This window comes from Haemaphysalis longicornis, unplaced genomic scaffold (genome assembly GCF_048455015.1).
Source record: "Haemaphysalis longicornis isolate Haplotype H1 unplaced genomic scaffold, Haemaphysalis longicornis Haplotype H1 scaffold_14, whole genome shotgun sequence".
Taxonomy (NCBI): domain Eukaryota; kingdom Metazoa; phylum Arthropoda; class Arachnida; order Ixodida; family Ixodidae; genus Haemaphysalis; species Haemaphysalis longicornis.
Window position 1 is genome coordinate 52,729,609 of NW_027526245.1, and position 72,089 is coordinate 52,801,697.

The 72,089-nt window shown below is 46.6% G+C and overlaps 1 protein-coding gene across 1 annotated transcript; it reads left to right on the forward strand.

The window, feature by feature from the left end:
• The first annotated feature begins 26,449 nt into the window (after positions 1-26,449).
• LOC144165098 (uncharacterized) lies at positions 26,450-54,918 on the forward strand. Its single transcript, XM_077695221.1, has 5 exons — positions 26,450-26,589; positions 39,290-39,444; positions 44,059-44,132; positions 48,528-48,611; positions 54,715-54,918. Exons 2-5 carry the CDS (start codon positions 39,320-39,322, stop codon positions 54,834-54,836), a joined length of 405 nt encoding a protein of 134 aa, XP_077551347.1. The 5' UTR covers positions 26,450-26,589; positions 39,290-39,319; the 3' UTR covers positions 54,837-54,918.
• Positions 54,919-72,089: the final 17,171 nt, after the last annotated feature.

The window sequence follows — 72,089 nt, forward strand, 5'->3', positions numbered from 1 at the left end:
GTAGAGACTTGGGTGTACGTGGGTAAGACGGGCTGGGTTGGGGAAAGTGTTCGTTTGTAGCAAACGCCAAACGTGAGCTTTGCGGTTATTTAATTGCTGGTCCGCCGGTGGGCAGATCCGGTGGGAGAGGCGGTAGTGTGTGGTGATATCATTAAATGTGACCAGGCGATCCCTCGCAGACCACGCCCCGTGATAGGGATAGAGATTAGGCCCTGCCCGGATCGTGAGCCCTCGGGCGTGTTCGTGGGCCGTCTCGTTTCCCTCGAGGCCGGAATGTGCGGGTGCCCAGGTCAAGTGAATTGTCTGGCCTGGGGATATGGGTGGACATTTTCCCAGAATTTTGAGTGCCACTCGCGATAATCTGCCAGTGGCGAAATTTTGAATTGCAGTCTTTGAATCAGAAATGATTGTCTTGGGAGTGGGATTCCGTATTAAGGCTCTTCCGCCGTTTCTGGACGGGTGGTTCGTATAGTTGCCTAGTTTAGATGTCTTTTAGAGAGGTCCGTTATAGCGACTGCGTATGCATCATGGTGCCTGTATTCTGCTGCGTCCACATAGATGGTATTTGGGTTATTGCTGTGTATTTGGTGGAGCGCTTCAGCCCGTTTTTTTCTCCTGGCTATGTGATGTACGGGGTGCATGTTGCGTGGTAGTGGTTTTATTATTAGCCTTGCGTGGATGTGTGGTGGTATAGGATAGAGGTGTGTGTAGTTTGTGCGGTATCCAATAGATAACTCTTGGAGTATGTGTCTCCCTGCGGATGATCGTGATAGTCTTTCGTACTGGCTCGTTAAGTGGGCCTCGATAAGTTTGCTGACTATTGTGGAGGCCTAATCCTTCGAGGCGGGCAGTGGATGTGCCGGGGATGAGGCCAAGTGCAAGTTTATACGTTCGCCTAATAAGTATATCGACCCGTTCAATATCTTGCCTAGTCAAGCGAAGGTAAGGGAGAGAGTACATGAGTCGACTTAAAACGAACGCCTCTAGAATGCGGACCTTTTCGTTTTCTTGCACGCCTTGATGACGATTTGTGATTCTGCGAATAATTTTGGCTGTTTGGGTAGCGTTTCTTGCCATTATATTTAGGAACTCTCCATTTTTTCGGTCATTTTGAATAAGTAAACCAAGTACCCGGATGCGCGAGACCACTGGGATAGGGTGTTCTAGAATGTGTAGCTTGAGGTTTGGCTGCTCCGGTTTACGGGTTTGTGGTGATATCAAAAGTAATTCTGACTCAGAAGGTGAGCATGAAAGTCCTGCTTTGGCGGCTTCTTCAACAACTACATTTATGCCTTGCTGGAGGACTTCCTCGATATGCGCATCACTGCCTCGGTTTGCCCAGAGCGTAATGTCATCAGCGTATAGGCTAAGGTAAAGTCCTGGGATTTGGCTAAGTTTTTGTGGTATTGTCAGAATGGCCAGATTAAACAGAAGTGGTGATATGACCGCTCCCTGGGGCGTGCCGCGACCCCCCATGTCGATGGCGGGGGTGTTAAGGCCACCTACATGGAGTCCGGCTGTTCTGTCCGTTAGAAAATCTTTAACATAGTTATAAATTCGTTCCCCTGGGTTCACTGACTGTAGGCCTTTAAAAACTGCGTCATGGGTGACATTATCGAAGGCTTTTTTCAGGTTCAGAGTTAGAATTGCAGCAGAGTCGTGAGTGTTTGTGCTATGTTTTATAATATGATGGTGAAGCCTGAGCATGACGTCTTGGGTAGACATGTTTGGCCGGAAGCCCACCATGGTGGGAGGAAATCGATCATTATCAGTCATATAATGCATGAGTCGTGCGTGGATGACATGCTCCATGAGCTTACCCAGCCATGATGTCAAGGAGATAGGGCGGAGGTGTTTATTTGGCTTCGGAATTAGGATTGTTTTGGCGTGCTTCCACGATTTTGGTATACTGCCCGTTCGCCAGCATTCGTTAATATACTGCGTGAGTGATGCGATTGATTTATGGTCCAGGTTGCGCAATGCCTGGTCCACGTTGAGTGGAAGGCTTTATCTTTTATTTACCTCGAGCTGCAGCCTGTTCTAGTACAGCACAACTGAAGTAACGCCGGATTTTCGCCCAATCGGGCACCTAGACCTGTCTCATTAATAACAGCTATCGGCACACAGCACATGTTTACAAGTTCAGCTGGGTCAAAACGTAAGCGCGCATTAGTGCAGTACACATAACTTCGTAATTGTTGCATCTTTAAACTGTTCCCGCTCACTTTCTGCCTTTGGAATAATGTTTCACCAATACAAACACAACATAATTATAATTATATTGTGTATGTATTGTGCGAAGGATATATCCTTCATATTATATTGTGCGAAGGATATATCCTTCGCACATGATCAGCATCACTGGCCGCTTCTTCTGCCAGCGATTGGCTGAGTGAAAGACGAGAATTTCGTTTTTTTTTCTTTTCTCGGATACGTGAGCTCCCCACACTGATATAATTCCTCACTAGGTAGAATGGCCCTTTATCACGTCCGTCTTTTCCCACAACCGAAATCTTGCCTCAGTGATATCGCAACTGAAACAATCTTCGTTATGAGCCACACTGACGGGAAATTCTGGCGCTCAGCTGCGCATTACAGCGGCAGAATTGCAGTACAAAACTCTCTTTTTTTTCCCTAGTGCTTTTCTTGTTTGTTTTTTTAACCGCACACTTCTCTAGCTTTGTACGGCACCAATCTATGTACTGCGACTTCCCCTACCCACTTGCTCTCTCGAACACCCACCGTGACCTCGCTGATCAGCTGCCGCAGCCGCACCGATCGCGGAGGCCACGTACCACGCTGGGGAAAAGCGAAAGCTGTCCTCTACTCTTGCTGCCTCACAGTTGGCACATGTGCACTCCAGGCCGGCGCCGTGAGAGGCTACGTACGCTGCCAACAGGTGCTACTCCTAGTGAAAACGCCCAGACATTCCCCCTCTTCTTGCTGCTGAAACCTCTTCTACTCGGTTTTTTTAGGGGCGAAGCTCCTAAAGCCATGGGTCTGTCCATCCCTTGTATCTCGTGGTACGTGACCGCCGCATGCTTTCGGAGATGTCGCAAAGTGGGCCGCGTTGCACGCGCAAGAACCGGCTGCAACCGGCAGCGCAAACTCGGCACCGGGAGCGCGAGCTTGTCTGTGTTCGCCAACGGAGGCGCGAGCGCACGTGCACTGTGAGGGGGAGATCACGCAAGAGATCACGCCACGAACGCAGGCAGTCGTTCTCGGAGATCGAACGAGACGCAAGGACCTTTGCTCGTTTCCTCTCGTCTTGTTCGGGCACAAGTTCGCCCTGAATAAAAGTTCTTTCTTTACCGTTGTGTCCCATCCTACGTGACAAATTGTGGTGGAGGTACGGGGTAGTCCTCGATGGCGCGGGGTCTTTCACCAGGTCTGGGCTTGCGAGCATTGACTCCTAAAATAAAAGTTGATTTGTACAGTGTACGCACACAGTCTTACGTCTTTCTTAATGATGTAATGGGCGAACTTTCACGGGAGAGTTACGGTTAGCGATGATCTCCCCCTCTCGAGCTTCGCCCCACTTATCATCATTCATTCCGTGGATATGGCGTGGTTTTTTTTTTCTTTCGCGCATGCTTCGTGGCTACAGCGAGGGATCCTCATGGCTATGGATACACACGTTTCGCTTAGGAATATGCGGCTTCGCTGTAAAAATACCTTTTGGTTTGCCTGGTACTTGAACTTGGGTCTCCTCAGTCGGAGCCGATTGCGTTACCGCCACGCCATCGCAAAACGTTTTAAGCGATGGAACATGATTTAGCCGACAACGTGCGGCGTGACAGGCGATATACACGTTATAGTCGCCTCCTGGTTATAGTCGCCTCTCCGTTATAGTCGCAGGCCATATAGTCGCCTCCTTTTTGTCCTGTCTTAGCGCTGTTATCCCAGTAAGTATGTACCAACAAGACCGCATTACAACGTTGTATGAGCACGACAGCTGCCCCGAAGTCATACAGAACTTTGGTTCTGTGGGAACTCTGGCGTGATCAGCAACCGGTATGCCTTTTGAAAAAAATTCCTGTCGAAAGACGAACAAGCAAAAACGAAAGGTGGAAGCCCCATGTACGCAATTGTGGGAGAAGATGATGTTCCTGATCTTGTTGCAGGCATGGAGGAAACAATACTCAGGAGAGGCCCCTAGCATCCCAATGCATTGCAAAAAGTGTGGAGGAAGTGACGTCATTTTTCTTGAGCCCATGGACAATGTGGCTTACTTGTTTACAACTGCGGTGGCCAAATTTGGGCGAATATGACGGACACACTTTTAAGGCGCTTGGTATGTGGCCGCCTTGCTACGCTTGCAAACCGCGCAGTCGCTACGACAAACGTTTTTAGATTAGGCCAGTTTGAAAACTCCGCCATCGGAGGTGGCCTTATCTTGTACCCCTGCCGCAGCGGCTCTTACGTCGCGTCGAGATCGGCGGAGCGAGCCACTGCCGCCGCCGGCGACCTGCCGGGAAAATGTCATTCGCTCAGCGTTGGCGGGAGCCACAGTTCGTTCTTCGCTCACTTTGCGTTTCTACGTTGTGAAGTGAAGTGAAATTTATCGTTGCTGAGACGTAGCGCGCAAAGACCGCAGTGCTGTACGACCCCAAACAATGCTCCCGTCGTCTGCGTTCGCCATCCCGCGAGCCTGTTGCTATGACGACGACAAACGCTACTTTGCCAGGCTTAAGAGCTCAAAAATTGTCCTTTATCTCAAAAACGAAAGCTGTTTTTCGATTGAAACTTTGGGTGAGGGTTAGAATGGGCAAATTGAAGGCGAAATCAACAGCTTAGAACATGACATTGCACCGAGGAATTAGCGACGAAGCTGCTTTCACATCGAAGCGGGACGGCAGGGCGACGCCATGTTAGTCAAATCAAACCGGAGACAGCAAAAGATGATGGGATAGAGTGCTTGGCTCCGTGGGCTCAAGTCATGGCGGCACTCGGCTTCACAAATGTGACGTCAGGCCCTCTTCTAACCTTTTTCTTTCCTCCATGTTGCCAGGTATGCGCCTCGAGCTAGGCCTGTAGGGGCGCCACTGAGATCCCCCTAGCGGCCCGTTTAGGAAGCAGCCGCGGGAGTCTCCGGCCCGCTCCCCACTGTCACCGCTGCTCTCGGGGCCTGTTCTCGACTGAGATTTACCGTTTGTAGGCGCTGGAAACACACATTTATGGGGAGCAGTCACTCTGTTCGCGAAGGTGGTACCATCACGAGAGTGTAAATGTGTCTGACGCGATCTTAGTCTGGCACATTCGTTCTGTACAAGCGCCAGGTGTGAGTAACAGGTCGGCATCGCGAAACCGCGACATGCATATGGAGAATATTGCGATTCCACTGCCCTGAAATTAACTAACAGTGTCTCCGTAAGCATAGTTTCCTGAAATGGTCAGGCTATGGCTATACACTACGACGTAAATAGGTTTTGTGCGCTTATAAACCGAACAGAGCACTCATACCTCACAGCACGCCAGTTATGCTTGTCAATATCATACCTTAGATACTGATCTTTACCCTGGACATAAATTGCACGAACATTCTATGAAATAAGTACAATGGATAATCCAAAATTGTAACTCTTCTAACGGCACCTTGTATCAGTTGTGAACTTCGATACCTCAAAAAATGCGTCCGCCGAGTGATCAGCTGTTCGTTGAAGTCTGGACGCGTAGCTTGTGTGTGATTAATAAAACGTTCATTCCTTGACTTCGCCCCCCTTTGGTACACAACGATAGCTAAGCGTCCCACTCCCTCCTCTCCCCATGTCTCGAGAAATAGCATTGCATTTAGCACACCAACTGGTCTCGCGAGTCCTACCCGGCTTAAGTTTAGACGAATGTCTTTAGCATTTCAGAAGCTGCACTGGGCTTTTTTTTTTCAATTTCCGTACGAGCTATTGTTTCTTCCGGACTTGCAGACCATTTATTTTTCGTGGTTTATTTACTTTTATTGGTTCGTGCTATAAGGCATGCAAGAGTGCACATCTCACGACGCAGAGCCTTGGAATATACTTAACATCCTGGCGTGGCCTATACTCTTATAAAAGCCACAAGTTATTATCAGGTATTGGGTAATCACATCCCCGAAATATATTTTTCTACGACGTATATATTCGAAACAAGGCCGCATTCGTTGTCCGCGCTGTAAAACGAAACCCACCTCTCACTGTGCCAGTATCAGGTCTAAACGACGCTACAATAAAATTGACTTATGCCGCAGTTATTCGGAGGTGACAACGGTGGTATGTTGCGGCCGTCGCCGACGTCCGTAACAGCGGCCAAGAAGGGCGCAGTACCGCGTTCTCGGATGGCAATTGTAGGCTTTTGAGCACCCTACCAAGACGCAGCGGCTTTTGAAGTGCCCTAAACGTACTAATGACTTACAGACGTCACCATAACAAGTTTTTAAGGGCGCATAAGGGCAAAAAGAAGCGAAAGAGAACCAAAACACTGCACGAGCCCCTATCAGCTGCGCAGCGCTAATCCCGTCAACGCCGCCGCGGAGAAGCCGCGGGAGGCGGCGCAGCGATCGCAAAGCTCGAGGCGTATAGATAGTGGCGACAGCTGCATAGACAAAACAAATATTTTTGTGGTAGTACGGCATTGGAACCCTGGTATACAGAGTGTGACCAGAGTGCTACACCACATGGCGATCTCCGCAAGCTCCTAGCGGTGAAACAAAAGTTATCGTACTGCATGCCGCGTGGCACGTGAACGTTACGGCACGTGTGCACTGATGTGTGACCAACCCGCACAGTAATCAGATGAGAGCAAGGCTAGGTATAAAGTATTGCCTTGTTGGCCTGCTAAATGTAATCACTCCAAAGAACCTGTGCAGCAGTAAAAGAGCCTGTCGAGGTATTTAGCATGAAAGAACGAAGAATTGAAAGTGAAACAGACGCAAATACGACGCAGCCGTGAAAACGTTTTTGGTAATTATTCCCAGGCTTCATCTTGTAGAGCACGTGAGAGGGCGCCATGAGCTACAACGCAAGGCGAGCCCTCTACGGGCTCGCCTTGCGTTGTAGCTCGCCCCACGGCGTGCCATCGTCTACGCGTCCCACACAAGCTTCGAAAAAGAAGCCGTTTATATTGTCGTAATCACTCGCAACTCGTGAAGCGCTGGCACTTGTCATACATCTCCGAGTTGTTTAGCGTGAAGGAAACCGCAGGTACAATTGACGCAAAACATATGTAATTAACCGGCAGCCCCCGCGTTCATTTATTTAGGAACGCTCGTTTGGTTGCTTTTAAGGATAGTGAGCGGAAGTGGAAGAAAAAAATGGCTCGTTCGAAACTCCGCAGTAAGGCGCCGGCACTTGAGGGATGAAAAGCAAGCACACAAAAAAACTTGGCCGCGTATCCGCTCCTTTCTTTGCAAGAGTCGACGCGCACGTGGCAAGTAAATGTATCCCTTCTCTTTCTCGCTCACCTCTCATGCGGTTCCTCTCGCGTACCGTTACTCCCAAGATAACAAGCGAAAGGTGCTCTCAAGTGAATTTAAATTTACCTCGTTACACTGCTCCAAGTCGGGTGCCTTGATGCCAGTGCTCCCATACGGCGGAGACAGAGACACCCCACTACAACGTTTATAGAACTACGTTCCCCTACTCCACGAGCGTTCCAAGCTGAACGCGGGACCTCTAGTGGAACCTTTTGTTGCTGTTTCCGTTTAATTGTTTCGAATTCCGCCAGGTAGCGCGGGCAACAGCAGGCCACGGTTTTCGGTAGTTGATGTAGCATTTTATTGGCTATCGCAAAAAGCAAGCACTCGTAATTTTTTAACAAAAGGAGCCCTGGAAATGCTATTCCGGTATCGATTTTATGCACGATATTTGCGTAATGTCTTGTTCTTGTTAAACAACGTTGACAAGTAGAAACATTAAAACCGGACTTACATGTTCAGATTTGGCTGTGAGTCTATAAGACTGTTGCGCAGCATGTGTTCAGTTTGTCCGGCTGGCTGAATCGAGTGACAGATAGACAGACAGACAGACAGACAGACAGACAGACAGACAGACAGACAGACAGACAGACAGACCAATATTTTCCCCTTTAAGTAGCCGAAAAAAACTATGGTCTTTCAAAACTCCCGCTAGCACTGTTTCAAGCAGAGGCACACAAGCACTGCGAAGGCGGGAAATGTGAAATGCATTGGGCAAACCTCGCTTCAATTCATCAGGAGAGGAGTGAGACTGGGCGGCTAAGAGCACGATGGGAGTAGTAGTGAGCGCCGCCCCCGGGCATTATGGAGAATCACTGCTCTGCACTTCCGACAGATTTCACGTTGAGTGGAACGGCTTTAATTTTTTTGTTTTACGAATACAGCCCTATCACACGTGCGGCCATGGAGCCGTGAGCACGAGAAATGCGTAAATTGAACTGCTATTGTTATTCCGCAATGATAAAACTATAATTTTCCCAGTCAGAACAATTAGGCCCATGATAAATGTTTTTACATCAGATGCGTCAACCTATATTAGAGCAAAACTCATAGAGTCGACTTCCGTTTGTACGACGTTGAGAGGGACCGCATAATACTTCTAAATAGCGGAAATTCCATTTACTCAATTAGCACCATTGTTATCATTTTGCAGTGCATTTACCTGCGTGATGTCGTTCGGAACCTCGACTTTGGTTGCCAAGTCCAGCGTATGACACGGGTAGGCATGATAGTTGAGTCATGTCGCTGAAATCGGAGCCTGAAGCATCCACCACACATATTACTGACACTGCGCTGTGCGCAACAAAGAAGGTTGAGGACCTCAAAAAGTGAGGGTTGCGTACACTGATGCGAATCTCATCTGGCCAACTGCTTTATGGACTGCGCGCTGGCTGAGTGGAGACGGCGCCGTCATCAATGAAGAATGCGCTGTTTTGGTGCTTCAAGCTTTTGAATTTACCCATAAATGACGGTCGCCTGCATGCTTTTTACTCTGAATACCTTCAAATTAACAGCTATAACGGTTTTCAGCTTCAATTACGGAGCAGTTTTTCGGGCGGGTGTCTATCTTCCCCCTGCGACTACCCTGTGCAATTCAACATGTCCGTGCGATAGAACATCCAACGCAGGTCACAAAATTTGGTTATTGCAACGTAAGTAAAGTTTAAAATAGTTGACAGCAGTCGGTGAGTTCAGCAAACTTGCTAACTTTGTGGCATGTGTTGGCGTGGATCATTGTTGTGACATATCGTCGAGCCCTCCTCGTAAGGGGCGTTTTCACAGTGTATCGTGACTTATAAAAACACTCAGAGGGAGTCTTCGGTGTGCGTTAGCTATTATTTAGCTTTGTGGTTTTGGAGGATGTTCATAAAAAAGCGAAGAAACACATGCAATAATTTATTCGAAGGTATCATTCGATTTGTTGAGAAACGGGTGGATTTCGTATGTTTAAAGCTTTCTAGAGATAGAGTGCTTTCTAAAGCATTCAATCTTTGAAATGCTTTCGAATTAAAACCGGACTTAGACGTTCATATTTGTTTGTAAGTATATACGACCCTGCGCAGCTTGTGCTCAGTTTGGCCGGATGGCTGAGAGTGACATACAGACAGACAGACGTACAGACAGACAGACCAAAAAGTTTCCCGTTCAAGTAGCCCAACAAAGACTATGGTCTTTCAAAACTCCCGCTAGCGAGGTTTCAAGTAGGGGCCCAAAAGCACTGCGAAGGGACGGAGCACGGTCGTTAAACAGAGAGAAAACAAAAAATAGCCTCCGTTTATTGCGAGTTTCGTTCACCGAGAGAATAGCTTCAGCACTGCGCACTGGCCTATTTAGGTATTAAAGAGAATGGTACGCTATAGGCGTGAACTTTCAGTCTGGAGTGCTGCGGGAATTAAGAGAAATGGTATAATCTTGTTGCTCGTAACGCCTGTAAAATACAGGGAGAACTGCGATTTATGGGATTGTGAACAATGCTTTTCCTTTTTCTCGTTTCAGCTCTCGAAGCCATTGTTGACAGGCGGCGCCCACACCTGACTGGCTCGGAAGGAGCAACTAAGAAGTTTTCGTCGGAAAACATTTTTTAGCATTTCGACTGCCGATTACACCTGCGAAAGTGTGCCGGACGATTGGAGTTCGTGGTGTTAGGCCTCCACAAAGGCTCTAAGACTAAAGACTATCTTAACACAATTCGGAACAAACCGGGACCACAAGCAGACGCTGCGGCTGCAATGTGAGCACTGTGAATTCAAGGTAAAAACCGCTGGAGGTGCAAGACGAGCAGTCATGAGTGCGCGATTGCGCTGACTTTGCCCCACAATTGCAGTTTATTGTCTTTTTTCCGTCCCATTTAATTTTCTGTTTGCGAGATTTTTCACATTGTCCTTTGACAAAACAAAACAACTGCGAGGCTTCTGTTCGGGTCATGTTCGGTTCTGTTTAACCAATTTCTGCTCCTAAAGATTGTGTTCCATCAATACAGCCTCGGCGACCGGTGTTGCTCTTACCTACTAGCGGTATGTATGCGCTAAGAGCAGTTCTTTAGAGAGGTCACGCCATGCCTAAAGTTTGTCGAAGTTAAAAAAATTTAACCTCGTATCTGCTCAGTTTGCTGCAAATGTCATGCACAGACGAAAGTCTTCTGCCACCAGTGAAGGAAAAATGCCTCTCTTCTCTTTCGCGCCAAGCTCTCACGGTTACCCCCTCCCGTCTTGCTCCTACAACAATAAACACGGTGAATGTTTGCTCACTTCAATTTAATTTTACTGCGTTCCAATCCTCACGCGCCATTTACACTGGAACTTGTTCTTACTGCTGGACTTAATATTTATTTATTTATTTATTTATTTATTTATTTATTTATTTATTTATTTATTTGTTTGTTTATTTATTTATTTATTTATTTATTTATACATACTTTTATGGCAGGAGTGAGCATTCACGAAAAAAAAATAGCAATTAAATAGATCAACAGAGCAATAAAAAACAGAACAGTTAACGCAAATCAGCAAGGGCAAGTAAAAAATTGAAAAGTAGCGGAAAAATTGAAGGTGAAAAGTAGCGATCATAGCGATTACAAATAAATCTGATAGCTTTTTTTTAATGGCCTCAATTCTATCGATTTCACCCTGCTTTTGTGGGTTCCATACGGGGCATGCGTAGTCAAGTACAGCACGAATCAGTGTTTTATATATTAGTAATATAGTGCTTTTTGGGGATTGAGACAGTGTTCGTCTTAAATAACCTAATCTTTTAAAGATTTTGTGCAGACAAAGTTAATATGCTGAGACCAAGATAGATTTCGGGAAAGAACAATACCAAGATATTTGTATTCTGTTACTTTTTTTAAGGGGGATCCGTTATACGAGTACGTTAAGCAGGAAGGGGACTTACTATTCGTGAAATATATAAGCACGGATTGGTTAAAATTGATACTCAATTGCCAGGTTGCACACCATTCACAAAATTTAGTAAATGAGTCAATTAGACGATGATGAGGTTCAGGAGAGTCAATTGGTTTATACAAAACACAATCATCCGCGTACAGACGAGTTTTAGAGGTGACGTTATTAGGCAAATTGTTTATGTACAGTAGAAACAGTAACGGGCCAAGTACAGAACCTTGTGGAACACCTGAACAAACACTAACAATTTCAGAGTCACTTGAGTTATAACAAACGTATTGCGAGCGTTCAGAAAGAAAATTTGCAATGTCCATGTTACTAGTAATGTCGTTCACAAATTCGGTTAACTGCGTAACAGTACTATAACTTTGTCTGAATCCATGTTGGAAGTTAGACAAGAGATTGTTAGATTCGAGAAATGCAATAATATGTTTGTATATAATATGCTCTAATAGCTTGCAGGAGTGAGGGGGAATATAATGCAGGAATATAATGCAACCCGAGGGGACGCCGCGATGGCTATTTGTATTTTTGGTTTAAAGCATTTTTTCCAAGGCTTCTTTGTGTTTGCTATCCCAGAAACCAAGCAGCCGCGTATTTGTTATTCAAAAGAACACCGAAATATAACTTATGTATTGATGTTTTGCCTCAGTGTTGGGAATTATGAAGATTGCAAGCATGTTTACTGATTTGTAAATGTTGCCCCTAGATAAAAGTCTTGGTAAAGAGTGCTTAAATTTCGAGCCTGCCGGCTGCATCAAGTGACAGACAGACGGTCAGACTGAAATATTCTCTTTTAAGAAGCGTTCAGCATTTAATCCCAAGAGAGACGATCGTCTTTAAAAGCACGAGAAAATGAAGTCATTGGTTGATTGTGGGGTTTAACGCGCCGACGCAACGCAGGCGATGAGGCGCGCCGTAGTGGAGGGCTCCGGATTAATTGTGACCACCTGGGCATCTTTAACGCGCGCCGATATCTCGTACACACCAGTGTTTTTGCTTTTCGCCTCCATCAGAAAAGCGGCCGCCGCGGCCGGGAATCGTACCCGCGACCTCGTGCTCAGCAGTGCAACGCCTTAGCCACTGAGCCACCGCGGCGGGTGCGAGAAAATGAAGGCACCAGACATAACACTTACACAAGAAGTGCGCTACCATTAACTGAGCCTTCATTGGCGAAAAAGAGCACCATGTATGCAATTCCGCCGAAGACTTAAAATGGGCGAATGGCGCAGCTTTCACATGCAATTTGATTGCCTTTGTAGATGAACCTTTTTGGCATGTGAGGTCTGCCAAAGAGTTCTAACGAATTTGTACTTTTTATTGCTGATACAGAATGCCGCGGAGATTTCTCTTTGTGTGTCCCAAAGCTTAACAGGGCACGTATGACCTGAACGTTAGGCGTGCAAGAAAGATTGCAGCCACCGTGTTCCTTGAGCTGGTTTTTCACCATGAATCTTAATCTGCACCAACTAGCCCAACTTTCCATCTTACACGCCAGTTCTCTGCCCATGTCCGCCCCTTCAATTACTTCACAGCAGTGCGATGCTCTCGTAATCGCTCAAGAATGGTGCGCCCAGTCTGCCCAACGTAGCATTTCTCACATGATACTGGAGCACTCTGGACCACACAGACCTCCCTCTCCACGAAATATGTACGATGAATTCTTGTGCAGCCAGCCTTTGCAGCTTTCTTATTCAAAATCGTGCACCTGGGTGCACGTTTGCCTCGACCGCAAAACCATACTTGGATCAGAGTTAAGGCATAAAGTTGGGCTAGTTGGTTATCTAACTGCATTTTACGAGCGAAAATTAGACGCGGACGAAGAAGAAGTACACAGGACACTCGCTAGACTACAACTGAAATTTTACATAGCGTCCGTGAAACAAAGAAAGATAACATATCACCACGACCTGCCTCTACACATCCCCACACACGCCAACCTATGTGTCACACATGCGCCCTCGTGGGTAGCATATCTCCTTATCTGTAAGAGTGATTGAAAGGGTGCTGACACAATAAGTCCTTCCCTGTAGATCTGAAATGCCTCGTTAATCTCGCGACTAGTTTGGTCACGTCCAGATCCTACAACACGTGTTTTATCGAACGCCGGCGTGCAATCAGGGCACCGCCTGCAATGATCGGCCAGAGGGCCTCCCGCCGCAAGCGACGAAACTGCTGCACGGTGCTCTCTCAGCCTGTCGTTTAAACACCGCCCCGTCTGTCCCACGTAGCATTTGCCACAGGACAGCGGAATGCGGTAGATGACACCTTCTTTGCAGGTTACAAACCTGGTGCCATGTTTTTTGGTGCAAGCTTGGCGTTGCTTCTCGTTTACGGCGGGGCACATCCTCATCAGCTTGCCAGGCGCGGTGGCCAGCACTTCCACGCCGCATTTTTTCCCCACTTTTTTGAGGCGGTGCGTGAGCTGATGTACGTTCTTTGTTTGTTCTATTGTTCCATTTGCGGGAAGGAAGACTAAAATTAAAAAAAACAGGCGTTAGTTTTGTGTGAACATCTCAATTTGCCCCACCTCGGAAAGAATATTGAGGCAGCTAAAAATGAGGGTTTAAAAATATTCTTTTCGGGTAAAACCCATAAGGAAGGCATGCCACTTAGGGCCATAGTGTCTGAAACAGGTTCCTGGCAGGGTGTTATATCTAGGGAGATTCAAAAGCATTTGAACCACATCTGCGTTGATGACCCGTTTCGAATTCGCAATTCCAACGAGCTAGTTGAGGTTTTACCGGAGTTGCACAAGAAGGGGGCCAATTTTGCATTCTCGACAGACGTCGAAGATTTGTTCTATAGTATCCCTAAAAAAGAACTGATTGACGCCGTGAGAACGTTGATCGAAGAAAATGAACCGGTTCGTTTTCAGAATGCTAGCGGTATCTCCACTCAAGGGTTTATTGATCTTTTAGCGTTTTATATGGAGTCAACCTTTGTCGCTTTTAATGACCAGTACTATATACAGAAAGAAGGTGTCTGTATTGGTTCCTGCATTGCCCCAATACTTTGCGAAGTCTTTTTAGCAGTTTGTGACAAACGCATTGCAGCGCGCCTCAACCACAGTATAGTTAAGTGTTTCAGATATCTTGATGATTTTATTGTGTTTGTGGATGTGGGCAGCCTTCAGGATAGACGGGGAGTGATTGACAGTGTTTTAGATGTGTTTAGGACGTGTTCAAAAGGCTTAAAGTTCACTTTTGAGGAACCTGAGAACGGAACCATTCAGTTTCTGGATGTGAAGCTTTGTTTTACGGAGTGGCACATATGCTGGATGTACCAACCGCGCTCAAAAAAGCAGATTTTGAATTACGCTTCGGCCCACTCCTAGGTGGTTAAGCGCGGCATAGCGGCGAACTGCCTGCGCGGTACCTTCCAGAAGTCGTGCGCTCACAAGGTATCTGGTAGTGTGCAAGCTCAAGTGGCTCGCCTGACGCAAGCGGGCTTCCCTTTGGAGTTGGTGGCTTCGGTCGCAGAAAGCCTCATCAAAGAGGTTAAAGCCGGTAAGAGCCCTTTAAAGGAAGAAGACGCCAACCGGGAGAGGTTGCGACGCGTAGCCGTGCCATACGTACATCAGCTCACGCACCGCCTCAAAAAAGTGGGGAAAAAATGCGGCGTGGAAGTGCTGGCCACCGCGCCTGGCAAGCTGATGAGGATGTGCCCCACCGTAAACGAGAAGCAACGCCAAGCTTGCACCAAAAAACATGGCACCAGGTTTGTAACGTGCAAAGAAGGTGTCATCTACCGCATTCCGCTGTCCTGTGGCAAATGCTACGTGGGACAGACGGGGCGGTGTTTAAACGACAGGCTGAGAGAGCACCGTGCAGCAGTTTCGTCGCTTGCGGCGGGAGGCCATCTGGCCGATCATTGCAGGCGGTGCCCTGATTGTACGCCGGCGTTCGATAAAACACGTGTTGTAGGATCTGGACGTGACCAAACTAGTCGCGCGATTAACGAGGCATTTCAGATCTACAGGGAAGGAGTTAATTGTGTCAGCACCCCTTCAATCACTCTTACAGATAAGGAGATATGCTACCCACGAGGGCGCATGTGTGACACATAGGTTGGCGTGTGTGGGGATGTGTAGAGGCAGGTCGTGGTGATATGTTATCTTTCTTTGTTTCACGGACGCTATGTAAAATTTCAGTTGTAGTCTAGCGAGTGTCCTGTGTACTTCTTCTTCGTCCGCGTCTAATTTTCGCTAGTAAAATGCATACTTGGATGCCATATTTTCCCGCCGCGTTCATGGGGCGGTGGGAAAAGTTGTCGTCATAATGCACAACCACAGGCCGCGCTTTTTTGCCTCGATGCTGATTCAAGCTTGCCCAGCTGCCTGAATTTGCTTCTTCGGTCAGAATTCCTAAAATGGAAGACACCAATTATGCTGGAAAGCTAGCATTGCCCAGGCACCGTGCTCAAAACTGGAGGCACCACGCTGGAGGTCACACAACATTTCGACACCAGTGCGCACGCTGTGTAGGCGATAGCTCTTCTGACATTCTCGCAATGAACCCAATCGTAGTTAAGGACTGGCTGTTTCGACCATAGATGATAACTTCTGCCCAGCTGTCCACCGTGCAAAAATTACACTTATGTACAGGAACTTGAGGCATCCCTCTTCAGGTAATTCAGATTCAAATTTGAGTTCTTGGCCACATCAATGATACACCAAGCATTTTATTCACGAGCTCTTTCGTGCCTTCAGTTTAACCGATGGATTACGCAGGAGTGGATTTGTTCCCCTTCGTGCACTTTCCATCATGTCGAACTTCTACCACCAACTAGCACAAGTTTCTTGCGTTGAACACCTTGCTAGGCCTGAGCTATAGCCTTCCCTCCTAATCTCCTCGTTCTCTTAGAATTGAGTGCACCCCGCACGGGGCACCTTGAGTAATCTTGGTGACGGTTTTGGCGACACCGCGGACCCCGAGCCCCCATACTCTTGCTGTAATCTACCGTGGCTACGAGTTGTAAGGTGAAGGGCAGAAACCATAAACGGTGACCGTCGGAGCCCAGGTCAAGCTCCGGCGGATGGGCTCCCTGTCTGTTTACCAGGCAGGGAGCTCCGGGACCTCTCAGGCTATCAGGGTAAGGTTTGAGAAGGAAGCACCCCCGTCCCCTGCTTTTTTCAATATCGCATGGCTTTTTCTTTATCCCCCCAATCCAATGATCGGCCTCCTAAAAGGGGCCGCACCGAAGTACCAGCTAAAGGTAAACCAGAACATTTCCACAAATTTCTTGTCATTCACTCTGCAGAAACCACTCCTGTTGCAAAGAAGTCTGTCATTCTGTTGGCAAAGTGCATTGAGTCTGTTGTTGGTTCAGACTATGATGCTAAGAAACTCGCCTCAGGTGATGTACTGGTCGAAGTAAAAAGGAAAAATCAGAGTGAGAACCTACTGAAACAGACGACGTTGGCCAACTTGACTGTCACTGTGACACCACACCGGACCCTCAACTCCTCGCAAGGAGTCATATCAGAGAAAGAACTAGAGTCTGAGACGGAAGCAGATCTTCTTGAGGCGCTCCAACCTCAACATGTAACTGCAGTAAAACGAATCGTGATTCGGAGAGCAAACCAAGAAATTCCGACAAAGCATCTAATCATAACGTTTGATCGCACAACGCCCCCAGAAAAGGTGAAAGTGGGTTTTCTTAGCTGCAACGTACGACCGTATGTCCCAAATCCGAGGCGCTGCTTTAAGTGCCAACGATACGGCCATGGAACCCAATCATGCAGAGGGAAGTTGACATGTGCCAACTGTGCTGAGACAGGTCACTCCTCAGAAGCTTGTGAAAGCACCACTCAGAAGTGCCCGAATCGCAGCGGACAGCACGCTGCTTATTCGCGTGCGTGTACACAATTCAAGGCCGAAAAGGAAATAATTCACATAAAAGTAAATGAAAACATCACCTATCCAGAAGCGCGCCAAAAGCACAAGCTGCTTTCGGCCACATCGTACGCAGACGCCGCCCGCCGGGGGTTGGGGCGGCGTTTGGTCAGCACGGCAACACAGTGCAGCCTTCTTGCTGACGTGTTGTTGTCCCAACCCCCAGCTGAGCAGCCACCTACTGCCTCTACAACACCTGTAGAGGCTGCGGGGGCCCCGTCTCTTGCCGGACTGCCTTCGGTAGTCCAGAGTAGTCAGGAATCGCCCAGTGTGGCGACTCCAACGAATGTGGCGAGTGCGATCGCCGCTGGGAGCTCTGCCGCTCTCACTGTGTCCTCTCCACAGGCCCTAGGGACACCTGAAGGCACGGAGGAGATGGACACGGTAGGGCCCACAGAAGCTCCCATCCTAGCCCCGCCGCCTGCCCCGCCCGCGGCGCTTGCGGCTGGAACCAAAGGCACCCGTAAGGGTGCCAAGTCCAGGGGGCCCGGTCCGCCGGACACCCCCCGAACATCTGATGAGGAAATGGACGTCGGACCGTTCCTGTCTGCATCACTCCGCAAGAAACGGGCTGCGGCGTCCAAACCAACAGAAAAGCCAAAGAAACCCGCTCCAAGAATACAAGCCCCGATAGACAAAACATGAACCCACACACACATTCCAGTAGCTCTTAAAGGTACATAATGGGAACAGAAAATATCATCCAGTGGAACTGTAGAGGCCTCCTTAACAATCTTGATGATGTCTACGAAATATTGCATTCCAATCAGCCAAGTGTGATGTGTCTACAAGAAACACATTTAAACTCCAAACACACAAATGTCTTGAATAGTTACATGGTATTTAGCAAGGACAGGGCTGGTAGTGGTACATCTTCAGGTGGTGTGGCCATCATTGCCCGAAAATCATTGGCATGCCACCCTATCCAATTACAGACTGTGCTTGAGGCTATTGCCATTAGAACCATAATTTTCAATAGGCTAATAACAGTGTGCTCCATCTACATCCCTCCGGATTTCCAGCTTTCAAGCTCCGATTTCGAGGGCCTTGTAGATCAGCTACCAGAACCTTTCATTCTTATAGGTGACCTCAATGCACACAACACTCTTTGGGGCTCTCACCGCACAGATGCCCGAGGTCGCCTAATCGAAAAATTTCTAATATCTTCAGGAGCATGCCTATTTAACAAAAACAAGCCTACATACCTATAATATAGCACACAACACTTATTCACACCTCGACTTGGCCATTGGCTCTGCAGTACTCTTTCCATCACTTGAATGGGATGTTGGCACTAACCCATACGGTAGTGACCACTTCCCTACCTCACTAACATACATAGATAAAGGCCCTAGCAGTTCCCCTTCCCAGTGCAAGTTTATAGAAGCAAGAGCAAACTGGAACACATTCACCGAGACATCTCAACTACACTACACAGACATAACACACTTACCTGTAGAGAAGGCAACCCAGCTCGTCACGGAGCACATTCTCGCCGCCGCCAAAAAGTCAATACCCCAGGCCTCTGGGGCCCCGCGCAACCCGAGAAGGCCCTGGTGGAATGACGACTGCAAGCGTGCGCGGGAGGCCCAGAACAAGGCGTGGGGCATCCTCCGTAGACACCCCACAAGTTTTAACCTTATTTCTTTCAAAAGAGCGAAGGCATTAGGTAAGCGTGTGCGCCGTGAGGCAAAACGGGAGAGCTGGCGCGCCTTTCTCACATCCATAAATTCATACACGGACACCCACAAGGTATGGACCCGAATACGTAAACTAAAAGGACAACACACACATAGCCTGCCCCTGGTTAGCACCACAGGGGACACTCTGGAAGATCAGGCTAACACACTTGCACAACACTTCCAACACGTCTCTAGTTCTGCGCACTATACAAACACTTTTATGCAACACAAAACATCTGCCGAAAAGAAGCCTATACGCGACAAGAACAAGTCAAAGTCTGGATACAACTGTGAATTTACACTCCATGAGCTGAAGATTGCTCTTGCCACTTGTAAACCTTTTGCTCCAGGTGCAGACAACATTACATACACTATGATTCAACACCTACACGCAGACACCCTTGAGACACTCCTGCACCTATACAACCAAATATGGCTATCGGGGCACCTTCCAAGGCTTTGGAGGGAGGCCATAGTTGTGGTTTTTCTGAAAGAAGGGAAGGACCCTTCTTCTCCCGCAAGTTATAGACCTATTGCCCTGACAAGCTGCCTGTGCAAGCTCTTTGAGAAGATGATTAACCGGAGGCTCATGTACTTTCTTGAGTACAATGGTGTTCTCGAGAGCTGCCAGGCAGGCTTCCGGGCAGGGCGATCCACAAACGATCAATTAGTTGCACTGGAATCTTACATTAAGGATGCCTTTATACACAAACAGTACTGCATGACCGTATTTTTTGATATCGAAAAAGCATATGATACGGCATGGCGTTACGGCATCCTTGCAGACTTAAAATCGTATGGTGTAACAGGTAATATGTTGAACACTCTTGATAGTTACCTGTCCAAACGAACATTTCGTGTGAGAGTCGGGTCAGCACTGTCCAGAGTTCACATTCAAGAAAATGGCGTGCCTCAAGGCGGAGTTTTGAGCTGCACACTTTTTATCGTCAAAATGAATTCGCTTCGGAAAGCATTGCCTCCATCGATCTCCTGTTTAGTATATGTGGATGATGTACAAATATCTTTTAAATCTTGTAACGTATCCATATGCGAACGTCAAGTCGAGCTTGGGGTAAAGAAACTCTCTCGCTGGGCAGACGAAAATGGTTTCAAACTTAATCCCACAAAAAGTACCTGTGTCGTATTCTCAAGGCGACGTGGAGTAAGGCCCGATCCTGAAATAAACCTCAATGGTGACCCAATCCCTGTTAAAAAGGAACATAAGTTTTTGGGTGTGGTGATGGATGAAAAACTTACATTCATATCTCACATCAAACAACTCAAACAAAAATGTCTAAAAACAATGAATATTTTGAAAGTCCTGTCTCACCAATCATACGGTGCAGATAAACAACTCCTGCTGCGCCTTTATACCGCTTTGGTAGGGTCTCGTTTGGATTACGGTAGTGTTGTCTACGGGTCGGCCACAAAAACAGCGCTAAAAATGCTCGACCCAGTGCTGCACCTCGGGCTTCGCCTCTCGTGTGGTGCTTTTCGTACAAGCCCTGTCGAAAGCCTGTACGTGGAGTGTGACAAGTGGTGCCTGGAGTACCAGCGAATTTATGTTGATCTTTTATATGCTTGTAAAATATCATCCATCGACAACCATCCTTTTAAACCTGTTTTTATGGATACATCCACGTCACAGCTGTTTTTAAATCGTCCATCTCTGTCTCTACCTTTCTCACTTAGGGTGAGAAGGGAAGCTTCTGAACTGTCAATCTCCTTTTTGGACACATTCAGAACATCTACCATTGACTTTATAGCCCCCTGGCAATTTCGCCCTGTATTGTGTGACCTGTCCTTTACACAATTACAGAAAAGCAGGGTACCACAAATCGCGATTTCACAACATTTTCAGTATCTGCAGCAAAAATACCAGGCTGCAGAATTTTTTAGTGATGCATCGAAAACTTCCATTGCGGTGTCTTGTGCTGCGCACGGACCCAACTTTACAGCCTCTACATCGATGCATGTAAATTCGAGCATCTTCACGGCGGAAGCGTATGGCATTTTTCTTGTTGCTGGTCATATTGTTCAACATCACATTCAAAACTCCATCATCTACACAGATTCACTCAGCGTTGTACGAGCATTATCATCCCAAAAGCGTTCTAAAAATCACGTCATAAATCTAGTTTTTAAGACTTTAATGTCAGCGTATGTCAAAAATCTCGAAGTGATTGTATGTTGGGTACCGGGTCACTGTGGGATTGCGGGAAATGAGACCGCAGACCAAATGGCCGCCGCTGCGGCACACACGAACACAGTGGACATTACAAAAGTACCGTACACCGACCTCAAGCCATACATAAGAGAACACCTTCGCAGAACCTGGCAAGCCGACTGGAGCACACAGACAGACAACAAGTTACACCTAATTAAACCACACCTAGGACCATACACTACTGACTCACACAACAGATTCATTGAAGTTGCACTAGCTAGATTGCGGATAGGCCACACACACGCAACACACTCCCATATGCTCACTGGTTCTCCAAGACCCTTGTGTAGCAGGTGTGGGGAGGGCCTATCTGTAATTCACATTCTCATTACATGCAGAGCACTCCATAGAACAAGACGCAAATATTTCCCACGACTATACAGACAACACATCCCACTACATCCACCACTGTTTTTAGCGGATGATCCCATAGTCCCCCTACAACGTACTTTTAGGTTTCTTAGCGAAATCAAATTTTTACAGCTTATTTCCTATCACGCGTAATTCTTGCACGTAGTTTTATGCCCTGCACTATCACACCCTGGCCTTTTACACCAGCCATCCTCATCGTCTCACTGATTTTACTATTTTAATCTCTGCTCTTATTGAGTAGTCTTAGGGATTACATCTTCAACCGTCATACATAACCATTGCTTTGGCGCTCTTTGCCCTAGTTGGCCTTGCGCCATAAACATCCAATCATCATCATAGAATTGAGTGCACGCACAAAGTATTCGTTCAGGTATGCGCTACTCCGTAAGCATGTAAAACTTTGCTAGACTATTAGTAGCAACATTTCCATATGCGATGAAGCTTAGGAGCATGAGCGTATCGCTACGTTTCTGGTCCTTACGACGCCAATGGGTATGCACATCTTGAGGAACAATGAGCATAACGAGTGCCTTTTCTAATGGCTCAAGTTATATTGTGCTAGGTCTTAGTGTGTAGCACAATTCCTAACGTACTATTTGTAGGACAAAGGTCAGGTCACCGTAGCTTGTAAGCTATCGACAATCCAAGCAACGCCTTACTCATTGTTCTTCGAGCTCCGAGTACTAGTTCACGATGTTGACCCAAAGTGTATAGACCTGGAGGCAAGAAGACGACGTCATTGAGGGCGCTATGCCCCAAAGCGACATGATGGGAAGATTGCGGCTTTTAAACTACCACACGTCTTATTCGCTCCACATGTCGTCCCATTATCACCATCGTTGTCATCATTATCTTTCATACTTTCGCTACCATGATTGAGACCTGGGTCAACCGCCCTTTATATGCTTATAAGAAGGCTTAGCGCTGCGTAACACTCTCGGTGAGCCGTATGACGTGCCACAAAACGCGGTTCTCGTACTTTAAGATGCGTGCACTGCTTTGCGTCATTGGATCGCAAAACGTAAGGTTAGGGCTGTCGTGAGGTTGGCACGTGCTCGCCTTTTCGGTGCTTGTGTCTGTTCTTTTGGTAGCGGCGGATTGCATTTATTTTGGGGCCAGACACCACCATGTCTTGCACTGCCACGTTTTGGTTCCAGGGGAAAACCGAAAGAAAGAACTGGGAGGGAAAGAAAACATAGACAAGGAAAAACACGAGAACATGGGGGTAAAAAATCTATCAAGACATGACGACTCCAGGAAGGTATTAAGTGTGGAGAATAACCACCGCTGTCGGATTATGCTGATTGCTTTTGTCAGTTTTCAGCCTGCGAAAGTGACGGCAGAAGAGTTGGTGGCATGATTTATTCTTTTGCCTGTACGCTTTTTTGTTTTAATCTTTTGCCCGTACGCTTTTTTTCCACATGTCGTGTACTGTGTACTTAATTACACTGCACCGTGGATATTCCGGGTGCTCTTGTCTAACGAAGTGCGTCTCACGCAGATGTGCCGTTCTTTCCTATCCCGTTCGTAGTCAATGAGTATGCACGAGACCACTAACGAGATATGTCCGAGCGAACATTTTTACAAATGCCGCCCGTAACTTAGCCTTCTGGTCCTTGGCCGGTGGACATGAAAGTCGCCGTCGTCTCTTACAGTGTTGCGTCTACAACCAACGTTATCACACTTAAAGCTTGAATCGTGGCTCAGCGAAGCCACACCTAAATGGGAGTCAAAGTTTTCGTCCCTATTGGCAGCGATAGCTTCTACGCTGGTAGGATTTGCAATAGGGTCTTCTTTATCTGTCCTCTCAGTTAGGTCGTGCACCTTGTCATAGCACCCACGCAAGCGTGCAATAGACCCTGGGAAAGCGTTAGAAGACACCCAATGGTATTTAAAAAGTTGGGCCATGGTCGGGTATCAATAACTACGTGGATATATGCGGTATGTCTCGTCAGCACGTTTAGGCGTACGAAGAACGCTCACAGAGTCACTGATTACTACGGATTCCTCGAACGCTTATTGGCGTTGAAGCTGCTGGGTGCGGTCCAAGTGTGTGAGAGAGAGAGTAAACATTTATTGAAAGGGCAAGACACCGGCCAGAGAAACCGATCTTGGGTCTGCCACTTCCCACTCGGGCAAGAGCGGAGGGGAAAAATACGAACAAATGAATATGGGAGGTATCAGAAATAACAGCGAAATTGACTGATGGACTACGTGATACCATTGAGACCAATGAACGGCACACGTGCGACTAGACGTCGAATCAGATTATCGCAGTCGGATTTTTATCAGATATTCATCGGTCAAGTACCAAAATACATAAGAAATTACTCCGTGGTCTGTTACATTTTTGCAACCTGCTGCCAAAAACACAGAGGAAATTCTCTAAGGAAAATAAGCAGAGCTTTAACAGCTAGATTTTGCTTTCTTGTGTCATCCTAGGGGCTCCTGGCCTCCACGCGTAGCAACCCCGTTTCGGGAGAGCGATTCGCAATGGCAGCCGAGAAAAATTGCTCCAGAGGCAGTATTCTGACTATAACCACTTTGAAAACGTCCGTTTCGTGTCTGTTTTATCGTGGCGTACTTTATTTTTAGGTGGACGTACAGTTGATTCATGCGCAATGCTCTTGTAACATATTTTAAGCAACTAAACGTATTTTAAACTATTTTTTATTTGTTTCTTTTAACGTATTTTCAACAACTAGACATGATAGGATTTTTTATGGTGTAGTTGAAAGTTTTCACCAAAACGGGGCGATTGTCGCAGATGGCAGCTGCAGTCAGCTGTTTCCTACGGCAGTAAAGCGTAAATAATGCTACGGACGCTCACTTTTTTCCTATTGAGCCCCAAATGTTTAAGACCCTGCCATTGACCACGTATCAATATAACTACCTCCTGTTACGTAATTCTGCACTGACGTACTTCCGGCATTCTGACGCGAGCTTTTGCAAGGCATTCGAATGGTTAGTTACAGCGTTCGTTTTATGTGGTACTCACCAAATGAAAAAAAAAATGGGGGAGCGGTCGGGATTTTTCTTTCTTAGCGACGTGTCTGCTCCCCGTTAATCTACGAACGTTAAGCGTGGTATGTGAATTTTTCGACTACCAATAAAAGTTTATTGATCCCCAGTGGTTGTGTCTGCGAGCTATGAAGATCGCAGACGATCGTATATTTCGCTGCGTCATGTCCTCGGCGACGGCGTGGATGCACTGGTCTGCCAAAGCGATACCATTTCATCGCTTCCAACCGCTGACTGAAACCCACCTGTAGAGCGGAAACGAAGGACGCGTACCACTTCGTCCTCGACACTAACCACCCGATGCCACTGGCTAAGTTCGCCTCACAGCTGGTCGCATAGTCCCGCACCATCCTCTTCGAGAGAAGGAATGCTTCTGCAGGCCTTTCAAAGTGATCACCATAACTTTCCGACCTCCGGTTTCACCCACAAGCCACCAACATGGCGTTGACAGGTAAATTTATATTACAACTGCCAAAATCTTCTGCTCCGAGAAGCCGTGGTTCAATGCAGTAGGTCCACCGTGCTGGAGTTACGTCACATGCGATTGTCTCTTTTAGCAAATGAAGGCTCCTTCAAAACAGCCATTTTAAAATGGACACGAAACGGACAAAACTTGGGAATAGCGCCTCAGGTAAGGGTACACACCTTCTACCCCGCAGGAGTTCATGGCAAGAGAAGCCACTGGCGGAACCGCGCACTGGGAAGACCGATCCCCGCGCATCACGTTCTGTGCGCTTGGTGGAGGTGATGGCTTCGCCAGGAAACTTTAGGCGTTGTAGGTTTCTCGTTACATTTCGTATTTCTCAGCGCACTCGCAACTCCTCAATATTTCGAAAAAAAGTGGCGCAGCTTGCGCTTGAGGTGCGATGCTGAAGACAAACGGGAGCACGGGACTTCCAGCTGCGGCGCAGCCGCCCGCCGGCTGACGCCTGCTATCTCCCTTCTTTGGCCAGTCGACCTGGATGCCTGTCTCTTTGTCAGTGAAAGTAGGGCATGGCGTAAAGAAACCTCTTTGAGTAAGCTCTTGGTGAAGAAAACAAAACGTGTTATTCCTACTCAGATCCAATGGAAAGCATGATAACATCCATAATACGCAAGAATTTGTCTTGGGGTGCATTTACAATGCTGTGGTTACGCAGGTTGGCATCCGACACGAGGTCAAGCCCCCATGATTTTAAGCGGTCTCCATCGAGACTCAACTTGATATAAGGTGGCGAGAGCTTGCTCCTGCAAACCATGTACGTTGTTTCCTCATCTTCCTTCCTTCCAGCCCAGAAAGTTTAGTTCGCGCAGCCTTGGTAAAAGTGGTCAGAGAAACAGTTCACACATTATTGAGGCTCCTCACGCCTGTTAACACAGAAAGCCTTAGTTGCAAATTAACTGGAATTTGTATGTGAGGATAGTGGGCAGGTACGATAGCACCGTAGGCCATGAAATGGTATCAAGCCGCCCCATGAGTATCTTACTGCTGCTCCCATCCCCACTGGCGAATCACACTGAGTGGATAATTAATTAATCTCTATATCAAACGTAATAATGACTGTGCAGAGTTCAATGGGAGAATATTTCTTTCGCGTTCATAACATTGACGGAGCGCTTATGTGCCCTCAGAATTTTTGCCTGTATTTTAATTTATATCAAGGCGCATGAGCGGCGTCGGTAACATCGCGAGGACATTCACTCCAGGCATTTAGGCCGCGAATAAAAACACTCCTGCTTTTTATGTTATCATTACTAGTGTTCCGCACGTGGCAGGAAATCTCTATCATTGCACTCATTTCTCGAAAACACTGTTCTGAGGGACATAAAGTGCAGCAAGGTAACAACGAGTTCTGGTTACCTCAGGGTCGATGCAGGGCAATAAAAGCTTCCCAAGCACGCATCAATGTTTCATAGCCAAACCTTCGCAGCATCAAAGATGGCACCCCGGCAATTTTGACTTACAGTTCTGACGGCACTTATTCTTCCTTCAGCACTTCTTGGAGCGACCGAACTTTTAGCCAACAATCCCTCCCTTGGCCAGTACCAAAATGAAGAAAATGTGAGTTTTATTTTTGTTCGTTACACTTTAAAAGATATTATGTGCTCACAACGTACTGTTGTTTTGGAGCACAGATACGTCATGTTTACTGCTGGAGGATCAATAAATCTGGAGAGCGTGTTACCTAGTCATGCGTAAGAGTGCCTATCTCTTTCTCTACCTCTACGCTCAGGAAGCCTAATTTCAAACCTAGCTCATGATTATTTCTTGGTGAATTTCTAACAAAGACTGCAATAAGGTTCATGAAGTGTAGACTGATAAACTTGTTTTATGCGCGTGACTACTGATTTTTTAAGCAGATCGATTTACCGAAGCTTCTAGGGGCTGAGCTCTCAGGAATTATATTGGAAAGTTGTGGCTACACAGAATCGCGTAGTGCCAGAGACCAGCGGATTTCACTGTGCATAGGGGGTTCAGTTATGTAGTTGCCTGATATTCTGTATTCAAAACAGGAGTTACTTGTGTTCACTTATTGCCAATGTACAAGATTGGTTCTTTATACCCCACGACTGTCTTCCTTTTGCCACTCGTTAAAGCACGAGTCTTGATTGAAACCATCTCTGCTACATCGAAGATATGTCTTTCTGAGAATCGTGACTGTTCAGAGTGATGCGAGATGCTCAAATAAAACTAGAGTTTTTTATTTTTGCGCAGACGAAGACAGACGTTGAAGCGCGTTGATTACATTGATCGCCGAACAATTTGCTACGAACTATTTCACACGTTGCGACATCGGCTTTGCGACATGCGCTGCTAGGGAAACAAGAATCATTCGCCCAGGTGGCCTGTGCTGGCCACCCTGGTTTTTTTCCAACGGCTACGCCGGGGGTTCAGCAACATGGAGTGGAGGAAAGAAAAGTTTAGGAGGGAGCGTCACGTGACAATCGTGAAGCCTAGTTATAAAAAATGAAAAGGAAAGACTGATGGGAGATGTTCTATTCACGTGACAGGCAAGCGGTAGTTCTTTGCGCCTCATGTGGCCCTTCGCCGACGCTGCGTGCGTGCGTCTATCCGTTTGGTTGCCGGGCCGTCCGCGTATTCGAGTTTCGGCGACGAGTCGTTGCGCGCAGCTCTGCCTGCAACCCGAAACGCGCAGTGGCCTGATCGTGCGGGCAAAGTGGTCGGACGGGAGAGGCCGAAAACATCTTTGTTTACTGAGCTTTCGGACCCGTCGAAGTTCACGCCGCAGTCGGAGAGTTGTGAGCCGCCGCCGCGTGCAGAAGTAAAGATGATCTTTTCAACTTTGCCGCTAAGGCAAAGTTGAAAAGATCAACCATTTCAACCCTTCCTTTAACCATTTAATGCCAAGGCGCAGTCAGTCCACAATTCAGCAAGGTCCCTCCCAGGCGTAATCTAGCATTCGTTTTTTTTATATATATACGTATCGCACCGATCGAGCGGTCCTCAGCGGACAAACAGCCGGCGTACTGCTTGCGACGCGAGGTAGTCACACCCAACATAAGGGTTCTGAACCCTTTGTTTTCCAGTGCACTGAAGTAGATAAAAACGCACCACCACGCCGGAGCACCGATCCAAAAGGCGAACGCATGCATAAGCGCGAGCGAAACCAAAGCTAATCTCTCACCACCTCCCCGCCGACACGACACTCGTTACGCGCGATAACTCAGCAGAATGCCAAACACAAACGTCACAGCACACCTAGCAAACTCCGCGCAGCTGTAGGCCGCTCTATGCTTGTGAATGTTTACGGCATCGCGTTCGAGCGATCCAACGTCACAAGTGAAATTCGGCTTGCAGCTCGTGTGGGTGCTTCTTAAGAATGCGATCGAAGTCTCGCCTTTCTTTGAACAGCGACAGCGGCAGTGCTTCCACGATACGAAGCTTGGAGCGCAACGCTGGCGAACAATCTTGTACGGCGCCTTCGGCGACGGCGCTCGCCGCCATCTCCACCGGCAGCCAGCCGGAGCCACTAAATGCTAGCGCGGGCCTGAGCGTGGTGGACTTTCCATAATGCATTGCGCGGGAGGAGCCCGAGGAGAGGAGAAAGCGGCTTCAGAGGAGGTTGGCTTGCCGAAGCTGGGCCGCCTGACGTCATGCTCCCTCCTAACATTTTTCTTCCTCCATGTTCAGCAAGGACAAGAAAAGAATTCTCTGGCCCCTAAAGTCCACAAATCTGCTTTAAAACGAAAGCCGTATGGCTCTCCTTTTGGTGCTTACCGCACACGTACTTACTGCTACACCTTGATTGCCTCACCTTGTTTAGTTTTGTTTTTTCGTCTCCCGGCACGGCTTACTTGAATAAGCCGAATGCGGACGCTTTACTCCACACCTTCCTTCGAACCATATTTCCGCGCGCCTGGAATACACATGCTCCCATTGGCGGATCCAGAGGGGGGGGTCCGGATGTCGTGACCCCTCCCTTAATTTTTGAATTTAAACCTCCAAGAAGATGACCACTCAGGTCGCAGAAAAAGGTGAATTGATGACTTGTTGTATTCCTTCTGTTTTTGCTTTCCCGAAATTTCAGTGAATAAATAAGTCTTCTCCTCCTCCTCCTCCTCCTCCTCCTGGTCATCATCATCATCATCATCACTGATAGGAGCTGACCCCCCTCTCAGAAAAAGCCTGGATCCGCCCCTGCATGCTCCACCTACTTGTTGTCATGTTACGTCTTCATGCTACATGGCGTCAGGCCCCACGCACTGTGCCAACATTTGGCCCGCCTCTTTCAACGTGCCGATTTGGCTTGGTGGTAACTTCCTCGCCTCCTACTCTGGAAACCCGGTTTCGATTCCTAAACGAACTTCACTGCCCCCAGTTGCCTTTTCAAGCCAATTTCTTTACCTCGTCGAAATTATTCTGCATGCGCACTTCGGCGCCAAATCCGCCATTTTAGTGCGGCACGCCGCAGACAATACGCCACGTTTTATGTGAGTGCCCACGTTACTTATCTGAAAAATTAGTCAGCAACCTGTACACCCCGTAACCATTTTTTGGGGAATATTTTATGCAACTGGCCTTCGCTGTAATCGTCCCACAAGGCGACTAAGAAGCTGGTGCGCTACTTACAAATGAACTCAAACTCAAGACTATAAAAATTATAATCGGCGCTAAAACAGGGACGAGAGGAACACGTAACTCACAAAACGGTGCCGAACTTCCAACTAGAATTTATTGAAAAAGATGCTGCTTATATACACAAAACTAAAAACCTAAAAACGAGAAGCAATTGTCACGTCTAAATGCATCACGTGTTTAAAAAGCCACTTCTTTATCAGTCAGCGATAAGGACGGAGTACTCACGCAGTTATCCCCTGCCTGTCTAATAAAAAGAGCTTCCATAATTTCGCGCTCAAGCCTTCCTCGTGCTTTCCGCAAGAACTTTGTCCTATCTAGCAGGGGGCTACACTTGCATCGTTTGCAGTGATCAGATAGGTGGCCACCAGCTTTATTTTCAACTGCCCACTTGTGCTCCCTTGCCCTCTCATTGAAGCATCTTCCAGTTTGCCCAATATACACTCTTTTGCAGCTCAGGGGAATTTCATAAACTACACCCATCCTGCAGTCGGTGTAGCGAACAGCGTGGTTTTTTGCACAGGGTTCAGATTCTTTCTTCGGAATTTTTGCTCATCATTGGGCAAACTTTTGACAACTTTTCCGGGGCGCTGAAAACGACATTTACCCCGTACCTTTGCGCCATTTTCTTTACATTATGCGGGACCCTGTGTAAATACGGTATGACGTGCACCTTTTTTCTTTTTGCCAGCCTATCAGTTCGTCAGGGCTATCTTTTCGCCTCACCTTTTGTAAAAGAGCCTCACACACGCTCGAAATCAGCGAAGAAGGGAAATGGGCCCGGCTTAGCCTCAAAATCTGATCGTGGAAACTAGCTTCCACTTTGTGAACGCACGATTTTTAAGTGCGATGCACTTTATAAGCGACCCCGAACCTTCCGCCGTCCGCATTGCTCCTCCTCCTCTCCCCTAGCAACGGCGCGAGGAGCGGAGAGGAGCGTCTGTAGCAACGGCGCAGCGACGTCACACCCCACGTGACCCGCGCGCGCTCCGCCTCCCGCGCCGTGGCTGGGCGCGCCCGCGCCGGCTCCCGCACCGCTCCTCGCGCCGTGACATCACACTCCCACGTGACCGCGCGCTGGCGCCTTTGCATCTGCTCCCCCTCTCCTCGCGCCGTAACGTCACATGCTCTGCAGCTGGCGCGCCTCTCCCCCCGTTAGGTTTGCACTCTCCCTCGGCGGGCGCCTCTCCCCTCGCCTGACAGCTCCCCCTCGCCGGTACTGCGCCTCTCAAGGCGATGGCAGAATTACTACGCCGTGTACTCTCGGCGCAAGAAATGCATTCGCACTTCCTCACGATTCCCTTCGGGGAGGTGGGACCACAGTTGACATAACAACAGTACCTTACACCGACCTAAAGACACACATCAGACGACAGCTTCGTAACACATGGCAACTACACTGGAGTCAACAAACAGACAACAAACTACACGTAACAAAACCGCAACTGGGACGCTACATAACTGACTCACACAACAGATACACTGAAGTTGCCCTGGCTAGGCTGCGGATAGGTCACACACATGCGACGCACTCCCACCTGCTCACTGGAACTTCGGGACCCACGTGTAGCAGGTGTGGAAAGGGCCTATCCGTAGTCCACATACTAATCACATGCAAGGCACTTGACACAACACGACACAAACATTTCCCTGAATTATACAGACGACACATTCCTTTGCACCCATCATACTTTTTAGCCGACGAACCCATGGTTTCTAGTCAACGTGTTTTTAAGTTTTTAGCTGAGGTAAACTTTCTGCAGCTCTTGTCATACCATGTGTAATCACCCTGGCCCTATACACCAGCCATCTCCATTGTCTTTTGTTCTGCATCACCTTTACTTTTAGTCAGATATTTTAGTATGTACGTCTCATCATAATTCAGTAACTTCTTCTTTGGCGCTCTTTGCCCATAGTCGGCCTTGCGCCAATAAAACCCAACCATCATCATCATCAGCTTCTTGAATACACGTCATCGCTACACCCCTTTTTACTAGTTTTGAGTGCGCACTATTGAAGGGAAGAAGCTGTTTTTGCGCCCTCGGGCTTTACTGCCAGCAAACATGGCTGTACTGCCAGCAAAAGAAAAAAGGTGCACGTCATACCGTATTTACACAGGGTCTCGCATAATGTAAAGAAAATGGCGCAAAGGTACAGGGTAAATGTCGTTTTCAGCGCCCCGGAAAAGTTGTCAAAAGTTTGCCCAATGATGAGCAAAAATTCCGAAGAAAGAATCTGAACCCTGTGCAAAAAACCACGCTGTTCGCTACACCGACTGCAGGATGGGTGTAGTTTATGAAATTCCCCTGAGCTGCAAAAGAGTGTATATTGGGCAAACTGGAAGATGCTTCAATGAGAGGGCAAGGGAGCACAAGTGGGCAGTTGAAAATAAAGCTGGTGGCCACCTATCTGATCACTGCAAACGATGCAAGTGTAGCCCCCTGCTAGATAGGACAAAGTTCTTGCGGAAAGCACGAGGAAGGCTTGAGCGCGAAATTATGGAAGCTCTTTTTATTAGACAGGCAGGGGATAACTGCGTGAGTACTCCGTCCTTATCGCTGACTGATAAAGAAGTGGCTTTTTAAACACGTGATGCATTTAGACGTGACAATTGCTTCTCGTTTTTAGTTTAGTTTTGTGTATATAAGCAGCATCTTTTTCAATAAATTCTAGTTGGAAGTTCGGCACCGTGTTGTGAGTTACGTGTTCCTCTCGTCCCTGTTTTAGCGCCGATTAATAATTTTTAGCAGTATGTACCAACTCGCCCACATCAAGCTTTTGTTACTTCAAGACTATAAAAAGAGAGTCCAGTGAAAACCACTGCACTTAATCTTTTAATTCCCAAACGGACGGCATACCTGTCTACGAAATGCTCTGGCCTTACTCCTTCCTCTGCTTTTATTTTCGCCCGTTTTCCCGTTAATACCAGAAGGATAGCAAACAAGGCGCCCCTCCGGTTACCTTTCCTTTCTTCCTCACTCTCTGCTTCTCCGCTTTCCTCCGTCTCTCCGTATGTCTCTCCGTTCCTTGCTTCTTTCATCCCCCTCTCCCTCTTTTTATCCTTTCCTCTCGCCCTTTTGCACCCCTGTATTGTCACCAAATAGGAACTTTGGGAGCATGGACACTTTGTTCTCCTATTTTTGATTGTCGCTGGGTGGCCATTGATCGGAAGGAAGAAAGGAAGGAAGTAAACTTTATTTTCCTTAACACCCTTCGTCCAGGGCGACGTCATGGGGTGAAAACGGCACGTTTTGCGCCCCGTGACGTTTGTTTACCTGCTGCGGCTGGCATTTGGTTTCTGGACGCTCGCCCCTGCTGCCCAGACGCTTAAGCAAAGGGTTAAATGAGAACCACGGTCCGGCAAAACTTCGGCTGCAATTCCGTGCCGCTATATTATATTTTAAGCATATTAAGCTTGGTGCGGTAAGCGAAGCTAAAAAAAAACTCACGACTTGTCTAACGACTATTCTATCACTTCGCGTCACTGGAGTTGTAAGCTGTATTTGCTTGTGCCGCCGTTACACTTGTAGAACATTCCAGGTATGTTAAGTTCTCAGTAATTGTGCCCAAGTTTACTTAGGTGCGAAGGAGTCAGCATCAACGAAATGTGTCATCGTAAAGCGTGAGAAAATCGCCCGAGAAGCTGTTAAGTTCGCAATGTCTGTGCGGAAAATTACCTTAGGTTGCAAGGAGTCTAAAATAAAAACATTTGTCATCGTAAAGAGTAGCAAAACGGCCCTAGAAGCACTTTACTGCGACGGGTGAACTGTAGGGCTTCCGACAAGCGCACATTGCGATATGGCTTTTCTTGGCCTAATTAACTCTGGCACTAATAATAAATTATTTGCTGAGGCTCGAAGTAAGCTGACTGCCTAAGCGTTATCTAAAATCCCCATTTTGGATGCCAGCAGTCCTGCATTGCGCCATTACGCATTGTAATCCATCTTAAAAGAGCTGGGTTTCAGTTTGCTTGTGGCAGTGTGACGGCGTCCGGCCGCGCCACCATCGCCGAGGGGTCTGGGGCATCAGAAACGTAGAGAACCGTTCACGTGCATTTGCCGGTTCGGATCCGGCGCGGACTGTTTATTCTTGCTTATTGTGCTGTACTCTTTCCTTATTTTTTATTATTTCCACTAAAGCCACTGCTAGGAATGCTTTTATGCAAATAATGATCTGCTAACCAATGAAATAGGACACACGCTTATTTTGTCCCCGAAACACAAAATACTAATATTTTAGCACGTGGTCGCTGGTGCTACAAAGTGAACAAACAAATGTTGCGTGGAGAATTTAGCCAGCTCTTCGCATACAACACGACACCCGGAAATGCCAATAAGCCCTTTGCGATACCTTATTGTGTCAGACACCAAGCTCAAAGATGTGAAGCGGCTCATGCGCCTTACAGTCGAAAAAAAGGGTGCTGAGGGACATCGTTCAGTTCTCAGAAATAGCTTTAAAGCTAATGAACATCACCGCGCTTTCGCGCGCACTGGCTAAACACTGCGATCGCCCTTTCAGGGCACCCATCAACAATGGCGGCCGTTGGGTGGGTAGAGCTGGCAACACTGCTCATAATCAAAATGGCCGCCAAATGTCCGTTTTCTTAAACGTAACTTGTATAGTGGCTCCGCCTCCCTCTGTCACTCCCTCCCTTTCTCCATCTCCCTCTCTGCCTCCTTTCCTTTCTTCTTTCCTCCCTTTACCATCCATCGCTCCAGCCTCCTTTCCTTCTTGCAATCCTCCGTCGTTCCATCCGTCCTTCCGCCATTTTACGTTATTCTGTGTGCAGCGGCGACACTCTGCACACTGTAGCAACTCTGTTTTTACGCACAATGCGGCACTTAATCTTTCGCTTTGAAAATAACGGATGAAAAGGAAACAAAAAGTAATGGACATAAACGAGATTAGCATTTGGTTAATAGAACCACAAGAAAATGGATAAGGCTTGTACTCCGTAGAGATACCACCAAACATTTTTGCGAACATTCATATTTATTGCTGCGTAGAGGAAAGAAAATAACATGTACAATTTTTTTTTTACAAAATATTTAAGGTACGACAACAAGACAAGCGCAAACCCTGGCAAGATTTACTATTTCCATAGTATTTTTTCTGTACTCTGCATGCAAGTAGTGTTTGGTAGAAATATGCTCAGCCAACACAAGTGTGGCGGATAGTTCTAGCTTTGTACCTCGGTTATTTTTTCTTAATGTCACTGACCAATTGATTTGTCTACTTTCGTCTACTGAATAATTGTTATACGGGGGAAACACTACTGTACCTACTCGACCCCATTGTATCAATTATTTACTTGCAGTGTCAAATTGGGTATTTAGCTCATTACTGTTTTGTATCAATATCGCAGACAACTTGTCAACCTTATCAAATGAAAGTTGGCAGTGATCAGTATGAGGGCATTGTCTTCCGCTTTACCTCCAGTCATTCGTTTTTCCAGTCACCACACGTACTTTCGTATCTTGCATTTTTTATGGTATGAAGCTCACCTCCAACCTGAAATTCTTCAGCCGTATTAACAACTCATGAAGCAAGACGATCTATGCTTTTCAAATACTCTTATAAACTTCTCACTACATTCTTGCGCCCTCACTAGTTTCACTTTGCGCACATTTACGCGCGGCCATTTGATCTGTTTTATTGTCACGATGCCAAAGACGACGCAGTTGTCTTTAACGAAAACAAGATTATTGCAGCGAACTTGTGCTCCCCTAACAACTCAAAGAACACACACGCGGCGAAGCAGCAGTCTGCAAAGTGACGTACGCAATCGAGCGTCGACGATCGGAATACCGCGGCGTCTGCTCTGCAGGCTTTTATCTTTCGACGTGAGTGTTTCTGGAATCGTCGATTTACATACAGAACAATGTAGATCAAAGAGGATTATTCGAGGCTAGTGACGTTAGGGCGCAACGCTCTCCGTATCAGAATGAGATAGCCCGTGCGGCTTAAAAATAAAGAATGGAACACGCGCTTCTCTTGGGGTGCAGATAACAGAGCCGGGCGTGGAAGGGCAGTAATAACAAACAATAAATAAACAAACCCATTCATGGTTCGCGGCATATTACACCCCCTCTAAGAGTGCATCGACCCTATGCTAAAATAAAAGACAGTCCGAACAAACAACAAAAAGAGGTCGTCATCTTGCATAGTAATGTTTCAAGCGAACCACGTGGACATGAGCGGGAGCGACTTGAGGTTGTGGCGTGGTCGGGAAAAGTTTCCGCAACTGCTCCCTCACCACTGCACGGACGGTGTGAGCGTGTTGGAGTTAATAGCACCGCGACCAATCGTGTCCGACACCAGCGCATTGATTGCGTCGTCGTACTGCATCGTTAGTATTACAAGCGTCTGCTCCAATGCGGCCGCCTCAGACGCAGATTCAGACACAGTCTTCGGGGGGTTGCGGTCAAGGCATGCGAAGAGCTTTTGCTTAACCCCTCGCATCAGAAACCTTAGTTCCTTTTATTCACTCATTACTGGGACCGCACGAGGAAAAAATTCCCCGCATTTCCTCGAGGGGAAGAATGTGAAAGTGCGAATGCACGAGTTGAATTTGCGCGGTTCGGTAATGTTGGCGAAAGAGAGATCACATACACACACACAACTACAAAGAAAGAAAGATGCATTTATTCACAGACACCTATTTGTGTTGTCGTTGTACTTGATTGCTAGAGCGGATCTCAGCTTTGAAATTTCGTGTCAGTACTCCTTTAAGCAGGTGCATTAGCCCTTCCCACGCCCGATTCTTGGCCAATCCCCCACGTGGGTATGTGCCATGTCAGCGGCCAGGCAGCGCGCGCCCATCTCCCCCCGTTGCCAAGGAAGACGAGGAGATTCCTGGCCAATCCCCCACGTGGGTATGTGCTATGTCAGCGGCCAGGCTGCGCGCGCCCATCTCCACGTGCGCGGACATCGCCGGTGGACGCAGGTTCAGGGTCGCTTAAGAAGTGCATTGCACTTAAAAGTCTCTTCAGCTCCTCAACAACCACGAGCACGATTTCATTGAGATGCTGCGCGCGTCTCTGCAGCCGCTGCTCGGCCTGTTCCTTGCGTACCAGAGCCGTGAATGTTTTCGAGAGCTCGGTCTTGAATAACTCCCAGGTTGTCAGCCTATCTTCGTGGTTCTCAAACCAAATCCGTGCGGAGTCTTCAAGGTACAAAAACATTTGTCTGAGTGTTTCCTCGTTATCCCATCGGTTAAACGTTCGGACCCTCTCAAGATGCTCCAGCCATTCCTCAGGATCTTCCGTAGGTGATCCATGTAATGATCGTGGTTCCAGGGGTTGCTGCCGAACTACAGGAGGGCTCGATGTGTTGGTCATCGTGGATGCGTTATTCATGGCTCTGGCCGTGACGTCTTCCGCCTTCAATTTATCTGGCAGTAGTCAAAGCTCCAGCTTTAGGCCTTGCTGTCGGCGGCTGGCACGAGTTGGGCTTTCTTGACGACTTGAAGAGGGTTTAGGGTGCATGTACAGAGCACCTCCACCAGATGTCACGATGCCAAAGACGAGGCAGTTGTCTTTAAGGAAAAGAAGTTTATTGGAGCGAACTTGTGCTCTCCTAACAACTCCAAGAATGCACCGGCGGCGAAGAAGCAGTGTGCAAAGTGACGTACGCAAGCGAGCGTCGCCGATCCGAAAACCACGGCGTCTGCTCTGCAGGCTTTTATCTTTCGGCGCAAGTGTTTCTCGAACCGTCGATTTACATCTCGAACATTGCAGCTCAAAGAACATTATTCGAGGCTAGTCACGTTAGGGCGAAACGCTCTCCGTATCAGAATGAGATACCCCGTGTGGCATAAAAATAAAGAATGGAACACGCGCTTCGCTTGGAACACAGATAACAGAGCCGGGCGTGGCAGGGCAGTAAAAACAAACAATAAACAAACTATATCCCCTATTTTTAACCCCTTTATTTAATAAACTATATCCCCTATATTTTTAACTAACGACATCCCTCCTTCTCCCCTGAGGCTTCGATTTTTTGACACAGATTGCAAACTGACAGCTCCTGCAAAATCCGTCAGTTTTCATTAATCACCTCTAGCTAAAATGGTCTACCGACGCAACACCCGTCTTGCAAGTGGAAGTTCCACCTGCCAATAATGGATTAACTACGCTCGTGATAAAGTGGTGTATTGCTTGGTTAACCAGCGATAAACCACTTCAGACGGCAGTTATGTTTCACGCTCTGATATATAGCAACAGGTAGATTTCACATTACTAGGTTTGTGTTAAATATTATCTCGAAAAATTATGGTAATCACCCAAATACACAATTCCAAACTTAGTAACAATACACCCACGAAAACAAAACCATGAGATCACTATCGTTCCCTCAACAGTCACCTCATAAGATCAATGCTCCGAGCCCGGCTTCGCAATTTTTTCCTCCCTGCCGAAGAGTGTATAGCACTTCATTGGCGCAGCCTATTTGTCGCTGTATGAAAATTTTATAGCGTAAGCTAGACTGGCCGAGGTTGAGCAGTTTCGCGTGGACGTTGAAGAGCCGTGCTGCGCAAGCGCGAGGAGCATTGTACTGAATTGCATTGTATTGAATTGGATTGAATTTTTATTGTATTGGATTGGATTGAATTGGAAATCCAATCCAATTTTAGTACGGGTGTGTAGAGCCAGGAAACCTAAGAACAACCAGCTGAACCTTCACTCACGTTACGTATACCCTGGAATAGCCGAGCTACGCCACTGGTAATTTTTATATACACATGTTGTGCTTACTTTTTATGGTTGTTTTGTCCGCACCGCTCGACTAGTGAATGAGAATCAAATCTCGTATAAAAATGGGGTGCCAGGATCTTTAAGACAAATGGTTTCTGTGGTTGGAGCACACTTTTCGTGGACAAGATCGTTTCCAGTGTTTTTCTCGTCTTGGTGTCTTGTGGTGGAATCTGTAATAGACGCCCTGGCGCTGTGCTCTACTAAGGGACCTCTTGATGTAGTGCATTAGATTAACGAACCGCAGTAGTGCAACTTAAAAAAATAGTTATGGTTTGCTTGCGGAGCGGTAGCGACATAGCTCGGTAAATATATACACGAAGTACCCGTTGGTTTAAAAAAGAGCGTGATAGGGGTGTGAAAGAGCTGTTTTTAGATTTCAAATGACGCAGACACAATCCTAATACCACATTTGTGCATGAGGATGTCCAAGTGCCAGTCACGGCACCCGTTTTATTACTGCAAGTGCTGAGCAACGCGGGTTTCCAAACATACATTAAAATGACGCCGCCTATGGCAATGCCACAAAGGGTGGCAAAATATAATCATATCAGTCTTTATGCAGTTCTCCAAGTGTCGTCAGATTTTTCCGCTTGGAAAAACGAAGATTCTTGCACGCACCATTGCACACACGCTGGCACGACGTCAGCATACATGCATTTGCGTGCTAAGCAGGTCTTGTCGGGAATAACCCCTCGAGCTACCTATAATAGTTTTTAGGATGTTTGAATAATTAATGCACCAACTGCATATATTATTCTCGGCGTCGGTGTAAAGCTTCTTCTTCTGACCTGCGGAAGCCACGTCTGTTGCTTAAACCAAAGAATAAAACCACCAGGTTGGCAACTAACCCCAGAGACACCCTACCACGATGCTTGCAGTTAATTCCAAGGTAAACCTTTCCCTTTCAGTGTTTCCCGATAGAAGAAACCTGGTACATTATGCAGAGGAACTACCGTTTTGATCCGTACTTCGGTGGCTTCCCTGGATGCATTACCATCAGTCCCACCGGACCTTTTGTGGACAACACCCAGAAGTTCAGTGTGAAAGCGGGAGTCCTCCCCATGTGGGTATTCCTCTGAGACTTCGCGTGCCTTTTCTTTAGCGGGCGTAAACTTGCTTCACACATTTTCTTCTGCACACAAATACAAAAATTTGGCGCAACGGTAAAAGTTACACATTCCCGCTTTGTCCTAAGGTGAACAATAGGCGTACTAGAAAGGTCTCAATTGGTACCGCAAAGAGATGTCGACAATGAATAAGTTAGTAGAATTGAAGGTGAAGCAGATTTGATACGAGCCCTCCAAAGGCTTAATAACAGGAAAGTCCGGTGAAAATCCGCAAACACCGGATGTAGTCAAACAAGGTTATGCTAATGAGGAAAAGGCGTGGCAGAACTACTGTACTGGACCTTGTGCAGATCCATTAGTGATACAACGGCACTGGCAAAGTACACGCCAGTTCTACCACATATTTTTTCCGTGCATTCATTTTATTCTTCACAATTAGCAAAGCATTATCCCGTACCTACTCCTCTACCTGCATGCCGTTTTTTTCGTACCTCCAAGACAAGTGTTTTTAAACCACGTATTGTCTTTTTCGGAGCTTCAATTTTCTCAAAGCACAAAACAGCGCAAAGAAACGGCACGGAAGACAAGAAAGAGACAAAGAGCGCCCGTCTTTGTCTTTTTCTCGTCTTCCATGCCGTTTCTTCGCGCTGTTTTTTGCCTTGAGTATGAACCAACTAGCCCCTCTTCGCACTCAATTTCAATTTTTTCGTTTCCAAGCTGTGTGTAGCGGAGTATATTAAGCGCTCTGTACGTATTGAATTATCCCGACGCTCCAGTGGGATAGCTTTTTGCCATCACCGATGCAAGTCAGCGAAGTATATATGCTTACCTAGAAAAGAGCAAATAGAAAGCGAGTATTTTTAGCTCCAACGCTTCCTTTGGTCTATTATTCTGCATGGAAAAAAGCCCACAAGAAAGATATTTCCCAAGCGAATGCTAACAGTACCAAAAAATCGAAGCACAAACCTCTTCAAATATCATGATTGCCTAGCAGTCTCTGCCAACACTGATTTTTGCTTTCCAGGCGTATACAAAACAAACCTTTGTTAGCTTCGTAACATATTCTTAGAGTTTTAGGTACAGAATGATCACTAGGTTGTCATTCACTTTGGTAAGCAGCCAATCGCCTGTGTAAGGTATGTAGCAGTGGAAAAGGATAGAGGGGGCATGCTCGCATGCAGAAGAGGAAGGGGAACTAAGGTATAAGCTTGGCGCGTTGGTATAGCATTCTCGGAACAGCGCAAAGGGAGGACTACGAGCGGACAGAGCGCAGTTTTTTACTAGCAACAGAAGTTTATTGCACAAAATTGCCTAAATGCAGAATTCTGTTGCAACAAATGAGAGAAAGAAGATGAAAGAAATACAGAAATTTCAAGCCGTGACTGTAGCTCACGTGCTGTCAGCCGATAAAAAGGCAATTTCTTTGTGTGTTAACAACACCGAAGGGTAGCTGACATATGTCTCTGTTAGAACATATCTCGTACGCTTCAACGATCTCCCGTATCATTTGATTGTTACCTTTATATGTTGTGGAGCATTTTCTGAAGTCAGGATAACAACCACAATCTTTACAATGTGCGCCCAACTGTCAGTTATCTCCCTTTTCCATGTTATTGCGACGGTCGCACAATCTGTCATTGGCACATCTTCCCGTCTGTCCCATGTACTTGCACTTATTCAGCGGTATTGAATAAACAACGCCATTCGAGCAGGCCACGAACGGCGTGCGATGTTTCCCGCTGCCTGCGCTGTGTTGTTGTTGATGTTGTTGTTGTTGTTGTTCCTTTACTTCATTGACGCATACTTAATCAGTGGATCGGCCAAACATCAGTCGTTAATTCGAATAAGCTAACTGCCTTGGTGGATGATTCGAGGAAAATTAGAAAAATTTGGAAGCTTTTTTCTTCTTGTGTTTGAGGAATCGAATTTGGAAATTAGTCAATATTGAAACAAAAGAAAAAAGGAAATAAATAAATAAATAAATAAATACCAATGAAATAAATAAATAAAGAAGAAGAAGAAGAAGGAGGGGGAGGACGAGAAGGAGGAGGAGGATAAGGAGGGGGAGAATAATAATAACAAAAAAAAATAGAAATGGAGGCTTTTGAAGGGTTCTGGTGAGGTGCCAGAATACGATGCGAATTAGGTTGTGAATCTTTTGGAATTTTCAATGAAGCACAGAAGAGCAGAACAAACATCCCGGCGTCCATATCCAGTTTCTGAAGCCCCAAATGAAAAAAGAGCCTGCCCTGATAATGCCAACCCCAGGCGATGAAGCGGCACCTCAAGGAGCTGACGTCGGAGGCTTGAAAATCGTCGACTGGACAAAAGGAAATGGTCGACAGACTTTTCTTCATTACAGTAACTGCACATGGCAGACTGCGCCAGACGAGACCTGTGGAGGTATCTATTCAACTGGGGCACACGACATCGAAGGCTCGTTACAATTACCTCCACGTCGCATGAGGGGCACCAATTCGATTCCCAGGAGAATTTTAGATGACAAAAATCTCGCAGTGACAATAACACTGATTCTTGCTGCCCTTGGAGCTTCAAGAATCTACGGCGCCTTGCGGCGGCTAATAAAGGCGTTGTCTCAATGAGATCCACAACAGGCCTGAGAGTGCTACCCTTGCCAGTGAATCTGCGGTTTCATTAAAAGGTGATTCCCGCATGCCCAGGGACGCTGTGTCCCGTCTACGCCTCGTCCTCATCCCTTTGCGCTGTTTCGAGAAGGAAGGGGAAGAAGTGTTTTCTCCCGGCTCGCGGCTCACGGGCTCCGTTTTACCACGTCCATCCTGCGCTTCGCACGCCGTATAAATAAAGTCTACGTTCATCTGTTACGTCAGTAGGAATATTACCCGCACATTTCGAATAGTGCGGAAAAAATCAGGCCGTCACCACAATACCGACTCAAGTAGCCACTTAGTTTAGATGCAACACACAGCAGTCAATGAATTCCACCAGCATGACCAAAGCAGATCCCAATTACCAATTACGCCCTTGCGAATTCCTATTAACGTCATGCACTGAGCAGCACTTCAAAGCACGATTTTACCGGTACCGCCGCCACATAATTATGGGATGCACAGCCTGAGTACGGAGATCATCAAGTGCCACCGCCACTGATAATGCAGCGGCGATGTGACTTCACGCACGTGCAACAGGCACATCAGCCGAAGAGAATATTTTCTACGCTTTTTTACTGAATGCCCCAACTGTGAATAATGGTTATTGGTTTTACCTAAACAGCTGTGGCACAGACAGCCTGCTCCATGACTAAAATCAAAACTGGGCCCATCGCACTTCGACGGTGCCCAGTGTTTTTTTCTGCATATTTGGGGTCTCCTCCGCTTCGAAAGATGTCGAGCCAACTTCAGTATTAGCTCCTCCAGCGGTTGCTCACATGGGACAGCCTTGAAACGCGTTAGCCACATAAAGGCGGAATAAAGGCACGCATCCGGCATTGAGAAAGACAACTTCATTTTTGCCTGGTTGATTCTAGGGCGAACTACACCTTCTCTCACGCCTCCTGCAGGCCACAAGATTTCGAACACTCTCTCTCATCCTTTCGTACCTATCAACCATATAGGGTTAAGGAACAGACTGCTTACGACACTACCGATCACGTTGTAAAAATCGTCCAACCGCCTTGCCAGGCTTCGTACCTGCTGCGCCTATTTCCACCTTTTACACTGCCTTGTTTCTCACAGCTGAGGTCCTCCTCCGAATTGTGAGAGTAGCTTGATGATGCGGATAAGTCGCGAGGTGTCAATAAAAATCCGCCGATGCCTAAGCCTTCTTGTTGATTATATTAGGGGAGGCGTACATCTCCAGTGTAACGCCTGGGACTCCATGCCCGCGCACCATATTGTCGAAGGGCTTTGTAACCTAGACGCCTTGTAACCTTGTAACCTAGACATCTTCAGACGCTTTGGTTTCTGATCTGCTTGATAATAGAATTGATCTGTCTACTGAGCGTTCAGCTACTGTTTGTTATTTCCCCGTCTTGTTAGTGTTAACGACCATGGGGAATTTTGGTGCTCACTGTTAGCTCGTTTTGCGGTGGTCTCCGGCTCCCTTTAACGACGATGTACTGTCGTCGACGGCCACCTCTTCTTAATGGTTAGCTTATACGGGCGCAGCCGAATGCCTTTCTCTATGAAATAATTCACAAGCAGCTGTTTTGCTGTCACAGACGCTGACGACACTCTTTCGGCTTAATGGGCCGTTGATTGCTCTCGTATAACAACTGTATTCCTACAGACCACCATGCTTGTATGGAAACGAAAAGCTGATGTTTCGACATGGTTTCCTAATGTGATTCTTCACAGTATTCTATCAGATTCGCGCGGTGCTTGGTGCTTGCTCTTTCTTGTGCTCCTCCTTGGGGACCGAGTCTAACATCAAAGATACGCAAGGCCCATGCAACCGAAATGCGCTGTCGTCGGAATTACACTTTAGTGTTTTCGTACTGTTACAAAGGTTCAAGTCTAAAGACTGATTAAGCTGACAACGTCGACAAGAACCCGTTAGTAAACTGTATGCTTGCTGAAATGGCAATTTTCGGGACCGCTTCATAAGAATCTCATCTCTATTGCTGCTTCCAGACCTGTTACAGCGACTCTCCTCTCGTCGCCGGGGTACACTGTGAAGAACGTCATTAATGTAAAACCTGACATGCGTAAGTAAAGTTTTTTTTACTGCTAACTTTGCCATGATGTTTGATACAGTTGTTAATGCCAAAATGAATTACGAAGTGGAACATATCATGCTGCTCAGTGCCTCTTCTGCAAACAAAGCAATTTGAAGTTTTGGCGAAAGGTTTTGACACAAAATAAAAGAGCACTCCGTTCCAGACTGGCCAGTGCCAAAAATTGATAACGTGAACTGTGCCGCATTTGCTTTGGGCATGCCCTAGAAGGTGAACTAAAGCCAGTGTTTTGGTGCTAATTGAGCAGAAACAGCACCAAAAAAAATTACACCATCTTCCCGTGGGGAACCCTGATGAGGATGCGAAGCATCGTGGCGGTTCCGTGTGGTTCCATTGTGTTGCCGTTATGTTGAGTGATCTGGCTTTTACTAGCGCCAGAGGGAATTCCGCGTCTGGGTCCACACCGGTGGCAAAGGCACGCAAGTGCTGTTGTGTTACGGTGAGTAGGCGGTGGTTCTCGAGGCGCCGAAACTCGTCCATCATGTTCTTGTCGATGTTGTCTCTGTGGTAGAATCAGTAGTCTCCGTCAGTTTTGGTGAGGTAAAGGTTGTTGACATTGGTGCACCGGCTGAGAGAAATGTACACGCCCTCCTCTTCGCAGCTTTGTTGTTGTTGTTGTTGTTGCGCCTTTAGGTACGGCACATACCCAATCAGGGGATCGGCCAATCAACAGAGGATGGTTAAAATGAATGGAATTATTATCTAATCACGAGACATTTAGGAAAGATAATTTAGACCGGTTGGAAAAAGTTTTGAGAAAAAAGGAAAACAAAAATCCTGAAAAATCAAAGGTAGGGTGACCAATCGCAATCATAAAGAGAATCGTTTTGAATTTTCAATGTAGCGCAGGAGGGCAGAGCATACATCCCGTGGCAGAACCCCGTTTCGGATGCCCCGAACGATAGAATAGCCGGAACTGTTAGGGATATCCCCAAACTGTAAAGCGGCACCTCTTCTCGTTCTTCTTCTTCTTCGGCGGTTCCCCTACGGGAAGATGACGATGGTGGTTGAACGCCAACCTATCTCGTGATGGATTCTTTGGTTGGCCAATCCCTAGGGGCATCCTGCCACAATCAGCATCAGAGGCTGCGGACGGGGCTGGTTGAGCTGCAAGGCGCGTGGCGCTTCCCGCCACAGCTTTCCCGCGGGAAATTCAGCATCCCCCTCTAAAGTTTTCAGTTCGTCGTTTCTATTGACGTTCAGCTTCGCGTGCCTTCGTTGTATCAGTAGCTGATGGAGGCGAAAAGCAAAAACGCCCGTGTGTACGAGATTTCGGCGCACGATAAAGATCCCCAGGTGGTCAAAATTAATCCGGAGCCCTCCACTACGGCGCGCCTCATCGCCTGCGTTGCGTCGGCGCGTTAAACCCTACAATCAATCAATGTATCAGTAGCTTCTTGACGTAGTTTGAATGAGTCAAGGACATAAGGCGCGTTCGTAGCACTTGCTTCTGTCCGGCGTGCCTTTGCACCAAATAAGGAACTCAGGACCACACTGGTCTTCAGCACTCACGCATGTCAAGCGTGCCTCGCAGGCATGGATGGGGCGAGAACTTTCTGTATTTGCCCGTGCGCAAGTCGTCAATGTCTTCTTGGTAGCAAAGCTTGTTTATGTGCTTCAGGTACTGCACTGTGCGCGGGCGAAAGTCCAGGCTCTACACAGAGTGTTTGCTACCTTCGTTTGGGGATCTGAATGGGAGCCAATGCGCAGAGATAATTTGTTTCTTCCTTTACGGTCTGGTGGTGTTGGGTTAATGCATTTGTTTGTGCACCAACTTGTGTCTCGGTTTTTCTTCTACAAGTAGGCGGAGCATCCATTTTTACGTACTGTAATTCAAGAGCGCATAAGTTACCATTTGCCGTTTCTCCTTGTTTCTACGGGTGAGGTGAACTAAAATCCGCCATGGGGTTTTCTAAAAGAAGTTGTAGATACTTTTCATTTTCTTACTGCGCGGTTTTCTCTGGAGTACCTGTTTAGTTTTTCAAGGACGGCTATGACGAACACTTTAATTTATAATCTATTCCCCGTGCCTCTTTATCGCCAGCCATACTTGCGGGACCATACGAATAATGTTTTAAACCGTGTCAAGCGTATGTGCGTGCCGCCAAATGCCAAAACGTTTTTCTTTAAGCTTCATTCGCAAACGCTTCCAGTTAAAACATGGCTGCGAGACAAAGGAATGTCGATCCCTTGGTCAGACAATTGCCGCTTGTGCAACCAACCAGAAACTATTGACCACTGTTTTGTGCTGTGCCGTGACGCGGTGTTTTTCTGGGACGTTTTGCAACGGACACTAAAAAAGGACATTGACATCACCCCATACACCATTCGCTTCTTGCCATTTGAGGACGTTAATGGGGTGCCGTATGACGTTTTTGTGCTCCTAGATTTGTTTAGCTTCTGGAAGTGCCGCATGAACGATCGGCATGCTGAACCCCCTAGGCCGACCAAGGTCATTTTTCGGGAACAGGCGGCGTTGGTACGGAGCGTTTATGTTGCGCAGAGTGATCCACCAGAGTGGCTGCATCTTTTGGATGCGTGCGTTTGCTTGCCTGAGTTTTGAATTGGTGCCGACCTTTGTTAGACTGACGTGCTTACCCTTTGCTGTCTGTTAGTGTTTATATTATGTGTCAATTGTCTTGGCTGACTTCTCTCTAAAATTTCCATGTATTAAAGAAAAAAAAAGATTTGTAGCGTAGTGGGAAGAGCACCGCGTACCTCCCGTTGCGGCCAGAGAGTCGTGGGATCGAAACCGGGCGCCGCTAACTGTTTCTTTTTTTTATAGTGTAGTATCGCGGAGCTGTGGGTGTAAGGAGGAGAGTTGCGCATGCGCGGTGAGCGTGTGGACGCCGCCGCCATCGACAACGCAGGACCAGGCAAGCCTAAGAAATGCTCCGCATTGAAAAATTTTTTGCGATTGTACGAATGAAACACGATGTTTCTCTTAGCGTCAATACCACCGACGCGACAGTTCCCGCTCTTGTTCCTCCGAGCGAACGACACGCGTCCGGCTCACAATGGCGTGAAATTTGGAATGGCTGGAGTTTCATTCTAGTACACAAACATGGACTGTCCGTTTCCTTCTCCCGTCATTTTGTGTACACAGCTTAAAGTCTTTGTACACACAAACCCTAACCACTTGAAAACGCAGGATAGCAAGCAGGTGACATCGAGTCGTGAACCTTGAACGGTTTAATCTCCCCCCAATCCAGCGGCCACATCATCGGGGTGGGCATGGAGACCGGCTGCACCTGCTGAAACCTCCCCCCCCCCCCCCCCCCCGCGCGCGCGCCCGCCATTACTCTCTACTGCCCACCCGTGCGCGCATAAACTGGCAACCGGTGACTTGCTCGTTGTTAGGCCTGAGAGACACCTGCGAAAATGTCGCTCCGAAATCCCTTCAAGCGGAACAAGAACTAACGGCTCACTTCAGCGTGCCAAGCATGCTAGTTCCTCTTCGTACGGAAGGAATTCCCAGCTGCTTGACGAAGTGATACTTGAGATGGAAACGGTAGCGACGGCACGCTCAGCGGTAGCGGCTTTCAGTTGTTTCACTCGCGTTGGCGCTCTGGTGCGTGCCGATGCTCCTTGAGTTACTGCTCTTTTAGGGGCCAAGCACATTACTGGTTCGAGCTTCCGGCGTCTCCGGTCGTCTCATGTAGTCCCGGTACTAAAACACAGGGACACTTGTTTCCCAACGCGCTCCGATAGAACGTTTCATCTCCATGGGCAAGAACGCGTACAAAAAGAACACACCTGGACACTACTTTTCGAACCCCACTACTTCTTAGCATTCATAGCATGCTGCGGTGTGCGACACGAAGACAACTTACGTAAAGTCTGTCTTATTTCATTGCTCCAATCTGTTTCAAAGCAACAGAGGGCGCGACCACCTCAGCAAGCGCGCGATTTCTCCTCCCACCGGCGCTTTTCCGGCGTCCAATCAGCGTGTGCCGTGAGGCAAGAGAGACTTACAATCTTTTAATACACTTATACACTGCATGCTTCGCCCCTCACCAGGTTTCACGTTACTGGAAATGGCCCGGGATTTTTCCTCCGGCCGAAATACGGGTGTCTACATCGTAAAGAGGTAAAAGTGCAGCCCCTCATACAGGCGCTTGCGCCATTATGTCGTTATAGGCCGACGGCGCAATTTGTGAAAGAGGAATTGGTGGGGGTTAAGAGGAGCGGGGAAGCGGTGCATACTAAAGGGGCTTCACCGGAATGGGAACTGGGGCCGGTAGGCATACACAGCTTCGGTGTGACAACGAGGGTAAAGGCATTCTTACCATGCCGTTAGGACTTCTTAAAAAGTGATTTTATATTTCCCATCCAAGAGCCTAACCCACGTCCTCTTTTATGCAGTTAAACTCATCAACTTGAACGTGACCAGCGTCTTCACGACTTGCAAGGATTGCAAAGTGATGCTGCACAGTTACATTGACAATGGTGACGTATTTCTTAGCCTTTGATTCCGGCGCGTTTGGTCGGTAGCGGAGGAAACTTCTTTCCCATAGTCCAAACTTATAGTGCTTTGTTGCCTAATCACATACAATTGGAGCTATTAAATATTCTTTGCTTTTAAAAGCGTGGCTCACCGTGGCCCTTCTGGTGAAACACGAAGAGCGCAATTTACATATTACCCATGCTTTCTGCGCCTTGCTTTGGTCTTTCTGCCATGTCCCACCACAACCTTTCAAACAACCACTGAAACGTACCCAGCCCGCCGTTAAAAAACTGCTTTTAAATGAACACCTGCAACATTCAAATCGGAAATCACTAGACTTTTCTAAGTTCATGCGCGAGAACACAAGAAAGCTCCATCTGGAAGTATTTTTGTGAAGTGTGGCTGCTGCATCCGTAGTTTGCTTCAGCAGTAGTTTCTCATTATACACATAGAAGGTTTCACTATGAAGAGAACTTATCAGTGCGTTTAACGATGAGCATATATATACATGTATATATATATAGTAAGGAAATGAGGGGCTCCTTGAGGAAAATACAGAAAGATAGGGCAGCAGTCTACAACGCCAAAGGAGGCATAGGGGTGTGGTTAGGCTCTTTTCTTTTTCACTACGGTTAATGAAGTAAAGCTTTTTTTTTTAATACACAGAAGAAAGAAAGAAAGAAAAACACGCGCCCAGAGTGGGGACCGAACCCACGCCTTTCGATTACATGTCGAATGCCTTACCAATTCGGCTATCTGGGCGACTGTGTTCTCCTTCACTTTCTGGGCTATTTATATTTACTAGAAGTGTATCTGACGCTTGAGGGTGGTAGCCAGCGCCACTCTGACTACACGGGGAGAAGGGGACCTTCTTTTCAACCCCCGGGGCGTGACTCGAGCGTCTACAGCCTGTCATGAGCGGGTAACTGGCGGGAAGCCCTCTTATGCTACCTAGGCATCAAGGCTGCCAGAACCGAGACCCTCGCTAGGCTTTCGCAGAATAATATAGTAAGGAAATGAGGGGCTCGTTGAGGAAAATACAGAAAGATAGGGCAGCAGTCTACAACGCCAAAGGAGGCATAGGGGTGTGGTTAGGCTCTTTTCTTTTTCACTACGGTTAATGAAGTAAAGCTTTTTTTTTAATACACAGAAGAAAGAAAGAAAGAAAAACACGCGCCCAGAGTGGGGACCGAACCCACGCCTTTCGATTACATGTCGAATGCCTTACCAATTCGGCTATCTGGGCGACTGTGTTCTCCTTCACTTTCTGGGCTATTTATATTTACTAGAAGTGTATCTGACGCTTGAGGGTGGTAGCCAGCGCCACTCTGACTACACGGGGAGAAGGGGACCTTCTTTTCAACCCCCGGGGCGTGACTCGAGCGTCTACAGCCTGTCATGAGCGGGTAACTGGCGGGAAGCCCTCTTATGCTACCTAGGCATCAAGGCTGCCAGAACCGAGACCCTCGCTAGGCTTTCGCAGAATAATATAGTAAGGAAATGAGGGGCTCGTTGAGGAAAATACAGAAAGATAGGGCAGCAGTCTACAACGCCAAAGGAGGCATAGGGGTGTGGTTAGGCTCTTTTCTTTTTCACTACGGTTAATGAAGTAAAGCTTTTTTTTTTTAATACACAGAAGAAAGAAAGAAAGAAAAACACGCGCCCAGAGTGGGGACCGAACCCACGCCTTTCGATTTCGATTTCGATTACATGTAATCGAAAGGCGTGGGTTCGGTCCCCACTCTGGGCGCGTGTTTTTCTTTCTTTCTTTCTTCTGTGTATTAAAAAAAAAAAAAAGCTTTACTTCATTAACCGTAGTGAAAAAGAAAAGAGCCTAACCACACCCCTATGCCTCCTTTGGCGTTGTAGACTGCTGCCCTATCTTTCTGTATTTTCCTCAACGAGCCCCTCACTTCCTTACTATATTATTCTGCGAAAGCCTAGCGAGGGTCTCGGTTCTGGCAGCCTTGATGCCTAGGTAGCATAAGAGGGCTTCCCGCCAGTTACCCGCTCATGACAGGCTGTAGACGCTCGAGTCACGCCCCGGGGGTTGAAAAGAAGGTCCCCTTCTCCCCGTGTAGTCAGAGTGGTGCTGGCTACCACCCTCAAGCGTCAGATACACTTCTAGTAAATATAAATAGCCCAGAAAGTGAAGGAGAACACAGTCGCCCAGATAGCCGAATTGGTAAGGCATTCGACATGTAATCGAAAGGCGTGGGTTCGGTCCCCACTCTGGGCGCGTGTTTTTCTTTCTTTCTTTCTTCTGTGTATTAAAAAAAAAAGCTTTACTTCATTAACCGTAGTGAAAAAGAAAAGAGCCTAACCACACCCCTATGCCTCCTTTGGCGTTGTAGACTGCTGCCCTATCTTTCTGTATTTTCCTCAACGAGCCCCTCATTTCCTTACTATATTATTCTGCGAAAGCCTAGCGAGGGTCTCGGTTCTGGCAGCCTTGATGCCTAGGTAGCATAAGAGGGCTTCCCGCCAGTTACCCACTCATGACAGGCTGTAGACGCTCGAGTCACGCCCCGGCGGTTGAAAAGAAGGTCCCCTTCTCCCCGTGTAGTCAGAGTGGCGCTGGCTACCACCCTCAAGCGTCAGATACACTTCTAGTAAATATAAATAGCCCAGAAAGTGAAGGAGAACACAGTCGCCCAGATAGCCGAATTGGTAAGGCATTCGACATGTAATCGAAAGGCGTGGGTTCGGTCCCCACTCTGGGCGCGTGTTTTTCTTTCTTTCTTTCTTCTGTGTATTAAAAAAAAAAGCTTTACTTCATTAACCGTAGTGAAAAAGAAAAGAGCCTAACCACACCCCTATGCCTCCTTTGGCGTTGTAGTCTGCTGCCCTATCTTTCTGTATTTTCCTCAACGAGCCCCTCATTTCCTTACTATATTATTCTGCGAAAGCCTAGCGAGGGTCTCGGTTCTGGCAGCCGTGATGCCTAGGTAGCATAAGAGGGCTTCCCGCCAGTTACCCGCTCATGACAGGCTGTAGACGCTCGAGTCACGCCCCGGGGGTTGAAAAGAAGGTCCCCTTCTCCCCGTGTAGTCAGAGTGGCGCTGGCTACCACCGCCCTCAAGCGTCAGATACACTTCTAGTAAATATAAATAGCCCAGAAAGTGAAGGAGAACACAGTCGCCCAGATAGCCGAATTGGTAAGGCATTCGACATGTAATCGAAAGGCGTGGGTTCGGTCCCCACTCTGGGCGCGTGTTTTTCTTTCTTTCTTTCTTCTGTGTATTAAAAAAAAAAGCTTTACTTCATTAACCGTAGTGAAAAAGAAAAGAGCCTAACCACACCCCTATGCCTCCTTTGGCGTTGTAGACTGCTGCCCTATCTTTCTGTATTTTCCTCAACGAGCCCCTCATTTCCTTACTATATTATTCTGCGAAAGCCTAGCGAGGGTCTCGGTTCTGGCAGCCTTGATGCCTAGGTAGCATAAGAGGGCTTCCCGCCAGTTACCCGCTCATGACAGGCTGTAGACGCTCGAGTCACGCCCCGGGGGTTGAAAAGAAGGTCCCCTTCTCCCCGTGTAGTCAGAGTGGCGCTGGCTACCACCGTCAAGCGTCAGATACACTTCTAGTAAATATAAATAGCCCAGAAAGTGAAGGAGAACACAGTCGCCCAGATAGCCGAATTGGTAAGGCATTCGGCATGTAATCGAAAGGCGTGGGTTCGGTCCCCACTCTGGGCGCGTGTTTTTCTTTCTTTCTTTCTTCTGTGTATTAAAAAAAAAAGCTTTACTTCATTAACCGTAGTGAAAAAGAAAAGAGCCTAACCACACCCCTATGCCTCCTTTGGCGTTGTAGACTGCTGCCCTATCTTTCTGTATATATATATATAGTATGAGCAAACAGTCGGTTACACGGCAAGAAAGATAACAAACAAGGTTTACTTACGTAGCGGCAGCGAGACTTGCCTTCATGAGAGTACAGTTACATGATGTTGCTGTCGCAAACCTTTGGAAAACATTCATTTCTTATATAGGTCTCCAGAAAACTGTGAGAGGGAGCTGAAAATGTTTCGGAAATGGAGAGTATGCATACAGCCGGGCTACGCCTATGTTACAACAACAACAAACCAAAAAAAACGCCTATGTTACAAAAAAACAACAACAACAAAAAAAAGATGGGGGGAGCGAGAGAGAGAAAGGCGTCGTGTTAAAAAAGCAGCGTTCAAGGTTGCACCATGACGGGTCAACGTATGCCGCGTGGGCTGCAAGTTCAGACAATGCGGGAAACTGGACAACCGCGGTTTCAAAAGAAAGGGAAGAGTATACAGTAAGGTATTCAGTGGCTGGGGAGACTAGCTGGAGAGCCACTGAATACCTCACTGAAAACCTATATAAGAAACCTATATAAGTTCAGAAAATGCGGGAAACTGGACAACCGCGGTTTCAAAAGAAAGGGAAGAGTATACAGTGAGGTATTCATTGGCTCTCCAGCTAGTCTCCCCAGCCACTGAATACCTTACTGTATACTCTTCCCTTTCTTTTGAAACCGCGGTTGTCCAGTTTCCCGCATTGTCTGAACTTGCAGCCCACGCGGCATACGTTGACCCGTCATGGTACAACCTTGAACGCTGCTTTTTTAACACGACCCCTTTCTCTCTCTCGCTCCCCCCCCCCCTCTTTTTTTTTGTTGATGTTGTTTTTGTTGTAGCATAGGCGTAGCCCGACTGTATGCATACTCTCCATTTCCGAAACATTTTCCGCTCCTCACAGTTTTCTGCAAACCTATATAAGAAATGTGTTCCAAATGTTTGCGACAGCAAAATCATGTAACTTTACTCTGATGAAGGCAAGTCCCATTGCCGCTACGTAAGTAAACCTTGTTTGTTATTGTTCTTGCTGTGTATCCGACTCTTTAATTATACTATATATATATATACGCACACCAAAGCACCCTAAGTACGTAGTTTATTTAAGGTAATATTTTCAGTTGCATATAGTCATCAAAAAAGAGCGAAATGGCTGCTCATGGGCCATTAAAGCGGAATTTCAGAGTTTGTTTTTACTCGGGCCAAAAAATAGAACCTAGCGAAACTGCAGTATAATAAATAGGATTGCGTCCCTAGACCACATCATTATCAAATACTTGCACGCCAGTACGAATGGGAAAGGTAGAGATAACCCGCCTAATATAGAAAACACTGGTCATCCACTAAGCATATAATGTTGCGATTATAAGTTCGGACACTAAAATGCAGTGATCTAAAGAGCATTTTTTGTGCTAGGAGTAAAACTGGTTGCCACATCCCCGTGATAACTACTTTTGGGACACCGAAGTGCGCGACGCCGTCTGGCACTTTGTTGTGGAGTCCATAAGGCAAAGGAAATGCCAGCATTAATATATATGCAGCACCAATAAAGTTGCAGAATCATGATCAGTCTACCAGGGATACAAACGCATTGAATTAATACATTCGGCTGTAAGAGGCGTCCCCAACGTGCAAACAGTACTTTAACATTTTGTTCAACTTACCAAAGAACCATAAAGCAACAGACATTCGTGTGAGAAAGAAAACATCGAACATGGCCGATTGCCCTGTTGAGAAATAACATCTAAGGGCGATGCCTTCAAGAGTCACAGTAATCTGGCACAGCGTAATCACAACTGAAGCAGAACGTATAGGAAATCGGATGCAGACACCACTTTTCGGAGTGTGATTCCAGTCTACTCGAACAAATCTGCGTACTGTCATTGTACATTTTAATAACCAAACCAAGTTGCTGTAGATTTCTTGCAGCTTTTATTTATCAAGTTTCCATGCCCATTATTCTTGGAGGGGAGAAAGAAGAACGTTGGGAGGCAAAGAATGGACTCGAGCAGCGCAGGACAGGAGCAAGTGTTGGTCGTTTGGAGACGCCTTTGCACTGCAGTGTACATAAATATGCTGTTCATGGCGATGATAATGACGATAACTTATTAGGTGAACATAAGTAGCTCGCAAACAAGTCGGAAGTGTTGCTTTTCTATGCTTTAGTTGTCACAAAAACACCATGTCGAAGTCATGTCCAGGTCATACGCAATGTCCAAGTCACTTCGGCTATGTAATCAAACTTTTTACTCTATCGTTCTTTTCTACCTCTTGCGCTTGCAGGCAAAGGATGCAGCTTGTGGAAGCCAGAGAGCGCCTTGGACAAAGAGAGTACCTGCTGCGAGTTTGTGTATGATCTTGTCTGCGGGACATCGCCGAAGTACCAACTCTACGATAAGTGCTGAAAGATAAGCACCTGCTTGCCACCTTGCAGTTTCAGGAAACGTGTGCTGCCGGATTCATTAAAGAATGCTTGCTGGCAGCGTTCACTGGCTCCTGTGTCGTACAAGGGTACCTCTGAGAAAAGGATTTTTGAACCTCACATCGTCAGCTGTCTAAGGCAGAGAGGCCGCCAAAGATATGGACTGAAGAACGGCCGTAATAAGCAACAATGGCTGCCCAGGCAACTTTTTTCGGCGCGTCAAACACATTCTGCAAGGACCAGGCATCAACCAAGAAAATTTCCCTTTTTCAATTCCGCTGGTCAACAACCCTTTCCTTGCCTCTGCCTCGCGCCCCTCCTCTCTCCCCACTCCTCAGCCCGACGACCGATACCCACTTTTCTTGATCGATTGATTGGACCGACTGATCGATCGATTGATTGATTGATTGATTGATTGATTGATTGATTGATTGATTGATTGATTGATTGATTGATTGATTGATTGGGGGTTTAACGCGCCCACGCTTCACAGGCGATAAGGTGCGCCGTAGTAAAGGGCCCGGAGATCTTTAACTTGCTCCAAAATCTCGAACACACGGGCGTTTCTGCTTTTCGCCTCCATCACAAAAGCGGCCACCGCGGCCGGGAATCGAACCCGCATCCTTTCCCCATGTTTAAGGGACGAGTGAAACATTATCCGGCATTTTTTGGAAAGAATGAAGAAAGGAAGTCAGGTCGCCCACAGGCTGGTGTGAACTCTTGGACGACTGATGCCCCGACCAAAAGACCGTCCGCTAATGTAAAAGGCCTAAGCGGTTGTCTGCAAACTTTATTGCCCCAATACCCGTCTAGTTACGTCCGAGAGACGCGGATTTCCCAAAACGCCTCCAACAGTACAAAAGCGACGTTCGCAAGTCTGACATCCAGCACAGTGCATTGGCCCAACTCTGGGAAAAAGCTGACCTGAGGCTTGGCTTCGACGGCGCGCAGGTTATTGGAACCGAAACCAATCATTCCCAGAGAATACTCCCTGAGTTCTGGCACATACAAGGGACTCTGGAAGGCCTGAGTGGACCCCTCGGAGCCCTTCCCACCATCTACGCCCACGCCCTCCAGCGCGCAAGGGAAAGATACAAGTAAACAAAAAAGAACCTACCTGATATAACTGCTGCGTGTGCCCGAACACAGTCACCCCTGATGAAGGAGCCGAGTAGGCTCCGAAACGTGGGGACCCGCTTTTTATGCACGCCCTTGCTTGGTATCCTTGCCCCTTCGCCGAGATTCACCCAACTACTGAGAGTACTGTCGAAGATGCTCACATACAATTCACCGAACAATGAAGCTATGTATTGGATGCTACGAACTATACTCGCAATTTTTTTTCTACTCCCACTAGTTCTAGTACATTCGCAACTATACGCGTAGTTTTAAGTTGACCCCTTTAAAGCTTTTCATGACTTCTCTTCGTACTTATTTAACCGTGGTTCCACGCTGAAGGGCGTTCTATACCAATGCTGAGAAAGATAGATAGTTGCAACCAACCCTATTTAATGATGTTTGTATGCCATAATTACACCGCAAACGACGTCGAACATACTGGTAACTTCCAGTTGTCACTGAAAACAATTCCAGTTTATTTCATGTATTGATCAATAGTACCGTTCATGTTAGCGTCATATATTTATTCAGCTGCCTATCCAAAGAGAAAATCTCGGCGCTTTCCCGCCTGTAGCGATTTCTAATCCTGCAGGGTTGATGCTACACGGTTTCCAACAGCGGACTTTCAGATATCCTAATGCCTAGAAAGGTACGTTTTTGGGCTAGTTGGTCGATCATGCTTAAGGGAATGTATAGCGCAAAAGAAAGACAAAGGACGGAAAGGATGCACCAGGACAAATCGCTTTCAACTACTGCTTTATTGAAGAAAACACTTATTTATAACAACGTAGTTGCTGCGCACGAGGACGCGGATTCGGTTCCCGGACGCGGTGTCCACTTTTCTGATGAAGGTTAAAAGGAAAAATGCCCGTGTGTTCGAGATTCCGGCGCACGCTAAAGATCCTCAGGTGGTCAAAATTAATCCGGATCCCCCCACTACGGCGCGCCTCATCCCCTGAGCAGCCTCGGTGTGGTAAACCCCGCAATCGATCAATATAACAACGAAGTACATAAAAACAAACACACTAAGCGACACAGACCAGAAACACGGAAAAAAAATTTTGATATCCCACTACACATTGTTATCGCCCCCTTCTCGAGCCCCGGGCTTCCAAATAGGCGATCTGTTTTGGCGTAAAAGCAATTGATACTTGCCTAATGCATCTGTCTCCGGCTTTGAAAATTTCCAGCGCTTCCACTATTTCCCTAGTCACCTGATTCTTGCTTTGTAGCAGTATCTTGCAGCTTGAAAATAAAGGCACGGATCCGCAATCACGACAGTGGTGCCCAACGTGGCCCTGCTTAATCCGCACGTTTTAGTTAAGCTCGCTCAATCTGCAGTTTATCCATCGACCGGTTTGGCCTACGTATTGTTCGCCACACCGAGTCTGAAAGAAATACACCACGCCATCTGCGCATGGTAAAAACTGATTTTCGTGCTCAATGCAGCACCCTTTCAGTTTTGGAGCAACTGGATTCGGCTGTTTGCAGACCCACGATAGCTCTTTGGGCGCGGAAAACAAAACGGCGACCTTTGCACGCTTTGCAATCTTTTTAAGATTATGGGATATTCTGAGCAAACACGGTATTGCCACTATCTTATTACATGGTTCGACAGCATTTCGCGCGAACTCTTCGTTTTTAGCTCCATGTTCAAGTTTTGCGGCCAACCCTTCACCCACTGAAATCTGTAAAGGTTTCGGATACCCAGAGGCAGAAAGCCGTTCCTCTTGTTTGCTCAACTTTATTTTAACGTGTGGGCGCATGATTTTTTCAGAGCATTGCTGAACCGCAGCCGCACAGTACCTCTCTTAGCCGGCTTCGAATGCGCAGAGTTAAAAGGTATAAGAGCCTTCTTGGCACGCGGTTCTTGAAGCCAGCACACGTGGTACTGGTAGAAACAGATCCTGGGATCTAAACATTTGACGCTTTTTCATCCGGAAACTGGTGCGGTAAAGCAAGATGACAAAGTCATTGACTAAAAACAGATAAAGTTGTTTTAAAGAAGTTTTCAACATGCCCGTCGGCTGCGTCAATCAGGAAAAAAAGTCGTGGACAGATCTAAAAACAGTAACAATACGAGAGTCAACCGCGTTTTTGGACAGGGCGTTGTCAGAGGATCCAAGATACAAATCGCTAATGACCGGGGCGGTACATGAGAGTATACAAATGCCTTTTCTATGCAGGTAAGTGTCATGGGCCCATTCCGCGTAGGTGCTATTAAGATGTCCATCGAGTAGTTCTAAAGAACCGGCGACACTCGTCCCAGAGGCATTCTGGGAGGCAACATCACCATATCTGTAAATGGCATCTTCAATACAACGAAGAATGGCAGCATGAGGCAACGAATAAAATAGGTGCCTAATATCAGCTGAAAAGGCGCTTAGACTTTTCTTCTCAGTAAAGCTGTAGACTGGGCTAGTTGGTAATTCATAGTGAACAAATGTAGCGCAGCAGAAACACAAGGGACGAAAGAATACACACGGACGAGCGCTCACTTCGAACTGATTTTTTATTCACAAGACGACAAATTTATATGCTGACCCTAAGCAGAAAAAAAAGACGTAGGAAACAAAAACGAAACAAGAAAAAATACTGACAAAGAAAGATCGAGTACACCCAACACGCGTCAAACATCTTCTCATTCCACTGTAAAATAGTAATCACCTCTTCAGACGTACTGATCATGTACGGTTTTTATTTACTCCGTTGTTATAAATAAGTGCTTTCTTCAATAAACCAGTCGTTGAGAGTGAGCGCTTCCTGCTTGTACATCCTTTCTGTACTTCGTCTTTTTTTGCGCTGTACATCCCCTGAAGTAACACCTAGAGCTTAATAGAAAATTCTGGAACTGTCGATTCGCTTTTCACCTTTTAGACAAACCATAGTTAATCCCAGTACACTGAGTATTCCCATGTAGACGTTTGGCATTACAGTTCCTATAAATGATTGTACTTGAAAAAAATGGCAATATAAGCCCTAGGAACGGTATTACCGTGGTGGAAGTAAACCCCACTTTGTATTTGAGTCAGGACAGTTTTTTCTAGCTTATTCAAGATTATGCCTCCTTTTCGTTGTAAAAAATGTCCTTGAATTTTGTACAGTTACGGTTTGGTAAAAGGGTCAGGGAATGTGTTAATTATTTGTTAATAATAAATATAAGCCAGACTGAACCACTGAAAGATAATGCGATCATTCTACGTGCATAGCAAAATATTTGATGTACCCCGGTCAATGATGCACCCCGGACAATTGAAAATTTTCTTAACATGTAAAATTTCAGCTGTCTTGTGTTCTCCCCATATCAGTTGCTTGTTGTATGGCGCTAGAAATGGACTTCTTTTTTTTCCTGTTCTTCATGTTTTTCATGCATGCCTTGTATGCCAAACCTCGGCTTTACTATACCCTTGCTTTTTTCCCTTGCGCTGCTTTTATTAGTTATTCTTTACTTTTTGCTTGCAATGTTAATGTGTATCAGAATATTGTATCTGTACCCAACTCCTGCTTGGGCCTCAAAAAGGCCTGCAGTATTTTGTAAATAAATTTCCTAAATCTTATTTTTCGTGTGCAATTAAGCACTGGAATATTGTGACATCTGATTAAATGTTTTCGACGCATATAAGTAACGTTATTCTGCCACCCTTCCTGCTTCGACGGATACGCTATCCGCAATGTCTGAAATAAATGATAAATGGAACACACATATGCGAAAGAACTGAACCTAAGGCTGCATACGTACCATGAAATGCCGCTGCAAATATCGTTTTTAATCCAAATAGGTCGGCAAATAAGAAAAGGGGCTCTCAAAACGACAGAGTTTTTTAGCAATTTTGATTTTTTTAGGGTACTCGTGCAGCCCTGGCAACAGCTGCAGGGATGTGACGCTCGGCGTTTAGGCCCTGGATGAAACTCGCCTCGTTTTTTTCTTCATGTTATCAGGGAGACTTTACGCGTGCCAGGAAAAGCATGTTTAACTGAAGCATTTCTTGAAAACGTCGTTTTCAAAGGGAACAAAAGCGCTGCAGAGCAACAGCGAGTTCACGTTAGGTCAAGGCCGATGCAGGGTAATAAAAGCTCGCCGAGAACTTATCTCAGTTTCGCAGCATCCGGTTTGCAGTATAAGGATGGCAGCCCGACAATTTATCCTCGCAGCTCTGACGGCCATTGTTATAGGTGCGGAGCACCTCAGGGCCACACAATGTCCATCCGCATCCGTGCGCATAGCATTTACAATCGCAAAAAATCACACAGGCACAGGCACAGGCCGAGGCAGGATTCGAGCCTGTGCCTGGTAGACCAGACAGGGTTAGTGTCAATCATCTTACCCATTGGGCTACGACCGCGAGTTAGCACCCGAAAGTAAAACAGCTTACTCCCTCGCCTGTAACGGTGCGGAGTACCTTAGGACCTCCCAATGACCGTCCGTGTCCATCCGTGCGCACACCACCATCAAGCGAAAATCAAGCGAAATCCGATTTGAGCCGTGAGTTGCAGTTTCATTTCGGGAATAATCAAGGTGCCACCCACGGCTCAAATCGAATGACGGTCGGGGCGCAAATCGAATGTCACTCGGAGAGCAACTTGGATGTCATTTCGAGTCCCCGTACGCCGCACCCTGGCCATCATCCACTGAGTGGAGATGCTGCCATTTTATCCCATCAGCGCTTCCCGGAGATGCACGATTTCTAGACAACAACCCCGCCCTTGGCGTATACCAGAACGAGGGTAATGTGAGTTTTTCGAAAAAACGCACCCAGAGGCTTTTATAGCGTCTCTAAAAATCATGGTCTTTTTACGAGTACATATCTGTAAAATGTACCGCTTAAGGATTAAATAACTTCAACTCACCACTGTTGTACCTTGAGGAATGCAGTTCTGGTTTTTCCAGTGTCGTTTTAAGCGACATGAATGTAACCGCAATTTAAGATTTTGTGTTGGCCTGTTTTAGTAAGATACCATTTATCAAGCTCTTAACTTCGGATATGTGCTTTCATAAGAAAAACGTTAGGGCGTCGTCGGGGGTACTTATCATTGACTCCTTTGTGCTAATGCATCTTTCATTTTTCTTTATTTAGTGTTTTTACTCTTCTCGCTGAATTTTTCGACCATTATGCTTCGGCTTGTTGGAGTACTTCATTGTCGACCGCGCGTTCTCCACGAATGGGCTGCACCTATTCTTCTTTTCTTCATCGTGCCTACTTATTTTTTATTGGCTCCACCGTCGCATGTCTCATAACGCGCGCACTATTCACACCTTTGGTCCGACAAAATCATCACGCCACAGTGGCGACGCGATAGATTGCCCGTCTCGCGCCAAGGAATCGCGGGTTCGATTCGAAGCAATTATAAAATGTGCGAAACATTTTTTCGAAGCCTGTGTTGTGACTTGCAGGCAGAAAAACACCTCACAACTGCGATATTAACCTGAGTTTCTATGGCGCGTATTTACTGTGGGTCATCATCCATGTTCGGCACCATCCGCTGTAGGCGGTCTACGAAAACCTGGTGTTTTTTCACGTAGTATTTTCACATTCGAAGAAAGCAAAAATGTGCGGTAATTCGAGAACGTAAATTTCAATTTATTTTCGCCGCAAAAGTTCTGATCGAAACAAATTCACTAGCCGAAGCCGCAAAATATTTTCTTAGAAAATGCTGGCACCACCGAAGCACGTAAGGCCACCGCCTTTCAAATTTACATACGGAGTTCTTATTGAAAACGACAACTGCTTGTACTCTTTTATTGCTGATGTACAAACTTCCGCGACTGATTTCAATATCCGAATCAAGACAGAATATAAGTAACCAAATTCGTATCCGTTAGCTGGAACATGCTCGATTACAACTACCGAGAAGAAGCAGGGTAATGCCTAAATCAAGCAGATGTAGTTTTATTTATGTTTTCGCCAGCAACAAGAGTCGCTGAGTCGAATACAAAACATTGATTACTATATTATACCAAGGAGAACGTAGCATGAAATATTTCACACGTAGAGCAATCGGCATCGTGACATATAGTTGAAGTGGAAATCGTTTATTTTAGTCAAGTACAATGACTGAGGACGCTGAAAAAAAAAGGCGCTGTACTCGCGGCATCACGGAGCTCCCAACCCACACGATTCGATCAGCAGGGGAAAGCAGAAAATATTACAAAATACAAAATGCAAGGCAACAAAAAGCACGCCAAAAACAACAAAACGAAAGACAAAACGCAAGCACAATAAAATATTTGTTTAAACCAATTACATCAAATCGGGGCATTCATGCCGTATTGTAAAAACATATTCCGGAGGGTACTGTAAGACATAGAACGAATGGATAAATAGTCGAAATCATATTTGCTTAGCCCCAGAGGAAAGGTGTACGATAGAGTGTTGAGACCGTAATTTGTGCGAGAAGGATTGTGGGCGCGCCGTCAAAACAGCACACGACGAAAGGGCACGCGACAGAAGAGCACAGACATAACAGCACGGCGTCAAAAGGGCACGCGGCAAAACAGCACGCGACAGAACAGCACGGCGTCAAAAGCGCACGCGACGGAAGAGCACATCGACAAAACAGCACAGCGTCAAAATAGCACAGCGACAGAAGGGCACGATTTTATGGCATACCTAACTGGGCAATTGTTTAGATTTTAAAGCGTATAAAAACATTATAGAGGGCGCAAGATGCTCTGTAGGAGTTTCTCTTGACGTTCCGCTACTCGTTCTCAAAAAACATGATCCGGCTTTATTTTTACACTATGTAGGACGTTTGAAATCAAGGCGGCAGAAGCCAGGGCCGTCATTTGGTCAAACAATTCAGACACCGAGAGAAAAAGAACTTGTATAGAACCAAAAAATTCAAAAAGACGAAAGTTGGGCCATAGTAAGCTCCAAATGGCTTTTGTTTCCTTCTTAACATCAAGATTTATAGAAACGATCCCTTACCCTAATCGTTTTTGAAGTAGCCTTTCAATTTTTGGTGGTAATACCAGAGTATAATAATATTAAAAATAATAATAACAAGCTATTGCCTTGAGACCCCCTTACAAAACTTTTTGGAAGACTCTGCGTATCACAGTTCTTTCGATTTTATTCAAATATTTTCCAGCCTTGCAGTTTCGATTCAATATAGAGGTGATACAATATGTGGAAGCTCTCTTCCACCTTATGCGACTCGGCGTTGCGAACACATTTTTCTTGTTTAAAAAATGGCGCAGCTTGCCCTGCCAGAAAATAAGCAGAGCTGGCGGCCCCCTCCCTTCATCGGAGACCGGAGATCTCACATTTATTTCCGAACTTGCCGCTGAAAGGTCTCCAAGACTGGCAGGCCCGGATCGTTTCGTGCGCAGGCTTCCACATCTTTTCCCATGTGGGCCGCCCGGGCTAAAACTGGCGGCCGAGTCTAAAGTCAACGCCCACGCTACGAACCCAAAGGAAATGCGGTGCGCCCGGAATGCGATGCTCAATCAGTATCCATAATGCGAGGATCCCAAGTTCGATACCGACCGCGGGCAGGGTCCGCTTAGGAGCTGAGGATGTTGGCGTCTCCTGTCGTCGTCTTCGTCGTCGTCTTCGTCGTCGTAATTGTCGTCTCACGTAGTCATGGTGCTAAAACACAGGAAAAGTCGTTTACGCCTCGCGCTAGAACGTAACACGTAATAAAAACCGGGACACTCGTTTACCCCTCGTGCTGGAGCGCTTCGTAACGATTACTGAAAAAAAACAACAAGACACTCCTTTACGCCTCGCGCAAGAGAGCTTCGTGCTTCAAAGACAAGAGAATATTACAGCAAAGCTGTATACCTCTACCACCAGTGGTTTTATCTCCGTTGGCAAAAACGCCAAGGCGCCAAGAATCACTTATACACTGCATGCATCGCCCCACCTCAGGTTTCACGTTAGTGGAGATGGCCGATGATTTTTTTCTTTCCAATTATTGTTATTGTGTTGTTCACTGCCGCCGGTACAACCGTGCCCCCCTCGGGCCTTTGGGGTAGCACAGTGTTAGGTTTCCGGTTTCATGGCGTTTCTGGTTTCTGGTTTCATGCCCTCCCGAACCACAGTTATTTCTCAGGCTTCTAGGCTTTTTGGTAAGACTGACGGACAAAGCTCGGCCTAACCAGTTCTGCTGTGAAAATGACTGTGAAAATTCACCATCCCGCGCATGCGGAGAGCACAACGCAGATGTTTGCAGCGTGTTATTTTAGACTGCCCAATATACTCCCGGCTAAAACGTGAACTATACCACAAACAATAGCAGTAGCTAACCACATTATGGTGGCTCCAGAAAATATTAGGTATATGGCCTGACGCTGGACGTCAAAATAAGGTTGGCCGTGCCTTCAATGCATTCTATAACTCAACAGGTATCCCTTCAAACTAATAACGGGTAGTTTAAGCCTTTCGCCGTGAATTGCAGAATACGAACCCAGAAGGACCAACTAAACCTCGGGAACCTTGTGTACGTTGTCGTGCACTTGTTATTTCTTTAATTGGGTCTATGGCCTTTCGTTCAGCGAAATGGAGTAGCCGGGGTTTAGTGGCTTCCAACCCTTCCTCTGAATAAACGAGTGAACCCAGCTACCTACCTATTTACCAAAAGACCCAGATGGGTTCCTAGGAGTAAAAGCTTTAAACATAGCTTGACTGGGACAAATGATTCAATACATGGCATGACGCACACTGCATAAACCTACAGTGTCGAAATATTTACAATATAAACAATACGATGTTCCCTCGACTGCGTACCTTGTAAAAAATTGGAAAATTCAAATTCGCTAGATACGAGGATAAGAAGTTATAGCAACCAACACACAAAGTTTGAACATAATAGCGAACAGTGTTTGCGAAAGAAAAAAAACCCGTACCATCTCCACTCACGTGAAACCTGGAAAGGGGCAAAGCATGCAGCGTATAACAGTATTTTTGGCGCCTTGGCGTTTTTGCCCGTGATGATCAATCCGTTGGGGGGTAGAGCCCAGAGGTATACAGCTTTGCTGAAAAAGTCTCGTTTCTTTGAAGCAGGAAGCGTTCTAGTGCGAGGCGTTGGAAATTGAGTGTCCCGGTGGGTTCTTTTAGTAAGCGTTTTTTCCCATGGTGATGTCACTTCCTAGCGCGAGTCGTTGGAAAACGAGTCACCGTGATTGCAAAGACGGCAATGACAGGAGACGCAGAAAGCCCGAGCCCCTAAGTGGCTTCGCCCCTAAAGTAGTGACCGATGATTGGCTTAACATACAGGACAGCGATTCCGAATAAAACAGAATCAGATCATTGGCTCCAACCTAACATAAATCACATTCAGTGTAGCAGGTTGCAAACTAAACACTATATACGCAGATACTGCGGGAAGCAAAGTAGTTATTCAATTAAACGCAAATTAGCCTTGCACAGCTGATATTCAAGGCACAGCGTGGGCATAAAACCATAGCGGTGGCTTTAAACAAGCAAGCCTACAATCAGTTAACGCGCTGAAATAAACCGCCACCAAATAATTCCTTTCTTTGCAAACGGTGTTTCACACATCTAGAGAAGCGTCTTTTGAGCGGATTGACAAAAGATAAGCGAGGTTGTTGCATTATATTTACGCTTACTGCATTTAAAGTTGATATTTCGACAGCAATCTTGTCTTGTTATTTAGTTGTACACTGTAGGTATCCATGCCGCTCATTTATTTCTTTCAAAACAAGTTTATACCTATGAAGGGCTTCGCTCGTTTGGTTTTGCGGGATAGTTGCATGCATTTTTCTTAACATGGAAAAAATGTATGCCTTGTTTCAGTTGCTGCCTTTCAAATGCTATATGCAAACACGGCTCCAGGACACAAAAAAAATAATCAAAGTAATTTAATGAGGAAGACGGCTGAAACACCAAGCTTTCTCTGGTTTAAATGAAGAAAGTGGGCGTTTACGATTCGTGTCTTTGAATTCGATTTATTCAGATGTTAGAGCGGCTTGGAGTATATTTCGATTGAGAAACCAAGCCATTCTGAACTATTTATTAGAGATTTTTTTTGCTCGAAATTCTGTGTTATTTTAGGCCAGCGGATGGTTATGCGGACGTTCCAGAAATGTAAATTTATTTGTGGAATATGAGCCGACATATTCGAAGCTTTCAGTCAATTTTGTTCTGTATTTCTTTTTTCCTAGGGACTTAATTTATAGAACAAATCAGTGACAGTATCATTGTGTTTTTTTTCTCACTGGTTGCTTGTAACGACTTATTGCCATATTTTTTTGAGCAAAGCTTTGAGCAACCTGCGACAACAGCTGAGTAATATAGCGCCACGGCCTGCGTGATTGAAGTGACTGCGTGTTGAAAAATCGATTAAAAGAAACTTCAACCAATGAAAAAGGATCGACGAGCGACCCTCATTAAATATTCGCAGAAGACATTGTTTCAAATACACACGCAATTATAATTTCGCTATTTCAATCATGTTACCAGTGTTATTTTTCGGGATTTTCTATTTCAGTCTTTGTTAATTTTAGAATATCTTAAGATGCACACTTTTTATTTGGTTAAGTAATTTCTGTAAGTTTGTTCTTTCTATTCTTCGGCGTTCAAAACTTCATTGGACCAACTGCTTCCAGATGAAATGGGTCAGCTTGTTTTGCCTTAGTCTGTGCGTATGCTTTAGTAGTACCTACGAAAGTCTCCGTAGGTTTTTTTCTGCCAGGAATGCCGCAGATGAGAGGGGGGGGGGGGGGGGGGGGAAGGGAGTGTAGGTGGCGGCCAAAGAGCTCGGGGGAAACAAAAAAATCACGCCATATCCACGGAATGAATGATGATAAGTGGGGCGAAGCTCGAGAGGGGGAGATCATCGGTAACCGTAACTCTCCTGTGAAAGTTCGCCCATTACATCATTAAGAAAGACGTAGGACTGTGTGCGTACATTGTACAAATCAACTTTTATTTTCGGAGTCAATGCTCCCAGGCCCAGACCTGGTGAAAGACCCCGCGCCATCGAGGACTACCCCGCACCTCCACCACAATTTGTCACGTAGGATGGGACACAACGGTAAACAAAGAACTTTTATTTAGGGCGAACTTGTGCCCGAACAAGACGAGAGGAAACGAGCAAAGGTCCTTGCGTCTCGTTCGATCTCCGAGAACTGATGCCTGCGTTCGTGGCGTGATCTCTTGCGTGATCTCCCCCTCGCAGTGCACGTGCGCTCGCGCCTCCGTGGGAGAACACAGACAAGCTCGCGCTCCCGGTGCCGAGTTTGCGCTGCCGGTTGTAGCCGGTTCTTGCTCGTGCAACGCGGCCCACTTTGCGACATCTCCGAAAGCATGCGGCGGTCACGTACCACGAGACACAAGGGATGGACAGACCCATGACTTAAGGAGCTTCGCCCCTAATAATACGCTATTGCACAGGACACTCTAGACTCGCCAACTTCACGTCCGTGCATCGGCTCGCGGGAGGAAGGTCGACGAACCCAAATTCCAAGGGAAGAGTTCCGGGCGCCCCGCGGGCCGGTGACGGTCATCATTGCATTAGCGTGGGTCGTCACCTTTTGGAGGGGAAAAACATGATGCGGTGGGAAAATGGGAGTGTAGACGAAGCCGTTGAACAGAGGGGCCTGCTGGCTTCAGCCGATAGCTAGCGGGTTGCCAGAGAGTAGTCATCGCCTTGCAATATACGCAAAGTTGCAATAAACGAGTGATGGCACAAGCAATCATGATATAATGAGCCGGAGAGTTCAATCTTGCCTGCATCGTCGGTGCAGCTGCAACGAGTCCCAGTGTCCCCACGCAAACAAAGTAGTAATAATCTAGTGATGGCACAAGCAATCATGATATAATGAGCTGGAGAGTTCAATCTCGTCTGCATCGTCGGTGAAGCCGCAATGAGTCCCAGTGTCCCCCTCGGGGATCACGGAATCCGCACAAAGAAAGAACGTGAATGATATGACGCGAGTAAATCAACACAACCGCTGCTTGAGCTGGCGAAGATGGTGTATGTCGTGCCCGCTAATTAAAGTGATGAGAATGACTAAAAACAAGCATAAAGGGGGTCCTCCAGCCGGTATCCGGACATTTCGGTGTATATTTCGGTGCACGGACGATGTGGTCTGTGGACAACGAAACAACCCGAACGCCCTTTGCCAGACTTGGCAGCTTGGGTTGCGGTGCCGAAACAACAGCTAAGCAGCTCTTTTGCGTACGCAGATCAAGCAACGCACGAAGACAGATAGCCAGCGGAGGGCGACAGCACGTGCGGAGGAGCCTGTCGTGAAGACGGCGACCAGGGCCTATACACAGCGCAAGCGCGGCTGACTGCGACTGACGTCATCGACTGCTCAGCTGCCCTCAGCGCCACCAAGCAACCGTGTCCCGGATGATGCTGGGAGCATAAACACCGGCCTTGTGAAGATCTCGGCACTTGGCAGCTTGGGTTGCGGCGCCGAAACAACAGCTAAGCAGCTCTTTTGCGTACGCAGACCAAGCAACGCACGAAGACAGATAGCCAGCGGAGGACGACAGCATGTGCGGAGCAGCCTGTCGTGAAGAAGGCGACCAGGGCCTATACACAGCGCAAGCGCGGCTGACTGTGACTGACGTCATCGACTGCTCAGCTGCCCTCAGCGCCACCAAGCAACCGTGTCCCGGATGATGCTGGGATCATAAACACCGGCCTCGTGAACATCTCGGCACATGGCAGCTTGGGTTGCGGCGCCGAAACAACAGCTAAGCAGCTCTTTTGCGTACGCAGGTTGGTTTTCGTCCCACTGCACTTTTACTTCTATTTGCCGCACCCACTGCTGCCCTGAGCATTCATTTTGTGTTCTCGCAAAGGTTACTAACTCCGAGCTAGCAAAAGAGGTAGATGTTCTGCACAAAGAGGTTGTGGAGTTGCGCAATAGTCTCTCTATGTTCAACGAACTGTACGAGGCGATGAAAATTCAGCAGGAGGGTCTCGCGAAAGAGAACAAAGAACTTGCTAGGTCAAACCAACAACTAACTAAACGTGTAGCAGAGCTAGAACAATACTCCCGACTTAACAACGTCGAAATAAAGGGTGTTCCGCAAGCGCAAGGTGAGGACTGCTGCGCCATTCTGAAAGAAATTGGCGAGAAGATAGGTTGTCCTGTTGAGAGCACGGACATTGACGTCGTACACCGCGTCCCTGCGAAACATGGACAAAACATCATTGCGCGTTTTTGCTCGCGTACAAAGAAAGGCGATTTTGCTGCAAAGGCAAAAAAGGCACGCCTCACGACAAGTTCCCTTGGCTTCAGAGCACAGGGTACTCCACGCACCGATGGACCAGTTTTCATCAATGATCATTTGACTCCGGAGGACAAGCGTCTTTTCGCACAAGCTCTGGCTCTGAAAAAAGAAAAACAATGGCAATTCCTGTGGGTAGACAACTGTAGAATTAAGGCAAGGCGAGGAAGGGCCCAGACAGCCGCGTGTACAGAATCTCCGGGGTCGGTGACCTTGCCATCTTCGCTTAATCAATTCATGGTTCATCTAGTAAACGCCTTATGGGATATTCCACTGATCAATTTAAACACCTTCTTAGTCAGTCTGGTTCATCGCACAAGTCGGTTGTTCACTTCAACATCCGTAGCTTGTCTAAGCATTATGACGACCTGGTTAACTTCCAAACACTTGTAAATCATACATTTTCCCTGATTTGCCTGTCCGAAAGGTGGCTCTCGCCTTCTGATGACAACTTATTTAATTTACCGGGATACCACGCCGAGTACCACCACCCCCCCGCGGACCGCCATGGTAGTGCTGCAATATTTATTTCTGACACGATATCTTATTTCCGCCGTACTGACATTTCCATTTCTACCCCAAAGTGCGAGTCTGTCTGGCTTGAGCTTGGCACATGCTTTCTTCCCTCAAGTAAAAACACTATCGTTGCCTCCATTTATCGCTCGCCTTCCTCGTCTTACGCTGACTTCTGTAGCGAACTTGACCGTATCATTACTTCCTTGAATGCTGAAAATAAAAACATTGTAATAATAGGTGATATAAACATTGACATTACGGATATAAATGACGGCAGTTTTTCAGACTACACAGGTTGCATACTTGGTCATGGAATGGACTCGCTGATAAACACGCCTACCCATTGTAACCCACATGGCACGGGCACTATCATTGATCTTGTTTTATCAAACATCCTTTCGTCCCAACAAGCGGGTGTCGTTCACCATCACATCACTGATCATTACCCTGTCTTTCTTTTGGTAGAAAGCGCTCACAAAGCAAAGCCGAATACAGTTATAAGGCGTGCGTTCGATAACAATAAATTCCTAGAAGTTATATCAAGTACCCATTGGAATAATGTATTGCAAAACACTGATGCTGAAAATGCTTTTAATTTTTTCTGCGCAAAAATAACCGAATACATTGACATGTGCACGACCGTAACTTCCAATTTCCGATGGTATTCTGCGCCCAGAAACCCGTGGATAACAAACGGCCTACTACGCAGCATACGGAAAAAAGATAGCCTTCATAAAAAGGTTAAAGCTCAACCTTGTAACCTTGCTCTTAGCGCCCGCTTTAAACGATATTCGCATACTCTCACCACTTTAATTAAACAGGCTAAGCGAAATTATTACCAAAATGAGATACTCAAAACCGGCACGAATACCCACAAAAATTGGCAAATAATTAAACAGTTTTTGCATGTGTCTGAAACGACATCCCCTTTATCGAAAATTACTGACGGCAATAATGTTTTAACTAGCCCATTCGACATTGCCAATGCGTTTAACAGATTCTTTTCCAGCAGTGACCAACAACCACAACTTAATTGTAACTATGGTTCCTCCTGCGTTCAGTCTTTCTTTCTAAGCCCAACAACACCGGAAGAAGTCTTTAAGGTTATAACAAGTTTAAAAAATACAAGCCCCGGATTAGATAATATAACAGTTTCGAAAATCAAATTTGTTGCTCATCAGTTATCCGGCGTTCTAGCAATTATTGTTAACAATATATTCAAAAGTGGTGTTTTTCCCGAACAGCTTAAAAAAGGGAACGTTGTCCCTGTTTTTAAGAAGGGGGATTCTACCCTAATGGGTAATTACCGTCCAATAACTATTCTGCCGTTTTTTAGCAAGCTAATTGAAAAACCTATTGTAATCTGCCTAATGAACTACCTCAATAAATTTAAAATTCTAACACCACAACAATTCGGCTTCCGCCCAAATTACTCAACAGAACTTGCCCTAATAGAATTCACCGATGCAATTAAAAAGTTTATTGATAACGGGTCTTGGTGCGGGGCAGTTTTCATAGATTTCACGAAGGCGTTTGACACAATAAACCACTTAATACTTTTTGCGAAACTTGAATCAGTTGGAATACGGGGGCCAGCTTTAACACTACTTCGCAGTTATTTGACTGATAGAACACAGGTTGTCAAAATTTCTGACGCGTTTTCCTGCCCCATTAATATTAATCAAGGATCCATTCTAGGACCGCTTCTCTTCCTAATATACATTAATGACCTCCTGACTTACCTCAAAACTTCGCACTGTATTCTTTACGCAGACGATACCACGATATTTGCGCACGATAAAGACCTAAACAATTTAATATTAAAACTGAACTCGGATTTACAAAACATCATCTCATGGTGCGAAAACAACTGCCTGCGCATGAATCCTACCAAAACTAATTTTATGATTTTCCACAACCATAACAAACAGCTTTTCACCACCCCGCAAATGAAACTTGGCGATCGGGCTATTCCTGCATCCTGCACTGCGTCATTTCTTGGTGTTGTGCTTGATTCGCAGTTAAAATTTCATGCACACACTAAATCAGTTACAAAGAAATTAGCATTCGGGATACGTGTATTAATTAGAACACGGCATTACTTCCAGCCACATATTCTTCGGTGACTGTATCACGCATTTATTCATAGTCATCTCACTTACTGTTTGTCGTCATGGGGCAATACATACTTTACCCATTTGTCTTGTCTACAACGTCTCCAAAATCAAGCAGTTCGTGCATTAACTTTCAGCCACTTCAGGGCCTCGGCTACAGGAATTTATGATACCCTGAAGGTCCTACCTCTCACGTGTTCTTTGCAGCTGACATTAGGTCTCCTAATTTACCGTGGCCGCCAAAACAGTGTCGTTGCTGGTGCTTTCGCCACATCT

Coding starts and splice junctions, on each gene's coding strand:
- LOC144165098 (XM_077695221.1), top strand. CDS start 39,320: ATGCAGAGGAACTACCGTTTTGATCCGTACTTCGGTGGCTTCCCTGGA. Junction 39,445..44,058: donor AAAGCGGGAGTCCTCCCCAT/GTGGGTATTCCT, acceptor TGCTGCTTCCAG/ACCTGTTACAGCGACTCTCC. Junction 48,612..54,714: donor GCACAGTTACATTGACAATG/GTGACGTATTTC, acceptor TTGCGCTTGCAG/GCAAAGGATGCAGCTTGTGG.